At 41.5% G+C, this 71,768-nt stretch overlaps 4 protein-coding genes across 12 annotated transcripts in view; all 4 read left to right on the top strand.

The window, feature by feature from the left end:
- LOC119903525 (uncharacterized protein C21orf62 homolog) overlaps positions 1 to 1,398 on the top strand; it is a 20,141-nt gene extending 18,743 nt beyond the window's left edge. For 3 of the 5 annotated variants that reach the window (XM_038719768.1, XM_038719769.1, XM_038719767.1), the window contains exon 3: positions 1 to 1,397. This exon is cut by the window's left edge and continues 4,540 nt beyond it. The gene's annotated coding sequence lies outside the window, so the exon portion shown is untranslated. The other 2 variants (XM_038719765.1, XM_038719770.1) reach the window with 1 other exon arrangement.
- A 21,981-nt stretch (positions 1,399 to 23,379) lies between these two features.
- Positions 23,380 to 43,102, top strand: LOC119903521 (interleukin-20 receptor subunit alpha-like). 5 transcript variants are annotated; one of them, XM_038719759.1, is made up of 8 exons: positions 23,380 to 23,536; positions 23,998 to 24,114; positions 24,315 to 24,390; positions 32,485 to 32,648; positions 35,383 to 35,543; positions 36,508 to 36,664; positions 37,825 to 37,949; positions 40,772 to 43,102. In XM_038719759.1, exons 2-8 carry the CDS (start codon positions 24,066 to 24,068, stop codon positions 41,513 to 41,515), a joined length of 1,476 nt encoding a protein of 491 aa, XP_038575687.1. In that variant the 5' UTR covers positions 23,380 to 23,536; positions 23,998 to 24,065; the 3' UTR covers positions 41,516 to 43,102. The 5 variants fall into 5 exon arrangements, with proteins under 5 accessions (XP_038575687.1, XP_038575686.1, XP_038575684.1 ...); XM_038719758.1 differs by having other exon boundaries at positions 24,243 to 24,390; XM_038719756.1 differs by having other exon boundaries at positions 24,213 to 24,390.
- A 97-nt stretch (positions 43,103 to 43,199) lies between these two features.
- On the top strand, positions 43,200 to 59,533 carry LOC119903522. The gene is made up of 8 exons (XM_038719762.1): positions 43,200 to 43,283; positions 43,873 to 43,965; positions 46,164 to 46,293; positions 46,763 to 46,935; positions 47,371 to 47,519; positions 48,595 to 48,748; positions 51,231 to 51,346; positions 57,690 to 59,533. The coding sequence occupies exons 2-8, from the start codon at positions 43,917 to 43,919 to the stop codon at positions 58,440 to 58,442; spliced, it is 1,524 nt and encodes a 507-aa protein (XP_038575690.1). The 5' UTR covers positions 43,200 to 43,283; positions 43,873 to 43,916; the 3' UTR covers positions 58,443 to 59,533.
- A 284-nt stretch (positions 59,534 to 59,817) lies between these two features.
- LOC119903524 (interferon alpha/beta receptor 2-like) lies at positions 59,818 to 70,197 on the top strand. Its single transcript, XM_038719764.1, has 8 exons — positions 59,818 to 59,989; positions 60,456 to 60,597; positions 63,597 to 63,772; positions 64,111 to 64,271; positions 66,940 to 67,102; positions 68,224 to 68,342; positions 69,247 to 69,294; positions 69,427 to 70,197. Exons 1-7 carry the CDS (start codon positions 59,926 to 59,928, stop codon positions 69,265 to 69,267), a joined length of 846 nt encoding a protein of 281 aa, XP_038575692.1. The 5' UTR covers positions 59,818 to 59,925; the 3' UTR covers positions 69,268 to 69,294; positions 69,427 to 70,197.
- The last annotated feature ends 1,571 nt before the right edge of the window (positions 70,198 to 71,768 follow it).

The raw sequence follows: 71,768 nt of genomic DNA, 5'->3' as shown, positions 1-71,768 counted from the left end.
TGTGTTTGTTATTTTGGCAACTTTGAAAAAATACTGCTGAAGAAGAAAGACAGGTGCAGGTGTGTGTGTCTGAAGGGACAAGTAAAGTGAGCAATTTAAATTAATTAGAATTAAACCTGGAAAATCCTGTAAACTGCTGCAGTATGGGAGAAAAATGGAAAATTTAATTTATTTAATAGTCAGTGTTTTATTATAAACATACAATTGAATTGGATGAATGGCCAGTACTTATACTGGTGCTAATATGGGTCCTAATAAAGAGTTTTCCATTAAAAAGAGTTACAAAAATGTTTTTAGAAAGACAGAAAAACACTTTTAATTGCCACTATGTTGCATTGCAACACACTTGAGACTAGAGATTAGCCACTGTGTAAAAAGGTGATTAGAAAAAAGTTGGGAGATTTTTTATTCACTTCAGTGTTATTCTTTTCTGGGACATTATGACCATCTAGTGGCCATTAAAGTGCAGTTACAGGAGCTTTATTTCAGCCCGGCCGTGGTGACTTAAACTTATTTTCATCAGTTGACAATAATTTAACGACCGTACTGTGTTAGTAGTTCTTTCTTTAGTTTGATGTATTCTTCTTTTGTTCTTTCCTACCCTGTGCCTGTCTGGCAGGGCTGCATCCTTGCACTGAATACATTTTCTTTCTGTGCTTTTAACACATGGATATGAAAACAGGATGGTGACTATAACGCCTAGAAACACCCATGCCCTTCTTCTGAAACAAGACTGAACTGGGGCTTTCTTTGTTGAATGGAAACATATTTCATTATGCAACAAGCTGAGATGAATTTCTCTGGAATTGCTGTGAGTGGTTAAGAAAATACAACCAGCACATGCCAGGTCAATTTGCTCTGTGTATATAAAAGAGTTGGTACTGAAAGCTTCAAAGATTTCTCGACACCTTCAGCACATCTTTTGTTGCCTTTAAGCCAACATTCACAACCAGTATTCAGCTCAGGAATGGAGTCCATCCATTACAGTGCACAAATTGCTCCTACCAAGCATTCTACCTTTAGTCACTCCCATCTGGTGAACGGGGTGATTACACACCTCCAAAAGACACCTTTTAATGGTTTTCAGACAGGATGTTTAAAACAGGCCATGGGACTTTGTGCTTATGCTCCCATCAGCACACATCTGACAGTCTTAAAACGTTTGGGACATTCCACCAAAAAAAGGGTGAAAATGAGATCACTGGGTTTTTTGGGTTTGACATCACTCTCTTGTGTTAGAGCCTCAACTTCCTTTTCTTTCTCTTCTCTCTTGATCTTCATTACAGGATAATAGCACATCATCAGGGAATGTAATTATTCAAATGTAATTTGTTATGATTCTGTGTAATCCATGGCTATGTGCCTTAAACTTTGTACACATTGCAGATCAGCATTTTTACAATCTTTGACATGTTCAGCAACTCATGCGTAAATCATGTACTGCTTAAGAAACAGATTGTGTATTTGGAAACGACTTGGAAGATTTGACTTGTAGATAATTTGTCTATTTAAAGGGATACTTTGTGATTTTTATCCAAAACACTTTTTGTTGAATTGAGCGAATATTTCCTTATGGAGCGCTAGCTCTCAGTTGTTTGTGTGCTCCGAAAAGAAATCCGGTTTTCTTACATAGTCCTTGGCCTGTCAATAGATCCCAAACAAAGTTGCTCAGAGCAAGCAGTCAGCAAAACCAAAACATTCCAGTCAAACAGATGGCGTTCGTGCGCGTTCACAAGTGTTCGATGTAGGGAGGGAGCTGTTGGAGAGAGGTGGTTAAACCGGCACATACTGAGCGTTCTGTGAGGAAGGAGATGGCCAAGAAAAAAGTAAAAGGCCTGAAGTTTATAAAGAGATAAAGAAATCATATGACAAGGCAAGGGCAAATACCGGTGTGAACATCGGTGCAGCATTTCAACACTGGAGAACCCTCTGAGCCATGAATACAGACCGACACAGAGTTTGCTGTGTTTCTGCTCGACAGGTGAGTCCGTTTGCTAACGTTTGTGATGTCTGATCCCAACTTGTTAGCAATGAAACGTAAATTACAGTGGATGTATTATCTTGCCAACTTGAAATATTTCTACTTACAGCAGAACTGAAATTATTTCCCTTAGAATTAGCCTACATGTTTTATATAACATCAGCGTTACTTATATGCTCTGATGGAATTACGCCACAGTAAAGTAAAAAAAAAAATCTAAATAACGTTTAGATTAACCCCGGCGAGATATTTTTACAATAAAGCAATCGCTACACATCTGACTGACGGTGACGTTGGAATATAAATTACGAGTAACTATTACTTGCGGTAATCCTAACGTTACATAAACTAGACTATATGGCTTCGACGTTGGTACGTATATGTTACTTCAATATATAGACTATTGAAATATTGACAGGCTTGTTATTGAGGCTTAGCTAGGGCCAGCAGATGCTGCAGATTCTGCCATAGCGGCGATACTAGCTGCATGTGGTCGCCATGGAAAAAGGATCACCTTCAGAAGTTCTGGGGTTTTGGGGTGACATCAAATATCAACGATCAGTATTGCGGCGCAAACCAGACCCACCAAAACAACTAAAACCCCGCAGCAGGCTGAAACATGAGGATTTACACTGAAGACGCGTCACGCTGAAAGTTTTTCCCCATGCTCACCCTGCAGCCATGATCAACCCAAGCTTCCCCACAGGTGAGCACGCACACACACATATTAATACAGACACCACGCCCCTGGTCACACCCACAGTAACCGATGACGTCACGGTGCGCGTGCATGTACACTACAGTGCAAAGAAAAGAGAGGAAACCCAAACAAACCCAGTGTATGGCTCCTACATTCCGGCCCCCAGTTATTTTATAGTAATAATTGACCACCACTACAACCCTCTTGTGGGAGACAAACACCAGTTAGAAGTGAAATGTGAAATGTTAGTCCTTTAAAAAGGTCCTGTTAATGTAAAAGTTCAAGTCTGCTATATCCAAGGATCTTCACTGCTCCTCTGCTTCCTGCAGAAGGCAGACTTTGGTTATTGGCCTTGTCAGATAGCTGGTTTTAGTTTTAATCCGTACACTTCGCACCAGTCCATTTTTGTCCGGAACAGTATCCACAATTCTTCCTATAGTCCAAGCATTACGAGGTGCCATCTCATCCACTAGCACCACAAGATCTCCTGGGACAAAGTTTCTTTTGGCAGTATTCCACTTCTGGCGCTCCAGAAGTCCAGGAAGATATTCCTTCACCCAGCGCTTCCAGAACAAATCCGACATATACTGCACTTGTTTCCAGCGACGACGACTATAAACATCCTCCTTCTTGAACAATCAATTTCAATTTCAATTTATTTATATAGCGCAAAATCACAACAACATTTATCTCACAGCGCTTTTCATAAAAGAGCAGGTCTAGACCGTACTCTGTGATGATATTTACAGAAGCCCAACAGTTCCCACCAAGAGCAAGCACTAGGCGACAGAGGCAAGGAAAAACTTCCTTTTAAGAGGCAGAAACCTCGAGCAGAACCATGGCTCAGGGTGGGCGCCTCCACCGGTTGGGGGTGAAGGACAGAGAGAGGGAGAGAGAGAGAGAGAGAGAGCAGGAGAAGAATAGAGAGAAAAAGAGAGGGATGTAAGGAGAGAGAGAGGGGAGGGAGGCAGCCTACACAATATACACACAGAGGTACAGACAGTGAAGGTGATGTTGCTATAGACTAAATGAAAAATGGTACAGATATTTATAATAGTGTTAATGGTAACAATTGTAATGTTAATGATTATAATAACAATAATAACAATAAGACTAGCAACAATAGTCGTTGCAGCAGAGGGTGTCGAGCAGGAACACGGGGGCAGCAGGTGACCCGCAACCACAGAGTCAGACTCCACAGCTCCAGAGCCAGAAAACCTGCAGGAAGTGATAGGAGAGAGGAGAGAGACGAGAAAGCACAAGACTACCAGAAAGGGGAGAAGTTGTGTTAGTAACATGCAATAATGGGATGAGGTTGCATACAGAGGGAGAGAAAGTAGAGGAGAGAAGAGCTCAGTGCATCATGGGAAATCCCCCGGCAGTCTAGGCCTATAGCAGCATAACTAAGGGATGGTTCAGGACTCACCTGAGCCAGCCCTAACTATAAGCTTTATCAAAGAGGAAAGTCTTAAGCCTACTCTTAAATGTGGAGATGGTGTCTGCCTCCTGAACCCAAACTGGAACCTGGTTCCACAGGAGAGGAGCTTGATAGCTGAACGCTCTGGCTCCTAGTCTACTTCTGGAGACTCTAGGAACCACAAGTAACCCTGCATTCTGGGAGCGCAGTGCTCTGGTGGGGTAGTAAGGTACTATGAACTCTTTAAGATAAGATGGTGCCTGACCATTAAGAGCTTTGTAGGTAAGAAGAATGATTTTAAATTCTATTCTGGATTTTACTGGAAGCCAATGCAAAGAAGCTAAAACAGGAGAAATGTGATCTCTTTTCCTGGTTCCTGTCAGAACACGTGCTGCAGCATTCTGGATCAGCTGAAGAGTCTTAATGGACTTTTTCGAGCAGCCTGATAATAAGGAATTGCAGTAATCCAGCCTAGAAGTAACAAATGCATGGACTAGTTTTTCTGCATCATTTTTAGACAGGATGTTCCTGATTTTCGCAATATTACGTAGGTGAAAAAAGGCGGTCCTTGAAATGTGAGACTTAAACGACATGTCCTGATCAAAGATAACTCCAAGATTCCTCACAGTGGTGCTGGAGGCCAGGGCGATGCCATCAAGGGAAACTATATCTTTAGATAATGCGTCACGGAGGTGCTTAGGCCCCAGAGCAATAACTTCAGTTTTATCTGAGTTTAACATGAGAAAATTACAGGTCATCCAGGTTTTAACATCCTGAAGGCACATTTGAAGTTTAGCTAACTGATGAGTTTCATCTGGCTTGATCGATAGATATAACTGAGTATCATCTGCATAACAATGAAAGCTTATGGAATGTTTCCTGATAATATTGCCTAAAGGAAGCATATATAAAGTGAAGAGGATTGGTCCGAGGACAGATCCTTGAGGAACTCCATGACTAACTTTGGCATGCATGGAGGACTCATCGTTAACATGTACAAACTGAAATTGATCTGATAAATAGGACTTAAACCAGCTTAGAGCGGTTCCTTTAATGCCAATGAAATATTCCAGTCTCTGCAATAGGATCTGATGGTCAATGGTATCAAATGCAGCACTAAGATCTAATAAAACCAGTACAGAGACAAGTCCTTTGTCTGATGCAATAAGGAGGTCGTTAGTAATTTTCACCAGTGCTGTCTCTGTGCTATGATGAGCTCTAAATCCTGACTGAAAATCCTCAAATAAACTATTGCTCTGTAGAAAGTCACACAGCTGTTTAGCAACTGCTTTCTCCAGAACTTTAGAGAGAAATGGAAGGTTAGATATAGGTCTATAGTTGGCTAAAACATCCGGATCAAGTTTGGGCTTTTTCAGAAGAGGTTTAATTACAGCTACTTTAAAGTACTGTGGTACATAGCCTGTTGATAAAGATAGATTGATCATATCTAGTATAGAGGTGCTGACTAAGGGTAAAACATCTTTAAGCAGCCTAGTCGGGATGGGGTCTAAGAGGCAGGTTGATGGTTTAGATGAAGAAATGATTGAAGTTAGTTGGTAAAGATGAGGGAAGCAAAACAGTCTAAACATGTATCTGGTTCTACAGCTGTTTCTAAGGTTCCTGAGTTAAGAGATAAGTCGGTGCCAGTTGAGGGCAGGTCTTGGTGAATTTTGTCTCTAATAGCTAGAATTTTATCATTAAAGAAGCTCATGAAATCGTAACTACTGAGAGGGGAATACTTGGCTCAATAGAGCTGTGACTCTCTGTCAGCCTGGCTACAGTGCTGAAAAGAAACTTTGGGTTGTTCCTATTTTCCTCTATTAATGACGAGTAGTACACTGCTCTAGCATTACGGAGGGCCTTCCTATAAGTTTTAAGACTATCTTGCCAAATTAAACGAGAATTTTCCACTTTGGTGGAACGCCAATTCCTCTCAAGTTTCCGCGATATTTGCTTTAATTTGCGAGTTTCAGTATTATACCATGGAGCTAACCGTCTTTGTTTTAGTATTTTCTTTTTTAGAGGGGCTACAGAGTCGAGTGTCATTCGCAGCGAGCCTGCAGCACTATCAACAAGATGATCGATTTGGGAGGGACTGAAACTAGCATAGGAGTCCTCCGTTACTTTGTGACTAGATATTGTCACACTAAACAAGGCTTACATGAGTTTTAACTCCCACTCTTAACAAATAAACTATGTACAACTTACTACAGTCAAGATATCATTTTATCAGGACTTTGTGACTAGATATTGTATTTAGAGCTGATGGAATCGCATCCTTAAATTTAGCTACAGCACTATCAGACAGACATCTTGAAAAGAAATTTTTGCCCAATGGCGAGTAGTTCAGCAATACAAACTCAAAAGTTATCAAACAGTGGTCGGACAAAAAGGTTCTGTGGGAACACCACTAAATGTTCAATTTCAATACCATACACCAAAACAAGGTCGAGGGTGTGGTTAAAACAGTGAGTCGGTTCATGAACACTCTGAGAGAAGCCAAAGGAATCTAACAGAGAGATAAACGCAGTACTAAAGCTGTCATTCTCAACATCCACATGAATATTAAAATCCCCTACAATAATAACTTTGTCCGTTTTAAGGACTAAAGTTGACAAAAACTCTGCAAATTCAGATAAGAATTCAGAGTACGTGCCAGGTGCTCGGTACACTATAACGAAGAGAATTGGTTGCAGTGATTTCCAACTTGGGTGTGAAAGACTAAGAACAAGACTTTCAAATGAGTTATAGTTTGGTTTAGGTTTAGAGCTGATTAGTAGGCTAGAGTCGAAGATAGCTGCAACTCCACCTCCTCGGCCTGTGCCTCGAGGAATGTGAGTATTAATATGACTGGGAGGGGTGGATTCATTTAGGCTAACATATTCTCCATCACCCAGCCAGGTTTCAGTAAGACAAAATAAATCAATATCATAATCTGATATTAGTTCATTTACTAGTACACCTTTAGAAGAGAGAGATCTGATGTTTAAGAGTCCACATTTAACTCTCCTATTCATTTGCACTATTGCTCTTATGGTTTTAATTTTTATGAGGTTTTTATGCACAGCTCCTCTTCTGTTTACCTTTTTAAATAATTTCGATGGTCGGGGGACAGACACCGTCAGTATAGGATTTTCACTAAGTAACTCCTGAAATGGAGGAGCAGAGAAGTGTGTTAGACTGCGACTCTGCGTAGGGTTTTGGGTGGGTAACTGCTGAAAAAGAAGGGCAGAGAAGTGTGTTAAACTGCGACTCTGCCTCCTGGTCTCAACTCTGGGTTGTCATGGATTTGGTCCACTAATAAACTTGGCCAGATTTCTAGAAATGAGAGTTGCTCCTTCCCAAGTGGGATGGATGCCGTCTCTCCGGATCAGACCAGGTCTTCCCCTGAAAGTCTGCCAATGATCAACAAAGCCCACATCGTTTGCTGGACACCACCTCGACAACCAGCGGCGGAATGACGACATGCGGCTATACATGTCATCACTGGTCAGATTTGGCAGGGGTCCAGAGAAAACTACGGTGTCCGACATTGTTTTTGCATATGTACACACCGACTCAACATTAATCTTAGTGACCTCCGATTGGCGTAACCGGGAGTCATTACCACCGACGTGAATAACAATCTTACTGTATTTACGTTTATCCTTAGCCAACAGTTTCAAATAAGACTCAATGTCGCCCGCTCTGGCCCCAGGGATGCACTTAACTATGGCCGCTGGCTTCGCTAAATTCACGTTTCTCAAAATGGAGCTGCCAATGATCAGAGTTGGTTTCTCAGCGGGTGTGTCGCTGAGTGGGGAAAATCTGTTAGAAACGTGAACAGGTTGATGGTGCCCCGTGGACTTTGATGCCGGGGGACGGCTACCACAGGCTAACTCAGGCCGTTCCGCACCGACTACCGGGGACTGGCTAGCTACAGTAGCTAAAGACTGATCTACCAAGATGCGGAGCCGGACTTCTAAATCACTGAGCCTCGCCTCCATGTCTATAAATAAACTACACTTATTACACATACCATTACCGCTAAAGGAGGCAGAGGAGTAACTGAACATCTGACACACCGAGCAGGAGAAAGTAGGAGAGAGAGAGGGAGAAGGAGAAGCCATCGCTAGCTGCTAAGCTAAAGTCGCTAACGGCTAAGCTAAAGTACTGTAGTGTCAGTTACCAAAACTTTAGAACAACTATGAGATTGAACAGCAGTCACTAAAAGATGGAAATAACTGTGAGTGCTTAGGCAAAATTACTGTAAAGAATAAGTGTTTAGCGAACAGTTGGACGCTGTAATCAAACAAATGTAACTGTTAATTCAATTCAATCAATCCTGGTGGCAACGAAGGTTGCAACTTAAGCAGAAGAAGATGGTTAGGAGTCAATGCCTCCAAGTCTTGATCTGTTGATGCCTTTGTTAAAGGGCAGCTATTAACAATAGCTTCAGCCTCACAGAACACTGTCACCAAGCCTTCTTCATCCAGGGTCTGAGTCTTCAAAATAGAGTTTAGCACCTTACGGACTGACCGAATTAGCCTTTCCCAAGCACCTCCATGGTGGGATGCTGTTGGGGGATTAAAAACCCATTTCACATTCTTTTGTAACAGCACGTCATTGATGAGGTTGTGATTCAGATTCTCAATGGCGTTCCTCAATTCACGCTCAGCGCCCACAAAGTTAGTGCCATTATCCGAATGGATTTCCAAGACTTGACCACGTCTCGCCAAAAACCTTCTGAAACCATTAATGAAGGAGTCTGTGTCCAAAGAAGACAGAACTTCAAGATGTATGGCTCGCATCGCTAAGCACGTAAAAATTAGCCCATACTTCTTGACCACAGCTCTTCCATGTTTAACTTCAAATGGTCCAAAACAGTCCAAACCAACTCGACTGAAAGGAGGCTCATCAGGAGTTATTCTGTTGTAAGGAAGGTCAGCCATTTTCTGATGTTCAGGTGAAGCGGACAATCTACAACAGATGACACACTTAGCCAAAACCCTTCTGATGGCGGCGCAAGCACCAGGAATCCAATATTTCTGACTTAGGTGAGAAAGCATGGTTTCGTCCACCATGGCCTGTTACTTTGTGTACATGACGGAGAATAAGATTGGAGATGTGTTTATCTTTAGCCAGTATAACTGGATGTTTTGCTTCAACTGGCATAGCTGCTCTACTAAGCCGTCCTCCAACCCTAATGAGATCACCATCCAGGATTGGGTTGAGCTTGTAGAGGTGGCTCGTCCTCCTTACACACTCTCCTTTCTTCAAGTTGGCCAGTTCCTCCGGAAACATTGTTTTTTGACAAAAACAGATAATATTTGACTCCGCTACAACCATATCCTCCATAGACAGAAAATGCTTTGGCACTTGAGCCTTAAAGCCTTTCATCTGGACCTGTAGCTCTTTTTCCAACTGCTCAGCACTTTGTTCCGATTCAGAAAGGGTTCCTCTCAGCAGCTTTCGATGTCGCACCAGAGATAGAAGTAAGGTCTTAAACTTGAGAAGCCAACCAACAGCCCTTTTAAGACAGAACCAGGAGGAAAAGTAATCAATGAGCCTCTCCACTGGACTGACCTGCTCAACCTGAGCTGCATTCACCATCACAGCCTTGACCTCCGGGTCTCCAATCAGAGTGTTTTCCAAGGTCTCAGGATTTTGGGGCCAACTGCTCTCAGGCTCATGAAGGAAGTCAGGACCACGGAGCCAGTCTTTAGAAATAACTGAACTTTAACGCCTCTGGAGGCTAGATCTGCAGGGTTGGCTAACGTATTCACGTACCTCCATTGGGATACATTAGATATTTTCAATATTTCAGACACTCTGTTTGATGCGAAGATTTTAAATCTGGACGTCTCGTTGTTTATATATTTCAAAACAGAAGTGCTGTCTGCCCAAAAGACAGACTCTTGAAGTTCCATTTGCAACTCCTTCCTCCACAACTTGTCCATTCTGCTAGCCATCACCGTGGCAGTCAGCTCCATCCGAGGAATGGTGACAAGTTTTAAAGGAGCTACTCGTGCCTTTCCCATTATGAATGCATTGTGAGTTCGCCCGCTATCATCATGGAGCAACAGGTAAGTCACAGTCCCAAACCCTTCCTCACTTGCGTCTGCAAAGTGATAAAGTTGAGCAGAGACAAGAAACCAAAGTCCACAGGTTTTAAACATCTACTAACTTCCCAACTTTCAAGCTCATGAAGCTCTTCCAGCCAAGCCGTCCATTCTCTAGTCACTGAAGAGGGCAAAGGTTCGTCCCATCCCAAACGTCTCCTACAGAGGTCTTGAAGGATTTTCTTGGCAGACAAAACAACAGGTGCCAAGAAACCAAGAGGGTCATAGATCGAACTAGTCACAGACAAGATTCCTCTTCTTGTGAGTGGGTGAGTTTTAAGCGTAATTTTAAACTTGAATGAGTCAGATTGGACACACCACTGTACACCCAAAACATACTCTACAGGCAGAGCGTCACTATTTAAATCCAGATCTTTCTGGAATGTTACCTCGATGAACCGGCATGTTCTGCTGAGTAAAAATCTCATACAGGCCACAGAAGTTGTTCGAGTCCAGCCCGGCGACTTCCAAGTCTGACAACTTGTAACTGTCTACCACTTTCTCTTGTCCCATAGTCCTAAGGAGAATTCCCAACTTCTTCCCTGTAAGATTGAGCCGAGTCATGAGTCGCTCTGTACAAAACAAGGCGTTACTCCCTGGGTCCAAAAACGCATATGTGACCAAGGTCTCCTGACCCCTCTTAGATTTCACTTGAACAGGCAAGATAGAGAGTGTACAGTCCTGCTTACCGGCCCCAGTCAAGCCACTAGACTGAACAGACACCACAGCACCGTCTCTGGCCATATTCGGACTCGTTGGTTTTGCTGTGGGGTAGATATGCAGCAACATGGGATGCTTATTATTGCATACTTTACATGTCATACATTTTCGGCAGTCTTTACTCATGTGTCCGACGCACAGACATCCAAAACACATACGGTTCTCCTTCAAAAAGGAAATTTTCTCATCTTGTGTTCTTTTATCCAAACTAAAACAAACATCTAATGAATGCCCAGCCCCACAAAACAAACAAACTTTCACTAGTGAGTTCTTCTCCCTTTTAAACCCAGGCTCCACCTTATTCTCAGCAGGTGCTACAGTAGTAGCGAAACTTCTGCCTCTAACCTTTGAACGAGGTTGAGACCGGACCATTTTTACTTCATTTCTTCCACTCGCAGATGTCTCTTGTATATTTCCAAAAAGAGGGTCACTCACCATCTTGACTTGCCTCTCAACAAACTTTACAATATCTGAGAACATAGCTCTGTGATGAGACTTCTCATGAATATCGCAGGCCACACTTCTCCAATAATCCCTCAGCTTATAAGGCAGTTTTTTCACAATGATTTGCATATTCGTAGGTACGTTCAGATCACTTGCAGAAACTCCCATAGAGTTGCAGCATTCCCGCAACAATAAACTGTAGGCCCGTAAAGCCTTGACATCTTCGGCCTTAAGCATCGGCCAGGAAAGCACCTTGTCCATATAGGCAGAAGCTACCTTAAATGGATCACCAAAATGCTCCTGAAGTAGTGATTTTGCCTTACTATAACCATGGGACGGAGGCAGATGATGACAACTTCGGATCAAATCCCTGGGCTGACCTCTCGTAAACTGTTCGAGATAATACAAACAATCCGTCTGACTTTGCGTTCTCGCCTCAATATTGTGTTCAAATCCTCTTATGAAAGTTTGATACTGCAGTGGATCTCCATAAAAAACTTGTAGATCTCGCTTAGGTAAGAGAAAAAGTGACTGTTGTCCAACCAATAAAGACGTGATTTGATTTTGCCTTTCTAAAACTGTGAGAAAACGCTGATCAGAATTATTCACGGTTACAGGTGCATCTCCATACAGAAAGTTAGTAATAGATGGATAAGAAACACCTTCTGGCAAAAGGTGCTGATCAACCACAGTCACAGCAGCAGGCAGACTATGCAACGTGGACTGACCGGCCGAGGTCACAGCAGCAGGCAACTGGTCTTTGTTGTATGTCTTGGACCTCACAGAAGCATCACCTGGAAGCGAAACTTCCCCTATCGCCTCTGCAACCAATGGTTGAGTGTTGAACTCCGGCACAAATATTGGAGCTTCATGGCTCAACTGTGTACTTTTCCCTCTTTTCAAATAAGAGTTCATCCCATCTAAACGTATACCACTAAAACAAACAAACCAGACCCACCAAAACAACTAAAACCCCGCAGCAGGCTGAAACATGAGGATTTACACTGAAGACGCGTCACGCTGAACCATTGTACATATTGAGTCTCTTTATTACGCTATTTCACATACATAGAAAACCAATCACTTACTTTGAGTGATGCATGTTGTAAGCAGTGCAAAAGGTACCTCAGAGACATCAGTGAAAGATGTTAGTAATGATGACGACGATGGTAACAACAGAAAGTTTTTCCCCATGCTCACCCTGCAGCCATGATCAACCCAAGCTTCCCCACAGGTGAGCACACACACATATTAATACAGACACCACGCCCCCGGTCACACCCACAGTATCCGATGACGTCACGGTGCGCGTGCATGTACACTACAGTGCAAAGAAAAGAGAGGAAACCCAAACAAACCCAGTGTATGGCTCCTACATTCCGGCCAATTATTTTATAGTAATAATTGACCACCACTACAACCCTCTTGTGGGAGACAAACACCAGTTAGAAATGCAAAGTGAAATGTTAGTCCTTTAAAAAGGTCTTGTTAATGTCAAAGTTCAAGTCTGCTATATCCAAGGATCTTCACTGCTCCTCTGCTTCCTGCAGAAGGCAGACTTTGGTTATTGGCCTTGTCAGATAGCTGGTTTTAGTTTTAATCCGTACACTTCGCACCAGTCTATTTTTGTCCGGAACAGTATCCACAATTCTTCCTATAATCCAAACATTACGAGGTGCCATCTCATCCACTAGCACCACAAGATCTCCTGGGACAAAGTTTCTTTTGGCAGTATTCCACTTCTGGCGCTCCTGAAGTCCAGGAAGATATTCCTTCACCCAGCGCTTCCAGAACAAATCCGACATATACTGCACTTGTTTCCAGCGACGACGACGACTATAAACATCCTCCTTCTTGAACAATCAATTTCAATTTCAATTTATTTATATAGCGCCAAATCACAACAACAGTTATCTCACAGCGCTTTTCATAAAAGAGCAGGTCTAGACCGTACTCTGTGATGATATTTACAGAAAAACTTCCTTTTAAGAGGCAGAAACCTCGAGCAGAAGCATGGCTCAGGGTGGGCGGCCATCTGCCTCCACCGGTTGGGGGTGAAGGACAGAGAGAGGGAGAGAGAGAGAGAGAGAGAGAGAGAGCAGGAGAGGAATAGAGAGAAAAAGAGAGGGATGTAAGGAGAGAGAGAGGGGAGGGAGACAGACTACACAATATACACACAGAGGTACAGACAGTGAAGGTGATGTTGCTATAGACTAAATGAAAAATGGTACAGATATTTGGTGAGGTGAGCACACACACATATTAATACAGACACCACGCCCCCGGTCACACCCACAGTAACCGATGACGTCACGATGCGCTTGCATGTACACTACAGTGCAAAGAAAAGAGAGGAAACCCAAACAAACCCAGTGTATGGCTCCTACAATCAGTGTTTGGAACGATTCAGAATCGCAAAGTATACCTTTAAGCAAATTCTAGGAGCTTATGATTGTTATGAAAAGATGGCATGTTTCTTTTGTCTTAAACTCCAATTCATCCTCAGCACTGCTCTGGCATTACGGAGGACCTTCCTATAAGTTTTAAGACTATCTTGCCAAATTAAACGAGAATTTTCCAGTTTGGTGGAACGCCAATTCCTCTCAGGTTTCCGCGATATTTGCTTTAATTTGCGAGTTTCAGTATTATACCATGGAGCTAACCGTCTTTGTTTTAGTCAAAAGTTATCAAACAGTGGTCGGACAAAGAGGGATTCTGTGGGAACACTATTAAATGTTTCAATTTCCTCCGCTGTTTACACATCGATCAGCTGCGCAATTTTCATACTGTTTAATTCACAAACAGTCAGGCACACCGCTAGTACACACACGCAGGCGCATACAACATGAACACATAGACACACACATACAGGCGCATACAACACACACAATGATACAACACGCACACTGCACACACTAGCCTTCACCACATCATTTAGTTGAATGATGACCTCACTTATAATCACCTCTTGGAATGTACGCGGAGTTGGTTCAAGGGAAAAGAGATTAAAAATTTTTAACCATCTAAATAATCTGCAAGCAGACATTGTCCTACTACAGGAGACTCATTTACCCAAGACAGCAGATAAACTAACCTCACCACAGTTTCCTCACTCGTACTCAGCCTGTTATAACTCAAAACAAAGGGGTGTCACCATTATGATAAATAGAAAAACACATTTCAATCATAATAACACTACTATTGATCCAGAGGGTCGATTCATTATTGTTAACATTTCGATTCAAAATACTCCTTTATGCATTGCTAACATCTATGGCCCAAATGTTGACGACCCCTCCTTTTTTCATGCTTTCTTCAACTCACTCACTGCTCACTCAGACACAGCTCTTATATTAGGAGGGGACTAATAGCCTGTCAACTGCTGGATTACAACATGGTATGTAATCCAGCAGTTGACAGGCTCAGTACGGCAGGTGGTCACCGTATTTGGAAATCAGCAGACATCCTTAAACAATACATGAGCGATTTTGGTCTTTGCGATGTTTGGCGTTCTCACCACCCCACTCTTAGAGAATATACCTTCTTTTCACCAGTCCACCACTCATATTCTCGCCTTGACTATTTTTTGGTTAGCAGCTCAATTATGACAGATATTTCCAACACTCAGATTCACCCTATCACTATCAGTGATCATGCACCGGTTTCTATCACTCTTACTAAAAAAAGGGTCACACGGCCAACTAGAAGTTGGAGATTTAACGCATCATTGCTTAAAGACCTAGATTTTAAGTTACTTCAAAAAGGAGTGGGCAATATATATGGAAACTAATGACCTGCCAGGAACCTCGCCATGTCTTCTTTGGGAGGCAGCAAAAGCAGTCATGAGAGGTAAAATAATCTCCTATTCATCATACAAAAAAAAGAAAGAGAGATCTTGTGAATTAGAGCTAGAACAACAAATAAAAACATTAGAAACTACCCTTGCTGCCTCCCCACAGGAACACATGCTGAATGATCTGACAAAATCAAAACTTGAATTAAATGAAATTATTAATAAAAAGACCCAATTTCAGTTGCAAAGACTATTCTTGGAGAACTTTGAACATGGCAATAAATCCGGCAGATTCTTAGCCAGCCAATTGAAATTGAATAAAGAAAAAATAACTATTTCTTCCTTAAAGGACTCAGCTGGGAATCTGACTTATAACCCAGAAGAAATCAACAATGCATTCAGAGATTATTATAAAAACTTATATACATCACAAATTGACCCATCTAGCTCTAACATCGATGCATTTCTGAACAATATAGATTTGCCAAGGTTAGATGATGAACAGATCAGGGCTCTGGATTCACCTGTTTCAATGGCTGAACTCCAGGAAGCTCTCTTACATATGCCGAATAATAAAGCCCCTGGGCCAGATGGTTTTCCCACTGATTTCCAGAGTATATCTACCACACCGCTAAAGTCTGGGAATATTAAATATCTGGGTGTCAATATTTCCTCCAGGCTGTCAGAACTGACATGGCTAAACTACACGCCTTTACTTTAATCTAGAGGATGACCTTGTACGGTGGACATCATTACCTATATCACTCATGGGAAGAGTCTCCACCATAAAAATGATGGTCCTACCTAAAATCAATTATCTGTTTTCAATGTTACCAACCAAACCCTCTGCTGTCTGGTTTAAATCACTGGACTCAAACATCTAAAAATTTTTGTGGAAAAATAAACCCCCACGAATCAGTCTAAAAACTATGCAAAAAGCAAAAGACTGTGGTGGTTTAGAACTGCCAAATTTTTATCATTACTTCCTGTCTAATAGACTACAATATATCTCAAAATGGATCAATCAGAGCCCCCTGGACCACTCATGGATGGACATAGAACAAACCTTCTGTAATGAAATTAAAATTTCCGATATGCCATTCATCAGTTCCAGCATCAAACTTCATACCTGCTTTAAAAGCATTAACATAAGCACTTCCTTGGCAGCTTGGAGCGGCGCTCGGGGTGCCTAGGGCGCGGGCTTGACGGGGGGACCGGTGTTTGCCCTGTATTCGGCGTGCCACTGCTGCGGGGTGGGTAGCCACTCTGCTTAGGTGTCGCGCGGTTGTTGGTATCGCGGGCTGTGCGGACGTGGTGGCGCTCGGTGCTTGGCTGCCTCTCTGTGTGTCCTGTGTGTGGGTCCGGGTTGGGGGGAGGGGCGGGCAGCGGGCATGGCGGTGGAGGTTGGTGGGGGGTGCTTGTGGTAAATGTAAATGCTCCGTACTTGTATAGCGCCTTTCTAGTCTTTTCGACCACTCAAAGCGCTTTTACACTACATCTGCATTCACCAGTCACACACATTAATACACTGAGCCTAAGTTCAAACGGAAACTAACATTCACACTCACTCATACACTGGCGGAATAGCCGCCAGGGGCAATTCAGGGTTCAGTAGCTTGCCCAAGGACACTTCGACACGCAACCAGGGGGAGCCAGGGATCGAACCGCCAACCTTCCGATTAACGGCCAACCCGCTCTACCTCCTGAGCCACAGCCGCCCCGACCACCGGTCCGGTGGTGAACGTGCAGCGTGGGTCACGGTGTAGCCGTGGGTGGGGTCTGTGGTCTCTTTGGCTGCGGGGGGGATGGGGGCGGTTTGCGCCGGCTGGCATCTCTCCTGCGCAGCGCATTACTTGGCTGTTGTGTGCCGCTAGTTAGATTGGTAGCGGGTAGTGTTGATTGGCTCATCTGTAGGTCATTATTGGCTTGCGTGCTTGTCAGGGGTTGGGGGCATCGGGTGCGGGCCTGGACTGGGCTGATGTGCGGCTCTGTCCTGTGTGCATGCTATGCATCCTGATAATTGCATTTCGGTTCTCTGAGGGGTCTGGCGACTGGTTGTTGGAGGGGTGGGGGACCGGGAAGAAGGGGTTGACGGGGTGGGTTGGGGGTGCGGGCTGGTCCTTTTTGAGCTGGTTGGGGGGTGTCTCCTCTGGTGCCCGGACTGGATGCTTGGTGGTTGTGCCGGGATCCTGTGTATGGAGGGATTGTGCTTTGGGGTGTGTCGATGGTTGCTTCGCAGTCGCGTCGCGGCCCTCTGGATTGTGGTCGTGTTGAGTCCTAGGGGCTAGGTGCATCTGCTGACTCCCTAGGGCTGAGGGGCTGTTGCTGCTGTCGCGCGGTGATTGCTGTCTCTTTTCTTTGGGGACGGTGGGGGTTTGTGTGTGGGATGCTTCACTGCTAGGGAGGGAAGGGCGCGGGGGTGGGGGTCTTCTGGCCTGACCTGGGCTGAGTGGCATTGCCTCCTGGTTGTGGACCGACCTTCGGGTCTGGGCTGTTGGGCCGTTCTTTCCTTGGGTGGGGTCCTTGCTGCCCGGACCTGCTCCCTTGTGGGGGGTTGTGGCAGCTCCGATGGCCTGGTGGTGCTCGGAGTGCTCCTGATTGTGGGGGAGCGGTGAGGTGGGGGGTTGGCAGTGGGGCTGCCGGAGGGGGATAGAAAAAAAAAAAAAGTTAAATTTCAATACCATACACCAAAACAAGGTCGAGGGTGTGGTTAAAACAGTGAGTCGGTTCATGAACACTTTGAGAGAAGCCAATGGAATCTAACAGAGAGATAAACGCAGTACTGAAGCTGTCATTCTCAACGTCCACATGAATATTAAAATCCCCTACAATAATAACTTTGTCCGTTTTAAGGACTAAAGTTGACAAAAACTCTGCAAATTCAGATAAGAATTCAGAGTACAGACCTGGTGCTTGGTACACTATAACAAAAATAATTGGTTGCAGTGATTTCCAACTTGGGTGCGAAAGACCAAGAACAAGGCTTTCAAATGAGTTATAATTTAGTTTAGGTTTAGAGCTGATTAATAGGCTAGAGTCGAAGATAGCTGCAACTCCACCTCCTCGGCCTGTGCCTCGAGGAATGTGAGTATTAATATGACTGGGAGGGGTGGATCCTCTCTCCTATCACTTCCTGCAGGTTTTCTGGCTCTGGAGCTGTGGAGTCTGGATCTGTGGTTGCGGGTCACCTGCTGCCCCCGTGTTCCTGCTTGACACCCTCTGCTGCAACGACTATTGTTGCTAGTCTTATTGTTATTATTGTTATTATAATCATTAACATTACAATTTTTATCATTAACACTACTATACATATCTATACCATTTTTCATTTAGTCATATAGTAACATCACCTTTACTGTCTGTACCTCTGTGTGTGTGTATTGTGTAGGCTGCCTCCCTCCCCTCTCTCTCCTTCCATCCCTCTCTTTTTCTCTCTGTTCCTCTCTTTCACTCTCTCTCTCCCTCTCTGTCCTTCACCCCTCCTTGCCTCTGTCACCTAGTGCTGCTCTTGGTGGGAACTGTTGGGTTTCTGTAAATAACATCATAGAGTACGGTCTAGACCTGCTCTTTTATGAAAAGCGCTGTGAGATAACTGTTTTTGTATATATATATATATATAAAACTATATTATTATTATTATTATTATTATTATTATTATTATTATTATTATTATTATTATTATTATATATAAATAAATAAATAAAATATTTAATTGAATTTAATTGAATAGTTCAACGCACTGGGGGAAGCTCTCTCTTGACGTTGTTAACTGACATATGTAGTTTTTTTTTTACCCAAACCAGGATGTGTTCCTACCTTTAACCAAGTAGTTTTGTTGCCTAAACCCAACCAAACTGCAGTGTTTCACAACTTTAATAATGCGTCATTTCAAAATAGTTGTTTTGTCACAATCAGCAGTCACATATGTAGCACACATGTCTCGCCGCTGTCAACTGAGATTGGCATTAAATGTGTTGCTTGGAATTAGCAGCCAGTGTGCAGCGGTGTGTTTACAGCCAACAGCTGATGGAGCTATGCTAAATAGTGGGTGGTAGATAGTTGTTGTTTTAAGTTTTCATCAGTCAGAAAGTTTTTACACAGAGCTGAAGTCTGTCTCCTCCTCCCCAAAACAAGCTTTTCGGCTGGAAATGTTTTAATAACCTTCCAAACTGTCGCAATTTTATTTTTGTTTCTTTTTATGTGCTGAAGTTATTTGAAGAACTTTATGGTTTTATCCAGTTTGTTATTAAATTTGTAACAAACTTTATCCTGTGTCTCTTCATTATACTCCTACACAAAAAGCTGCTTTAATGGTCAAGCCTGTAGTTTTTCATTATATTCCAATCAAATCTGATGTTCTTTTATAGATTTTTCTCATGGATAGTGGTTACAAATAATGATGCCTGAAGGCCTACAGCCTACATCAGCTAGTTAATTTCTTCTCAAGTCTTTAGACCACAGTGGAAACGCACACAACAGTGGGCTGAAGGAATCTTTTAGTTAGGCCTTTGGTCGAAACATGGCATAAGTCTGCACTTAGTTGGACTTATGAAGAGTGTGTATAAAGAGCAGAACAAGTCTGCGAGATAGCCCCTCATGCACTTGATGATTTTAAAGTGGGACAGTCCTATAGCCCTAACTAACTTACCAGGCATGTGCCTCAAAGTCCATGAGACTGAGTGTGGATAGTGAGATTCAGTCTGCTTTGGCGTTGCTGGAGAATATTTCTATTGTGCAATTTAAACAAGAACTGTAATGATTTTGTGGCCCCTGATGATGACTGGCCAATGTGTCTCTTTCTATTTCCAAGAGCTGTTCTCTTGGAATTATGTTCTGAAATGAATCACTAGCAGCAAAATTTAACACCACAGATGTTGCCACATTTAAAATCTAAACAAAAGAGAAATTCTGGATTCTTTCAAATAATGTCCCGCTTTCTATTTCCGAGAGCTGTTCTCTTGGAAGTGTGTGCTGAACTAGGCCCCACGTTGAAACCATGCCATCTCGGGTATTGACAACATTGTGGTTGTTTCAGCGGGAACTTGCGAACATGTCAGGTATTTCCCAGTTTGCCCTGAGCAGAGTCATGCCCATGGGGTGGGATTGCATAATTGCCTCCTGTAATAGATACGTCAGGTTTCCTTACTTTGCAGGCCAATATCAAAATGCAGCAAAGATTTGCAGCAAAGTCTGGTTTCCCAAATGTACTGCACACATGTTACAATAAGGGCACCTTGGGAGGAAGAATTTTTTACTTTATGACCTCGTCAATGTCCAGATCATTTGTGATGCACAAATGATGCTAACTTGTGTGGTTGCCAAATAGCCTAGGTCAAGCCACAGTTGATTCATACTGTCTCAAAGCTGTGTGGGGAGGAGACTTAAAGGCTGCTGCAGTGCAGGTTGAATGGCTTCATTACTTCATTTAATAACGTTTGATAATTATGCTGTTTCTGTTTCAGGCAATGTAAGCTTTAAATGCAAACAACGTCTGCAACATTGTAAGGGTGTGTGCTGTGTTGGACAATCTGGTGGTGAGGAATGTATTCTTCTTCCCAGCAGAACGTGTCAGACCTGATGCACTGTGACGCACACTCCAGATTCTCTTCCTCGAACCTCAACCTGTTCACTGGAGGCACTCGGGTCTTCATCAGAATCTATAAAAAAAATATTATACACTGTAACAAAAGACCACAATAAGATGGTGACTTACCTTTCTTCCATCTGGGCAGGTACATACAGTATGTATCTCCTAACACATCTTCACAAAGCCATTAATAGCAGTTTGGCTGGGGTCCCCTCTCCTCCTTCAGTAGCTGGCACACTATGTGAAATATGATGTTAGATGTATCATAAACAAACACCCACAGCTAACATGTGGGTTTTTATAGATCTGACCTGTTTTGTGTGTGTGTACACATTTCTACACCTAAATATACAGAGTTTTAAATATTTGTACCAGGTGTGTGACTTTGACATAGGAGAGTGCTGTTTGCAACCCTAAGAATACCATAGTTTGTTTGCCATAACCACAGTCTTTCCCCAATCTAACCATTTGCCATGCACAGACATTGTAGGAAGTGAGATTTTAAAAAGCACTGCCATTGGACATGAAAAAAATATATGCATTTCAGGGTTTTGCCCAGTTGACCAATATCAACATGCTTGTTTGCCTAACTACAGGGGCACTAGATCAGAAAATTTCATCTCGTTGTTGCATTTCCTGATCTCAGCAATAAACTTAGTGAAGTGAGTATGTTAATAATTAACCTAACTGATGTACCACTTCCCAAAACATGTTAAAATAGGCTTCACATGGAACTACTTGGCAGAACAAATGTCATTAAGGAAAGAGCAGCACACTCAAGCTGCTAGGAAGGGCAGGCTGAGAAAAGGTTTTAAAAGAATTACATGCTGGGTTTTTGTGTCACTTCACCAATATACCTGTAATTTTCAAAAGAAACCACATTTAAACCAAATAGTGAGTGTGCGAGAGAATGTGTATGGGGTGGATCAATAGGCGTGGCAGCAACTGCTTCAGAGTGTCGGATCAGTACACTATTTTGTGTCAGGTGAGAGTTAATAAAGAAAGGATGCAGAGTCCGGGTCTACAGTTTGGACTGTTTATCTATAAAGCATATACAAGGTGTGAGTGTGGTAAAAGTGGGAACACTGGGTGCACATGCACAGAGCATGATCAGGCACAGAGATGTGAGGAGAGAGCATGCCCAGAGGCATGACCTTTTTTAGAGTGAGCTTCCACACTGTAATTGACCTGAAGAGATCAATGTAAGGTGTGACGGATGGAAACTGTCTCTCACCACATGACAGCATGTGGTGGAACATAATGCCTCTTAAACAAGAACCTGAGCCCCTGGAGGATACATGCTGAGCCTTGACACAAATATAATGTAGCTTCCATTCATGCACTTGTGTGTTTGACAGATACAGCTAGAGTTTTCAAAGTACTCAGACACAAGTGCATTTGGGGTGTGAATAATCATTTTCATAACAAACAGCACAGCTGTCTAATGTGGGGCCACTATTGGTCTGCTATACTCAACAGTAACATGCATTGTGAACAGGGTTTGACATTAGCACCGCCCACCTGTCAAATGGGCTTAGAATTAGGCAGTGGCCTGTAACGCAGTCACTCTTACCAGCCACTATGGTGGGTGGCATTCATCGGGCTGCCCCTAAAGGTAATAATGAAGATCAGTCAAGGACACCCCGAGTAGGCTCACATTTTGTCAAATTGTCAGTCTTAGCTGCATCAATGTACACAAAGCAATGCAGGAGCAACAGCAAACTGAGTTTTAAAATGACAACAAACCAACAAACTAACTGATGGAAGCAGAGTAGGGTGGCAGCCTGGGGCAGGGCAGCACAGCAGTCTGTTGGGTGAGTCAACAGATTGGAACTCTGAACTGAATCACTAGCAGCAAAATGTTACACCACAGAGGTTGCCACATTTTAAAATCTAAACAAAATAGAAATTCATTTAACTGAATCATAGATTTATCAACTATATTCTTAAGGAAAACTGCTACTATGTGAAGTTTCTTTTGTCCCTGTAGTAATGCCAGACACTGATTCACTCACAGGTACGTTGAGATAGTATAGCTGTCTCGAGTTTTTCTCTATTCTTTCACCGCCCCCTAGTGGCCCCTAAGTGGGCAAACTACACAGCCAGCCTGAAAATAAGCGAGTGACGTTTGGTAAACGCTCTCACAAAGGAAGTTGAAAATAACAATGGCATGGAAAATATCAGTCTCATGATAACAGTAATCTGGAACATGTACAGTATGTAAAACCAAATGTGTAATTATTTAATCCTTCACATCTGTTCAATCATCACTGCTCCAGGTGTACCTAAAAAGTATTATCATTAATATAGTGACCAAGTTTGTAGTACGTTCATTTGCCTTTTTGTGAGATGATATTTATGCTGACCTGCTAAAGGATAAGGTCAGATCATGAGATCAGATGAAATAGGCAACATAAATACCCTACTTAATGGATCGTAGAGTAAGAGTCTAGAAGATTAAGAAGAATCAATAAAAGTGATACATCCTGAAAGCTATGAAAGTCAAACATAGTAGGCTACGTAATGTGTGTGTACATAATGACGTGAAAATTAAGATATGCCACCGCTTACTGCTTTAAACTCCTGGACTTTCACTCTGGCTTGAAGATGTCGCAAGAGTTGTTCAGCTGTGAGACCTTTACTTTGAAGGTGACACAGGAAGCAGCGGTGTGTGAGTCAGCTCGGTGTTGCCAGCGCAGACAGCGTCAACGTCTCTACCTGCGGGCTGCTGAACGGCTGTTTTCGCTTTTCCTTCTCGGACTTTAAGACGACTATCGCAACTGCTGTGTGTTGGTAAGTCACTGAACAGTAAATATGAAGAGAGATACTGGCTCGTTTTTTGCTGTTAGCTAACACGCTAAGGTTCTAACTGAGTTAAAAGGTCAGAAATGTCCTTAATTTGTCAGCCAGCCTGGCACTAGGTCCTATAAATATGTGTGACGGTAGAATGACCTAAAGTTAACGTTTATTATGATTTAACGTTATTGGAAACTCTCTACTGTTGATAAAAGCATTCGTCAGGAAAGTGCTCATCTGTGTGGCTTGGGCTGCTTTAGGTCAATTACGCTGTAACGATAAGTTAGTAACGTTAGAGACAAATGACATAATTATTACATCAGCTCAAAATATGTAGTGTTAGCATATATATGAGCTTCTTAAGCTTGAAAAGTTGTATATTAGATAATCATTAAAAGATAAGAAAATAGCATTAGTTAAAAGCGTTAACGTGAATAAAGGAATGCTCTCTGTTTCAGGACAGGAACAATACAGTCTGTGGAGGGAGACATGCCGACCTTACCTGGTGCTTTATGACAACTAAAGGATGAACTCTTTACCTCTTGTTCTATATCTGTTGTACCTGTTTGATTCTGGTGAGTCAAGCAAGTTTACTCTGAGAAGTTGATTCAGTTTTGAATACCTCAGGTACCCCACTGTTATCAAAGCTGATTACTCAGGTGTGTCCTCCCAGGTGTCTTTGTACCTTGTGCTTTCTTTGTAGCTCAGATTGCGTCACATGTTCACACAGTGCTCAGTTCCCTTCCTGCTCCTGTCAATGTTTCTGTCGACTCAGTCAACTTCCGCCATGTCCTGCGTTGGGATCCTGGGCCCGGCACCCCACCAGGAACACAGTACATGATCATCAGGAGGTAATTACCTTGTCCACCACCTTGTCTCTGCTCTCATTTCCTACCACGCACGGCATGATGCCAGTTTCTCTTTGGGTTGGAGAAATCATAATGCATTCATTCTTTGATCCCAGGGCAGGGTATCGGACTCAACTATTTTGGTGCAGACTACAACATGTCTGTAGCCCCAAACACAGTAAAAGTAAGGGAGAGCAGGATAAGTTGTCACATGTGTAAGTTGTCATAAGTCCAACGCTAGAGGCTGGATCTCAGAAATCAATAAATAGGATATCATATTTGACTCCTTCAGCCATCTTGCACACAGGTGGGTGCCTGAATGCTTGCACCAAGCGGAGAGGGAGGGCTCGTGTTACTCTGCGCTGCACACACCCTGCAGGATTCCTGCACTTTCCGTCTTTGACGACAGGAAAAAATACATTCATTCAGTGTGCTGTTATAAATTGTATTGCGGCAACAAAGATAGGAGCATAATAAGCCTCTAATTTATTTGGAATTGGCAAGAGGAAATGTGTTTTTCAAGGAAAGAAGGAAATGAAGTCAGGAATGAAGGAAGATTTTACTAGGTCAGCTGACATTTTTTTCAGGTTTGCATACTGGTTTGCTGTGGCACATGAGCTGAAGTTAGGCCTGTGTGGGCAGAAAACGAGAACGCCAGTAAAGACTGGTTTACAGACTTATTAAAGCAGCACACAATGCTGTAGCTTCAACAGAGAAAACATTGACAATGTTGACAAAATGTACACAAATATGAGTTTGGACCAGGAGACACACGAAATGTTGATGAAACTGGGGTGACTTCTGTACATAATCCTGACAAAGTGGTCGCCAGATGTGAATATAATGAGTACAAAATATGTGCGACTTAAGACTTCCTTCTTTCATTTGGTATGATATTTATACCATTGTGATGTATGGTGCTCAATAAATGCTAGACAGTGTGAAAAGTGTGACAACATACCCCGCTCTCCCCTGCAGTACTGTCAAGTTGGACATGGAATATTTGGCCAAATTCGTCATCAAATCAAGAGTACATTACAAACGTACTTTTATTAAGGCAAAGGTCTTGCTTGTATTTGTTTGTCTTCTTTTTTTAATGAAACATATTTATCAACCTTTTCAGAAACAGTTATCAGGGCAAGGCACAGACAACAAAAGAAAATTCTAACCAGTGTTTCCCATACATTGATTTATTTGTGGCGGGTAAAATGGTTGCGCAGTACATGTATTCGCTCAGCATCTCCTCTCGTATAATCAGAAACAGATCTGTCTGTGAATTGAATGGTTGGTATCATGAACACATCTGCACAAATCTGTCCAACACAACGCTGTCAATGTCGGAAACACACCATCCTTCAAAAAAAACAAAAAAGTAAGCATGTAAGGAGCCTAGCTAATAAGGATGTCACCGGTTGTACAGTGTACACAGCTTTACATAGCTGATAGTCAGTAGCAGCTGCACCCCCTCCCCTCCAAGATACGTTGTCATTTTGTGGGAAACACTGCTAACATTTCAATGCGCTAATCAACTCACTTCACAACGTGCTAGCTGGAAAAATCATATGGGGGTGAAGCAAAGCCTAGATTACATCAAGGTATCATCCCAGTCCTTCTATAATGTCAGACAGCCTGTATACGATAATGACATCATATTTCTCTAGAAAACACATCACGCTGATTTTTTTGTGAAACTGCTCATCTTTTCTAAAGTAAGGCTGGGAAGTTCCACAGCATTCTTCTATTTTCCATTGACAGGCTATAGCTATACATTATTTTGCTTTTAAGAGACAAGTTTCTAATAATTAAATAATAATAAATATAGATAATAATTGTGTGGTACTAAAAACTGCATCTCATTTTTCCTGTTGTAATGTGACAAATAAATTTACCCTGTACCTTTTTTTGTTTTTTTTTTCAATCTTGTGATGGAGGAGCCATGTAACATGGTCAAACGCTGTAGAACAAGCGAAGATTATTTTGTCAAAACCCAAGTTTTAATTAATACATTTTAATTAAAGAAAATATGCCTAATATTTATACCATGTTTTCAGGACACATCCTGCTTCAGTACTTTTGCATTTGTACCTACTTATGATAGAGACATAACAGGAAATTATAAGAAAGAGAGATGGGAAATGACATGCAACAAAAGTCCCCTGCTGGACCCGAACCGGGGACATTGTGGTTCATGGTTAACACTTTAAACGCAGAGGCTTCCAGGACGCCCCCAGCCTTTGTACTTTTACACAGCGGAGGATTGCACGTTGCTACTTCCTGCGTATTCTAAGAATTACTATTGGATTTTGTTATATTGTAAGAATGCTGGCGGAAGTGTGCACTAGACAATGGGGCCTGTTTGAACTTCATAATTCCGCAGACATTAGAGCTGTTCATCATTAATCACTTGAAAATTAGGAAGTTCATTTTTTGGTAGAGATTCTTAAACAGGGAAATTATATATGCATACATACACACAAACATACCTACAACTAACTGAGCTAATTAGAAACAGAACTGTAAAATTTGGTCTTCCTCCAATTCTCTTTCCCACTTCCCAACCATAGATCTAGCTGTAGCAAGCCCTGTTGGAATGGTACTGGTGGTGGCCTCAGTGCTTATCTGGTCCCAGCCATTTGCACATTCATGTTCATAAAATTAAGGAAAGACGTTTATATTTTATAAAAATCCTTAACTTTACCTTTTACTATGTAAGTCAGTTTTTCTAGTGCCAGACTGCAAGACATCTCCTTAAACCACTAGTCCTCCATGTTCATATGGTCAGTGTAAAAAGGAGACCCGCAGTCTAGGATGCTTATTGTTCCATATAAAGTAGGTAAAGCTCTTCTTAAGCGTGGACAAAAAGGAGGCCAGTAGAGGAAGTGGGATGGACTGAAAGAGAAAGGAAAATATGTAGAAACCATGAATGTGTCCTATCAGAGGCATTAAACTCCATTGCCCCAGGGATTCTCCTGTGTCTTTCAGCAGGGGGTCATAATTGATTGGTATAATGTTTTCAACATCAGGGGTTATTTTAATTCCTATGTCAGTAAATCCTTCTGGGGCAGTAGCAAACTGTGTTTGGATTGGGGGGGGGGTGTTACTCCTTGTTGAATCTATTTAGAAATAGCCGATATTTTTTTCTGGCGCTGACTTTATAGCCTGAAAACAAAATCTCTTCAGAAGCCATCAGAGTGCATAATAAGGTTCCCAAATTTGTAAAAAATAAAACGACAACAACAAATGAGGATCTGTCCTATCTATAGTTATACCTGTGACTTCAGACAATTGACAGATGGCCATAACCAAGGGTTCGATGGCAAATAAAAATAGTAAAGGGGACATGGGACTGCCTTGGCGTGTAGACCTGCAAGACTTTGAAAACTGGTTTAGTGTAAAATAACTGAATTCATTTAAGACAGTTTTCCCCAAAACCAAATGTATTAAAGAGATATTTCCACTCTAGGCATCTAGTGACATGAATGCATGGTCTCTGGCATTTTTTTTAACATATAAAATAATAACATAACAGCCTGTGTATGTTATGAAATGCTTGTCTGCCCTGTTCAGACCATTTTGATCATAAGCGATTAGAATGGGGATGATAGTTTCTATCTGCCTTGCCCGGGCCTTGCACATTATGTTGGTGTCACATGACATTAAAACTATAGCACGGTACCATGTTCTTTCTTGGGGGGGTTTGAAATGACTGCAGATCGTAAGGATAGGGGTAGTTTTCCTTTCCCATAGGATTAATTAAGCATCTTGTTAAGCCATCAGGCCCCGGTACCTTTCCACTGCTCATGCTCTGTAACACATTTGATAGTTCTTCAATAAACAGTTTTATCAAGATTAGATTTAGCAATCAAAGCTGGTGTAAATACTTTAGTTGTTGTTTTTACAAAAGAAATCTCTAACTTTATTTGTTATCAGTGTGAATTTATTTGTCATGTTACATCAGTCCGTTTTTATCAGCCTCTCGAAACAATGGGATCAACCGCTATTTGCATTTTCACTCTCAGTACATGGTCTATCTGACAATCTGTGGCTGAGCGTCCTGATTGAATATGTGACTGCGGGGAACTTTTTCTCTCTTTAACCTCTGCTGTCTTTGGCCGTGGCTGAGGCGATGTGTCACAGTGGTGTTTGTTTCCATCTATTAGCATCTATTGTGGCACCTCGGTGTGTTTGCGATGCAGCTGTGACCACAGAGAGGCCGGCTGATTCTTTTAAAGGAACCAACGATTTTATCTTATAAAAAGCAATGAGGGTGTGTGTGTGTGTGTGTGTGTGTGTGTGTGTGTGTGTTTTTCAGTTTCAGATAATCTAGTCTTTTTTCGTTGTGATAGTTCACAATTCATTTTATATTTCCCTGCTTTGATTATGGATTTAATTGCTGCATTTAACTTGGAACAGATGATAATTCATCAGTCACCTCTTCACTGTCTTAATAAACTGTAAAAGATAAGTATGGGGATATCTCTCTGTTTTTCATCTTGTTAACAAATTGATTGAAAAGACCACTAAAGTAAATGTGGATTAAACCACAACTGAAAAGTCCCCAAAAATCATGGTTGTTTATTTATCAATATACAACCCACTGTTTTACAAGAAAATGACAAAAGGAAACAAATGCACTGTTAACTCCTCTTTCACTAAGGTTTCCTAAAAACTACAATAATAATAATAATCCTTATTTGTAGAGCACTTTTCAAAAACAAGTTACAAAGTGCTTTAACAAGTGTAAAGAATAATACAAAAAAATTTAATATAAAATTAGTAAAATACAATAAAATAAAAGGGATAAAATAAAGTCAAATAAGATCGGGAAAGGCTCTCCTATAAAAGTATGTTTTAAGAAGGGACTTAAAAGAGTTCACTGACTCAGCCGACCTGATTTCCTCGGGCAGGCTGTTCCAGAGCCTCGGGGCCCTGACAGCAAACGCTCTGTCCCCTTTAGTTTTCAGTCGAGACTCTGGAACAGACAACAGACATCTGCCCGAGGATCTCAAGGTACGTGCTGGTGCGTATGGGACTAAAAGGTCAGAAATATAACAAGGCGAGAGGCCATGAAGAGCTTTAAAAGTGATCAATAGAATTTTAAAGTCAATTCTAAAACATACTGGGAGCCAGTGTAATGAAGCTAAAATAGGAGTAATGTGGTCATATTTCTTTGTTCTGGTTAAAAGCCTGGCAGCTAAGTTCTGGACAGTCTGGAGTCGATCAATAGATTTTTGGGTTAAACAGGTGAAAAGGCTGTTGCAATAATCCAGGCGTGATGAGATGAAGGCGTGTAAAATGGTCTCGGTGTCCTTAAAAGTTAACATAGATAGATTTCCGCACTGCTTTAAAAAGTTAAGAAGACGGTTAAAATCAAATTTTGTCAGCTCAGACTGCTGAAGAGCTGTGTCATTTGTTCCGACATGGACTATCACTCTTGTGATGGAGGACGGGAGCGACGGCATCAGGTCCTGGAGTTTTTTAAAAATGACAGCCGTGGTGGCACCGGGGAAGCAGCGAGTGGTAGCGTTAAAGAAACGGAGGTTTCTGGTTATGGAGTCACCAATTATTAGTGTGGTTGGGGAGAAAAGAGGACGAGGAGATGCTGGTTGTTGGGATCCAGAGCAGGACTGAGCAGAATCTGCTTCAACACTGCGTGCGGACTGAGGATGGAGTGTGTGAGCTGCCGAGTGTTGTGTTGGAGTAGCAGTAACAGACCTGACAGAAGGGCTACCCGACGGTGCAGGGTAGAGACGGTCTCCGGAGCGTCTGAGCACAGCCTCCTTCAGGATCCTACGTCGGGAAGCGGAGGTTTTTGACCGGGATGACGGCCGCCGATCAAGTCCGGCGGCAGACCGGCGGCCCAGTGCAGGAGATGTAGCCGGTGGCGGAGATGCAACAGTGTCGGCCGGCACTGTGCGCCGAAAGAGATCCGTATCAGGGAGACTCGAAGCCGCAGGTGCATCCGCTGGATGGACCGGAGTGTCGTTAGACAAGGCTGCATAGCAGTTGGAGAGGCCGATGTCCGGAGGAGAGGCAGCCCCATCCGAGCCTCTCTTGCAGCCACGGACCACCACTTCAGCCCAGGTTGACTGATGCTTCGGAGTCGAGCAGGATGAAAGCCTGGGAAGACTAGAAGGGTCCCAAAACACGGTGTCCTGGATGTTGGCGGTTGCGCTAAGAGAAACAATCTAGCAAGCTACATCCATAAAGCCAGTCAGCAGGGAATCTTTCTCTTTGAGTTCCTCTGAAAGTCGTCGGATGTCTTCCATAAGGTCAGCAATCTTCTTGTTCGCTTTCTTAAGGAGTGAGCAGTCCTCAAGGGGCAGAGTTATCTCGGCTTGCATAGTCACCGGAGCTTTGTTGCGATCAGTAGCGTTGATCGCGTTTTTACGGTCATCTATCTTAAAATCCATGTCGGATGACTAAAATCCTTAACCCACGTAAAACTTAAATAAAGTTAAGTTAAATAAAAGGATATAAAAAATGTAACGAAAAAAGTGGATTAAAACTGGATAAGAGTCCGGTTCAAGACGGAGCTTCCGACAGGTGGCTACAGACGCCAACGCATGCGCAGAGTGCAGATTACGTCAGCAATTACATCAGAGATCTTACAATGTCCTACTGTTTCTGGAAATGATTGAGCCTCTTTAAAAATTAAACTCTGTAAATGTGAGCTGTTTCTAAAGCTGCATTTTCATGTTTGTGAAAACACAACATTGACTCTTCTCACCTTTAAAAACTGATTCCAGATCTACTTGCACATCCAGCAGTTACAGCAACATTTTGAATTGTGTTTGTAGCTGCCTGATGAATGTCAGTCCAACACTCACTCCTTTTAGCACTGTGTTGGTTTTCACCAAGAGAAATATCTGAGTCTTCTCTACCAAATGCTCCACTACATTCACCTGCTGGTTACCATATCTGCCGCTTGACACTGGGCAGATAACGTACAGTGGGTTTGTCAGAGCTTTCTTCCTGAGAAGAGTTGGTGCTGCGTGTGATAACAAGGTTTATTAGAGCAGAGTTTGGTGGCTGGAAAACCAGAAGCGAAAATGCTTAGAATAGCAATAAGGAGAATTACAGTACTGTTAATGTTACCCCATTCCCATTGCACATAGTCCTTATGTATAATATAAGAATTACTATATAAATATTGCTTATTGCAGTTTTAATGACATCACAAATAATAGAAAGAGATAATTGCTTTCTTCCCCGCGACCCGATCCCGGATAAGCGGATGAAGATGGATGGATGGAATTGCTTGCTTGCCACACTAGTATTAGCTGATCGTATTGTGGGGAGGTCTAAAGCAGCTGTAATCAATATTGCTAATGTTACTCTGTGTCTACATGTGTAGATGGGCAACTGTATGCTGACAAGTTTGACATACTGTTTGAACATAACAATGGCTGCATTCCATTTAGGTAAGCAAGTTCCAGGGCTCTGGTATTGTGCGTGCCCACTCACTGACATGGCTTACTGGGACACTTGAATGAAGCCATGACTCATTGGGCCCTCTGAAATCACAAACTTCATGTTTTCCATTTAAATTTTTCTGAATTCTTTGTTTTACATGCTGTCATCAGAGTGTGTAATCATGTAGTGGATGAATAAAATGAACACTTCAATAAGAAAATATTACAAATGTAATCAATATCAATGCATTATTTATGAGGAAAATTCACAATCAATGCATTGTTGCAGTACATGTAACATAGTACTGTGAATTGTCCTATTAAAAAGGTTATTACTATAGTTGATTATTGATCATTTCTTCTGCAGGACAGCCTTCATCTGCTGAAGACACCGTAATAATTTGGTCTGACGGAGGCAATGCTCCTCATGTTTACCAAGCTTGACCCGACATAGCTTTTTCAGAATTTCTGACTCTGCCCACACTGCCAGGAAGTCTTTTTGTTGTTGTTTTTACAGTTGATTCCATTTTTATTATCAAATTCCATGATTCCGTCCGTGTTTTCTGCATCACTGAACGTGCTGTAATATTCATGTTATTATTGACAGCTGTAATTTTCCTGCCATACTGACAACACTGAAGGCATTATAGAAAATGTTTGAACTCTCTTTCTTTTTGTGCAGGGTAAAAGGGAAAAATGGGAAACCGCTACCACATAATGTAACACAGACATCATTAAAGCTGAGGCTTCACCACTTCAAAACATATTACCTGATGGTCCAGGCATCCTACAACCAAACCCTGTCACCGGAGTCCAGCAAAGTCGTCTTCACCCCTTTTGAAGACAGTACGTCAACATGAGCATCTTTTGTGTTGTTAATTAATGACAATAATTTCTTACCAACAGAGTTAATCTTATTAATTCTCCCAGGGAAAGTGTAGGTTATTTATAGTAAACAACTTGTTTTAGAGAAATTTGGAAAGCTAAGCTAACTGTTAGCTAGTGCTACGGTCATCAGTCGGTGTGTTCCCATCCACAATCTTTATTCACATTTATCAATTTGCATATTAAAGAAGTTGTTTTGCTTGGTTGAGGTGGAAACGTCATCTCCATAAATGCCAAATGTGACAAAGTTAGCAAAGAAATCAAGATGGACATGAAGCGTGTTACTCACTCATGAAAACACCTGATCTGTGTGGAGTTGTGAGCAGATGAGTGTATGAACATGCCACATTCCCATCAGTTTTCCACATTGTTTTTGTCTCAGTGGAAAATGTCTAAGCTTTGACTGCTGCTCTTAATTATGGCATCTAATCCAATTTGCAGTAATGCTAGTGGATAGAGAAATGCGCATTTGTTTGATTCTGCTTTTGCAGATTTTCCGTCAGTCAACAGAAAATGAATTTTTTATTTTAATCTGATTATGTTTATAGTAATTTATCAAATAAAAACCTCCGCTCGTTTCAAATGTAGGAATCTGCTGCTGGTCTTCAGTCATGTAAATTCAATATCTTTGGATTATTAATTATCTTGTGCTCTGGGAAACTGTGGCTGGTGTGTGTCATCATTGTTACACATTTTATGGGTTCATTTAATTTCTTAAAACTCTGACATTGTTAGTTGAAGTCTTGATGTTAACTCTGGCTCCATGGATGCTAATAACGATGAACATGATAAACATCATACCTGCTAAACACCTTGTTAACATTGTTATTGTGAGCCTGTTAGCATGGTGACATTAGCCTTTACCTGCAAGCACGGCTGCACCTAAATACTAATGAATTCAATTTCAGACTTTAAAATGGCACCTTAGAAAAATAGCCAACTTTTGAAACAAGCAAATAATCATATTTTATAATTTTTAAACTTTTTAACTTTGGTCATGCTTACTTTGCACCTACCACGCCGTTGTAATAATTCACAAAATGTGACTTCAATATAACAAAGTAAATGTACTAGGCCTACAACTAATTGCAGTGTTGATCAATCTGTTGATTAGTTATTTGGTCAATAAAATGTCAGAAAATTTTGAAAAATGTCGATCAGTGTTTCCCAAAGGCCAAGATGATGTCCTCAAGAAGATATTCAGTTTAGTGTCAAAGAGGAGGAAAGACACCAGAGAATATTCACATTTAAAAGGCAAGAAAGAATTTGGACTTTTTTTAACTCTCAAAAAGATTAATTGATTATCAGCGTAGTTGTCGATCAATTTAGTAGTTCAAAACTAATTAGTAGTTGCAGCTCTAATATGTACTGTATATCAGGGCAAGCAACATGAGCCTTGATGAGCTTTCCAACTAATCTTGAATTTTACATCAGTTGCTCGAGTTTGACTAAAAGTACAGACAGAAATAAGCCTCCAGATTAGCTGTGGTAGCTAACCACAATGTACTTCTTGTCAGGATCACTGGGTGCGCAAAGCAGGAGAGAGCCAAAACGCATGACACTGTGAGCTGAGATTGAGTTCCAGGGTTTATTAATCCCAAGCATGACAAACAGAAGCAACACAGGTGACTGGGATCAGGGTTAACAAGGCAGAGAGACAGAAGGAAAAAACAGAGTGACTGGATGACAGGCAGATACTGGAGGTGAGCAGACATCACACAAGTACTGAACACTAAACAAATCAAAGTAAGAAGAAACAGATCAGAATAATGAAAATAACAAACTAATCCAGATCACAACTAAACAAGGAACACAGACCAAAGCTAAGACTTGAACAGAACTCAGGACAGACATGGGCAAAACACAGAAGTACACAGACCAGGAGTAAACACTTAAGACATGAACTAAGGCACAGGACTAAGAACTAAAGACACAACCTAGGAACTAAGATACAAGAAGACAGATATGAAGTAACTTACAGATGCGGACTCACAGAGACTAAAGCAGAATGAACAAAATCAGATTAATAAAACTGGCAGAGAACATAAGTGACATCTAACCAACAGACGGAACCCAAGCATGGTGGTGGGAAACTAACACATGAGGGACAGGAACAAAACTAAAGTACTAAGGCAGACACTGAGATAACAGGACAGAACAGAACCACCACACAGAACAAGCAGAAGACTGGATAAAAGACCACAGACAGACCGGACTGAAACCCAGACACAGAGAAACCAAAATCAAAACACCGAGAAGGCATGGCCAAAATAATATAACACAGACAAGCTCAGGGCAGGATCGTGACACTTCTGGGACTGGAATCTTACCCAGGCCTTCACAATTATCAAAAAACCATACAAAAATTACATGCTGGCTAGAAAGGACTCAAACATTGGAAAGAAGCAGTTCACTCTAGTTCACATTTTCACCTCAACTGAGCCATGGGTCTAAATATTGGATGCATCCTGAAAATGATTTGAAACATTTTCAATTCAATTCAAATTAGCTTTATTGGCATTTGAAACATTTAAAAAGACTGAAAACAAACCGCAGCAGAGTGAACATACACTTTGGATGTAAGGCCTGGGATTTAATTTCACATCCCACCCTTTCCAACACTGCTTTTAGACTTCAATGAATGAAGCAGAACATGAATCGATTTCAAAAGAACATGTTTTCTTCTTGTGAAAAGCTAAAATAGGTCCTCCACAACTCTCACTGACTGGATGTGGCAACTGCATTCAAATCAACATTTCACTGCCTGAGGCAGACGGACAGTCAGGAATCCCTGACATCCAGGAATTATACGATGCTGATTTCAGAGTCTCGTGGAGGAAACATAACGCAACAGTGGTAAGAAATCAATTTGGTTAATATGTTAATTCACACATTTCTTCTGATGATTCTGAACTGTATTGTGTGTGACAAGTGTTCCATTTAATTTAACTCCTCTAAACCTGTATATAGATACAACTGGTCAACCAAATATTTTCCAAAAGCAGAGCGTCTCTGGAAGAAGAAATAGTCTGGTCGGGTGTGTGTCAGGTTAAACCTGAGTAGGTAGAGGCAAGGAGTTACAGCAAGTTGGATGATATAGTATTGGACTTGGTTCAAAATTTTATTCATCTCAAATTCTTGTCATGTTTGTTTTTTTGCAATGCTTCTTAGTGTGATTGCTATTTTGAATACTGCACCTACTAACTGAGGTGATGTCTACCTGCCAAGAGACTTTTTTCCTGCCAGTCATCGTTTCAGCTTGTCAAAGCAAGGTCTAAATAATAACATTCATGTGGCTCCATTCCATTAAGTTTCCCAGTAAGCTATGTCAGTGAGAGGTGAACATGCACATGCCCTGGAACTGGATGCAGCCATCATTAGTATTAATTACATGTGCTTTTCCTGCTTTGACAAATCAAATTGTCTGCCATGAGTCCATTTGTATAACAGATCCACTCACTCCTTCAGCTTTAACTTAACACCATACGATGATTTCTACACACAGAGCAGCTCTGCCTCAGACAAAAAATGTTTAAACTAAAATTCTGAACTTCTCTTTGGAATGGAAACGGTGCCATGTGCAACCTCAGTTAGTCTGTTTCGGTCACATTCCCCATGTAAACGGGAAGGGAAAGGTGAAAACTTTTTGTCATATGTTCAAAGGTTTTTTTGATCCCATTGATGTTGCCTGACTGCCCAGGCCGAAAACCAAGATTTAAATCCAATATTGTGACCTAATCACACAGTAGTGCTGGGGTCGCAGGTGAGGCTCAAATGGCAATAATTCTAATCAAGTTATTTCTCAATATTTGACCTGCAGGAGTCCTTCAAAACAAAAGACAGGAATTTAACAATTGAGAACCTACAGTATGGTATGGAGTACTGTGTGCAGGTGCACACAGAAGCTTATCTGAACAAAAACACCATGCCTTCTGACTGGAAGTGCACCTTCACTAGCATTGTGGAGCGGAGCAGAGGTGAGCTGAACTTTTGGAGCTGATGTTTATGCTGCTGCGACCAGGGGCGTAGTGGGACACAAATTCAGCCCTAGCACTGTAGCCACACAAGCCCACATTACCACACATCCCCACTCACAAACACACATTCACTACTTACATTTATGTACAGATGGTGAAATAATGTAAGCAGCACCGTGTGTAACAGATTTGTAACATTTCATGTATGCGACTGACAAACAATGCTCAATAGTTTTAAAGAGCACACGTTTAGAACAAGTTTACATATACTCTCCATCTGAGTATGTTGTAGAGTCTGTGTGCCGTGTGTCAGCTGATACTGTCATACTCTACTGTAGAGTTAATTACAAACCCAAAGTATGTTTGTGTGTCACTGTTTTCTTCCTAGCGCTAATTTTGAGTGAATGTACTAATTTGAGTAACCTCTGATTGGGTTGGTCAGCCCATCTCGGGACCAGGTGATCAGTGTTTCCCACAGAATGACAGTTTATTTCTTTTTCTAGTAACTTAGGTTATGAAATTAAATGACACTGCAGTCACGATTTCCACCTGCAGTCCTGCTTTCAGCCACAGGTGCACCGCATGAGGATTGTTAATGAGGAAGCCTATCGAAACCTGCTTGTAAAATATCTGCAGTGTCCTTGTCTTAGAACGGAACAGATAGCATCTCTCTCTGTGTTTCTCTACAAAATACAAAAATGGGTTGCCAAGTATATTTGGGCGGCCGTTTACATACTTGGGGGCCCGCCTGAGTAAAGTCCATGTGTGGAAAACATTGATATTATTAATCTGACCGGCCCACCCCAAAACAAATGGTCAGTCTTCACTGGCTGTGACAGTGTTATGGTTTTGAAGATTATGAGCTCTATTTTTGTGAATAAAGGGCACCATGATGTCTGCCAAAAGCACCTGATGTCTCTTTTTAAGTTGAATGAATAAAGTGTGGTATAATGTGGCAGGACATTGATCCATACAATAACTATCTGGAGTAAAATAACACCATGATGCCAAAGGTAAAATAAATTAAAACAAAAGGTGGACTAAAATCTGTTAAAAAGGACATGACTGGTAGGAACTGAAAGTTACCAAAACCGTCACAGGCAAGGAAAATGCCAGTTTGCTAATGCATTGTGTGTGTGTGTGTGTGTGTGTGTTTTCAGGCCCTCTTGTTGTAGGTTCAGTTGCTGCTCTTCTGATGTTAGTTGTTGGTGTCCTGATGACCTCCATGTTTTGCCTCTACTACACTGGACTCCTTTGTAAACAGAAACTGCACAGAGCATTAATTGTAAGAAACCTCTCACTCTCTCAGTTCAGTTCAGTGTGCTTTATTGGCATGAATGTTTCTCTCTCTGTCACACTTTCAATTTAAAACAAACACATTTTCTCACTTATTTTTAGTTACAGTTGTGTTCAAAACAATAGCAGTGTGTTGAAAAAAGTGACTAAAGGCCCAAATCCTTGAAAAAGCCTTTATTTCTATACATGCAAATGCATTGGGAACACTGCACATTCTATTCAAAATCAAAACATGAAGGAAAAAAATCATTCAATTTGTCATTACTTACACAGAAAGTGAGGAAAAAGAAATATTAGACTATTCAAAAAAATAGCAGTGTCTGCACATTTCTTAACAAACTCAAAAATTTACTGTATAAACTGAAAAATGCTTGAAGATTTAGCTTTCCTGTCAATCACAGAACTAGTATTTAGTTGTATGACCACTGTTTCTCAGAACTGCTTCACATCTGTGTTGCATGGAGTCAACCAACTTCTGGCAACTGTGAACAGGTATTCCAGCCCAGGACGATTGGACTACATTCCACAATTCCTTAGCATTTCTTGGTTTTGCCTCAGATACAGCATTTTTGATGTCACCCTACAAGTTTTTTATTGGATTAAGGTCCGGGGATTGGGCTGGCCACTCCATAATGTTAATCTTGTTGGTCTGGAACCAAGATGTTCACTTACTGGTGTGTTTAGGGTTGTTGTCTTGTTGAAACAACCATTTCAAGGGCATTTCCTCTTCAGTATAAGGCAACTTGACCTCTTCAAGTATTTTGATGTATTCAAACTGGTCCATTATCCCTGGTATGTGATAAACAGGCCCAACACTGTAGTATGAGAAACATCCCCATATCATGATGCTTGTGCCACCGTGCTTCACTGTTTTCACAGTGTACTATGGCTTGAATTCAGTGTTTGGGGGTCGTCTGACAAACTGTCTGCAGCCCCTAGACCCAAAAACAACAATCTTGCTTTCATCAGTCCACAAAATGTTGCGCCATTTCTCTTTAGGCCAGTCAGTGTGTTCTTTGGCAAATTCTAACCTCTTCAGCACATTTCGTTTTTGCAACAATGGGACTTTGCGGGGGCTTCTTGCTGATAGCTTGGCTTCGCATAAGCGTCTTCTAATTGTTACAGTACTCACAGGTAATTTTAGACCTTCTTTGATCTCCCTGCTGATCATTGGCTGAGTCTTTGCCATTCAGGCTATTCTTCATTCCATTCGAGTAGTAGTTTTCCGTTTTCTTCCACATCTTTCTGGTTTTGGTTGCCATTTTATTCTGCATTTCTTTATATCTTTTCCCCTCTCCAGTCAACTTTCTAATCAAAGCTGTTCTTCTGAACAATGTCTGGAACATGACCTCACAAATTGAGCTCCACACTGCTATAATTTTGAACACGCCCAAGATTTGTTTTTGACAATATAATGGAGGTTAGTGGAGGTCAGTATAAACATGTGATCTATATCTGGTTATCTGATCTGAATTAGGAAAAACACATGTTAATGCAGGAGAAACTGAGCTGCGAATGTTTTGCAGTCAGAATCGAATTAAATCAGCCAAAATACACAATTTGACAATCTGTGTTGGGCAAGTTCCTTTCAAAATGTAATACATTATCAATTACTAGTTAGTCATTTGAGAGTAACTAGTTATTTTACAATATTACTGTCTCTGAATTGTAATGCTTTACATTACTTCTGCTTTACTTTGAGTTACTTTCACTGCTGTTTAATGGATGCATGATTCTGATAGTAAGATGTGCTGCATAGGTGGGTTCTAGTGATGTGCAGTTATATCCACGGATCGGGTAGGTCTTTGTCATAAAAATTAACCCTCTGATTAATAGCGGGGGCGGGAGTGGGGGTAGGATGATTGGTATCCCGATTACGATAGACACTGTTGCATTTACGCACGAGGTACAGCAGCATAACGTCACTGGTTATTTGATTCTCCCGACACTTCGGCAGGATCAGTCAGGATGGATTGACAGCAGCTTCTCAGTGTTGGTGAATTATTAAAAAATAAAAAATAAAAACACCAATTAATTTCTGGTTAAAATGCGTTGTAACGCATGATTGTAACGGGTATAATATTACCAATTCTTTAAATTATATTACTGCGTAACCGCAAAAAGCAATACATTGCTCTACTCTCAACACTGTTGACAATGATACCTTCACACAGGACAGCTACAGTTACAACAGTGAGGGCTGGAAACACAGTAGCTCACTGCAGAAGCACGAGTGAAGATAAATCAATGTTTTATTTCCAAAATCTTAATTCATAAATGCAGTTCACTCTGAGCTCCTCCCTCCAGTAGACGCCTCGGTTAACAATGCAGAATGCAGCGCGAAGATCCGGCGCCGCCACCGGGTCTCCTCCAGAACTCCCTGTTGCTCAGCAGCTGTCCCTCCGCTCTGCACGATGTCCCTGTCCTCTGCACACAACTCTCCGAGAAGCCGTCGATGACATCCGGACAGTCTGAACGCTGAACGGCGATCGTAACACAGCCTCATGTGAATTTCACGGTCAAAAGACAAAAAAAATCCACCTTGCGCAGTGAAGCGTTGCCTGCGATTTATCACGTGGTCGCGCACTTCGCATCGCCGGCAGCACTCCACCTGGCACAAAAACCACTCCCTCTGCCCCAGCACTGGCATGGCGTGTGTGAAACCAGCATTAGACCTCAGCCAGCACCATGACTTCATTTGGGTGAATAGATGAGAGCTTACTGTTTAGGGATGGTGCATCTTTGAGTTGGCACTGTACTACTTACTTTCTCCTCTGTCTTTGTCTCTCTGTTCCCTGTTTGCCACTCTAGATGACTCAGTACCGAGACAACATCCTGACAACAGAGAGAATAATCCCTGATCCGATCTCCATCAGCTCAGAGAGCGACAAACGGAGGAAGCACAACAATCCCACTCTTCCACAACCTGCCACCAGGGGCGCTAACGCGGAGGGGGAGGGGGAAGAGGAAGGGACACATGTCTACATGGATAGACCTCAACAGCTTTCCTCAGGTGAAAGCTCCTGTCGGGACTCTGTTTATGTGGCGGGGAAGAGCGGGCCGGGTGCACCGGGGGACTCTGTTTTGACAATGGAGGCGGAGGTACCGGACGCAGAGTTTGAGGTTAAGGTCACACATGTGGCGCTTGATCAAGATGAGGCCAAAGGTGAAGGAGCAGAGGTTTCCATACCTGGGGTGGTCCAGGGGCATGTCATAGATACGGTGGAGGAGGAGGAGGAGGGGAAGGAGGAGGTGGAGGTGTGTGACAGCTCAGGCAATATCAATCTGTTCTCTGTCACCCTCGCTGCACTGGCTGTGTGTGAGAAAAAGGAGAAAGAAGTGGAGAATACAGAAGACTCTCTCACAGAGTTTTTGAAACCATCCAATCAGGAGCCTTTACTACCCACGGGTTTAAAGTGGACTTTGAGCCACACAGACTTTCCAACTGAGTCAGATGATCAAACATCTGTGCCATTAATGTTACCTACACAAGAAGACTTTACTGGGTTTGAAGGCAGACGTGCAGACACTTTGTCTGACTGGTGTGATGATTAGACACAGGAGGAGGAGGAATATATAAGACACACATGATATGTTGATGTATGAGTATCATTAATGAATTTCTTCCCAATAGGTACATTGCTTTTTATTAAAGGAAAAGTCCAACTGAAATATTAGCAGAAGTTAGGGAGGTTGATTTTGTTGTTTTATTCATAAGGAAAGGCAAGGCCTCAGCACATCAACACATTTCCCCTGCAGCTATAATGTCATAGCAGCCACCTGCATTTTGACAGTTTTTGAAGGCAGCAGAGATGCATAATGCTTCAATTAACTCATCATCCAGTCTTTTGCTTATTACCACTTCTATTCAGTTATTTAGAAAGAAAGTGTATTTCAAGACCAGTCCATTTTTGAATTACCAAATCTCAGAGTACAATGCCAGAAAAGTTAAGGAAAGCTAAATATTTATCTGCATCATCAGTCTGAAAGATGAAATGGAAACAAACAGCATTTTGCTAATGTTTGAAAAAATGCTGACATGCCTCAATATTAAACTTCTGTAGTATTTACCAGTCTCCACTATAAGTCCTGACTGTAGGTGATGAGCACGTGGTTCTTGCAAATCCTCAGTCCTCATTGTTTTGTTTACTTTTGCAAGCTGCTATATTTGTGCGCCCATTCACCTTATGCAAAGTAAAATCACCAGATCAGAAATATCCCTCTTAATGATACAGCACTGCCTGAAAGGCCAAACAAATAAAGATGCCTCATGTAAGCCAAAGTCATCACCCCACATTTAAGGGAGATATCGTTCTTCCTCACAGCAGACATGTTGGCCTGTCATATTAGGAAAGGCACATGTGTTAATATGTGTAATAACATTGACATTAGCTCTTTTATATTCAGGAGTCCCAGTAAGCCATGACACAATACCAGGGCCCAAAAAACTGAAGCAGATAAATAGAATGCAGCCATCATTTTATTATTTACATCTGTGCTCTTGTTCTGTTAAAAAGGCTAAATATTGTGTGGCAGAGATGCCCTGGCCTACATGTCATATTCTACAGACTTAAGAAAACGTCTTTGTTTGGTACAGAACCTTACAAAAATCACACCGTAATTAATTCAAATATGTTTTTCAGTGAAAATGAGAATAATGATCATTCTCCTTGTTGTAATTCATATCACAATATCAGTCAATACCGCAAACAACCATCCTCTGTGTGAGTATGACAGCTGAAGTTTAAAATGGTACTGCGCCTCCCTCCCCTGTGTTCTGCTAGGTCACGTGATTTCCTACCAACAGCCTCATGAGACGCTGCCTTCACGAACTGCTGTACAAATGTCAATTATCTCTAACAGCAAGACCCCAACAGGAGCTAAAGGTTTTTGTGATATTTTTTTCCGTGTTATCCGAGATGGGGAAACGCTTCTTGGGGAAAAGCAGCTGGGAATGTATGCTGTCTCTTCATTTTTTATGTGTAAGCCTTATGTTTTTTATGTTGTATATTACCACTTGAATTGTATATGTCAGTTTTTCAACCTAAATACATTCCCGATATACAACCTCATACTTCCATATAGATGGAGCTGCTTTAACAGTGGATCTGCAAATTAAAGCAACCTGTTCCCGAAAATCTATTAGTATTGTTGTTGTGTCATTATTAATGAAGTGTGCAGGCATTGTGCCAAAAGCCACATTGTGGTGTAAAATGCGAATACAACATCACTAGAGTTACGTAAAGGCACCAGGAGCAGCCGCAGTGTCTTCCTGTGATTATCGGAAATGAGTTGAGGAACATGGAAACGCTTCTGAGGACAGGTAGCTCTGATATCAAATATACTACTAGATGTATTCAACAGTATGTAGCTTTTGACTTAATAAAAGCTTAAAGTTAGTTTGGTAGTTTACATGTTGACAAAGTCAGTGCTAGTGAGTTAGCTAGCTAACTAGATAACGTTGACATTTGCGGCGAGTGGGCGTCCTGAGAAAAACAACTAACGTTAAGTTAACGTTTCTGGGCAGAGTAACGTTAGAGCGTGTTATCTGTCTTCAGCGTTAAATTTTTGTTTTGGAAGTGTCTTCTAGTGGATGTAACGTTGTTATAAGCTAACCAAGTCGGTACAGAGGCAAAGTAAGGATAATTAGCAAATTTAGAGTTACAATATAAAAGGTAACTGGTATTACCTCAACTTTAATGTAAGCTAAGTGTTCGGTTACAAGTCGTGACGAAGCTTTTCAAACAGTTACATTATACATAGCTGTCAGACATGAGTGAAGTTCTGTGACATTCATCACTGACTTGGCACCTTTTGTTCAACGCTAGTATAATAAACGGAGCATAAATTGAAGCACTCGACATATGTGAGAGTAAAGGTCGCAGTCAGTAACTGCAGATTTGTCATGGCAGAAAGTGAAAGCTGATGGTGGTGCAGCAGAGATGGTGTGGCTACCATGACTGCTCTCATCTGGATGCTCACATGGCTGCTTCAGGTCCTGCCAGGTGAGTAACGTTAGAGTGTCAGGTGATGATATGAGTCTTATTGCAAAGATTTAAGCTGACAGTCAGTTGACATTATAACAGGTAGCATCAGAGTGATTAAAATACGTAAAACAGAGACACATCAGTATTCGCTCACTGAAAAGCACGCACAATATGAACCACAACCTTTAAATATGTCATTTCTCATTCTTGCTGAATGACGCTTCTAAAAAGTATTTAATTAAACAAAGTCTAAATGTTGTGCTGAAGACCTATTTTGAGAATCAAAACATTTTGGAGATTCCAGTGTCATGCTACATAGGGGCCAAGGTACCCTGGAGCCTCCAGCCTCAAGCAGAGATGAGGAGCAGGCTACAGGGATCTGATTCTTTTGAGCTCCAGCCTACTCTAACTCAAGTGATGTCTCTTGCATTTATCAGATTTAGCGCAGATTCTTCTGGAGTACGGCTGAACGATTTTGGAAAATGTAATTGCGATTTTTTTAAAATCAATATTGCAATTTAATATGCGATTAATTTTTAAGCTCTTTACCTTCTGTGTTAGTCAAAATGGACAAGCAGTAAATCAGTGTATAGTGTGACCAACACAATATTGGATAGATAGAACTACACTGTTCTTCCTTGTGTTATGATGAATTAAGTAGAATTATTATGAGCAATGGTGGAGAAGAAGTATCAGATTATAATAATATGAGATAAGATAATTTGAGTCACGTCATGACATGAAATGATATAATATCATCAGGTCAGTCTACCTATACAGACCACAAGAAAAACACAGTTCACCACAGTGTGTGACAGTAAGCGCTCGATACAAAACTCACAGTTCAACCACTAATTAATGCTACCTTATCTCAGTTCAAATCTCCCAGGAGTCCATCTTTCTGTATCCCAGTAAGCAAACAAAAAAATACTCAGTTTGAGGTTCAATTCAAACGTTGGCCAACGAAAATAAAACCAAGTGTCGCCTCTCTTGTTAAATAGACGAGCTTAGTAATTCTCAGACAACACCAGAGTTCCCCCTCAGCATCCGATGCTGGTCAGCAGCGCACTGGCTGTAACCAGACTGTAACTCGGGACAGACTGGACCTCTGTTACGCGTTTTGGTTGCAAACGCCGTTTCACAGATATTCCCTGAGCTGACTGGTGGCTGTGTGTGTGACGCAGGGGCGATCGCCACAATACACTTACCTCACTACACGTGTCGTTCTGTTGTGCATTTTTGCTGTCCGTCAAAGCGGCAGGTGGCCCGCCGATTTCACCCACCACCACGTTACCCGCGGGTGCTACTTTCATTCCCTGGGTGACACTTAAGTTTCTGTAGTGTCAGCTTCTGTCAAGCTTAAGGCCATTGTACAACAACAACTCAAGGTACAGCGTAACGTGTGAAGTTGATGCTTCGTCTGCAGACTGTCAGGTTCCCCTTTAATAGTGGCATATCTGTGGATAACACAGTATGGCTTAGCACGAAAGAAGAAGTACTTAAAATTCTTATTAATAGTGGTCGAGCGATATCAAAACAAAGAAGAGTCATGTATAATTCCATTATTCCTTCAGACTACAATCTTATATAGTATCTCAGCCAGTAACCAGTTGTTTTAGATGGAAGCTTTATTAATAAATGAAATAGAAACATACATTGTAGATTTCCTGATAGGTGTGACTGGTGTTTAAGGGAGAGCGGGGTGCAGTTTGTCATTCATTATTGTCTACACAGTATAACACAGGACTGGGCAAAAATGTTATCACCATAAAAAATTTCTCATCATTCAATATCGGTAATTATTGCGATAAATGACAAATCACTATTTCTTTCAAGTTTCTGATTTTTACTCCTGAGTGAAAGTTGAAGAAACCAGATGTTTAATTGAGGTTAATTTACCAGCACTAGTACGACAATATATATTCAACAGTAGCCAGTAATGGTGTTAGATTAGATAAGCTGTCATTTAGGAGAAACGTGAAACATTTAGAAAATATGATGGCTAACATTTTATCCACCTTTGCAAAACTCACAAGGGGGAGCGCTAACATCGTTCCGCAGCACCTCACTGACAGGCTTCTGCAGTGGTGTCTGTAGCCAAGCCATCTAACTCATGCTTTTGCCCCCAGGCAAACACAAAAACCAGTCTGACTGAATAGAAATGTACCATACATACAGTACATATCCATGTTCTGTTCTCTTCATTTGGATTCCAGCTGTGAGTGAACTCCCCCAGCCTGTCAACCTGGATCTGACATCAGTCCATTTCAGTCATATGCTGAAATGGGAGCCTGGACCAGGGACCCCCCCAGGAGTCTACTACCATGTCTCAGTTAACACAGAAAGGTGGGTTTCATCTGTGTTTGTGCCCATAACTGTACTAACAGCGTCCTTGCAAATGTTTGTACAGACACACACACCCAGAGATGTCACAGACAAGTGTATCAAGTTGTTGCAAGTCTTTCTATCCATCTAGTGCTCCAAGCAGGTTCTAATGTTTAATGCATGAAGCACCATGTCGTGCTTGACATAGACAATATTAAGCTCATCAGGTATCGCATAACGTGAGATCCACATTAAATGGCGCTTTGTGTTCTGCTCTGTTCACAGCAGAAAGTGTAAAGCTACATCTGATTCTTCACCACGTTCTGCAAGGGTTTCATAATAACTGCATTTTACTGTGAAGCCAGTGGTGGCTTCTCAGTAAAAAACACCTGAAGCCTACTGCTGCAGTCAGCCTTTAACTTGAAAATCAGGACTTGTTGGTTTTTTTGACCCCCTAAAGTCTGCTTCTTTCCCTGCTCTGGTCCTGAAGGGGAACTTCCTATGTACCTGTGTCTGGGTGTGAGCGTGTCCAGCACCCTCTGGTTTGCAACCTTACAGAGGCCTGCTCCAAACCAGAACAGGTCTACATCATCAATGTTACAGCACTGCTGGACTCGCAGGCTTCAAAAGCAGTCCAGAGACGATTTAAACCCATCAGAGACAGTAAGTGGCACTGTATTATAATGAGAAGATGTTGAGTAAAGGGGACATAGAATGGAGAGCTACTTCTTCTCTTACTAAACAGTAAGTGCACGTTTCCATTTAGAACATGGAACTCCTGAGTCAGCCTAGTGCTTACTGACCCCTCTCTGGACATGGAGCACTGCCCTCCTGCTGGTTCTCCTCTGCTTCATTCTGACAAGGTTTATCAGGACGTTGTTTTTACTCTGTAATGGATGCAACTTGAATGTAGCAAAGTACAATACATTGAAATAAAATATACTCGATAAAACTAAACTAATTTTGGGAACAAGTACACAAAAATGACTTTGTTACAGTAACAAGAGCTTGTGATTCATAGTTTCATAGTCATCCCTGTAGGTAACTACAGCACTTCCTCTGTCATGTGATGGAAGTTGTCCCCATGTCTACCTTCAGCTCAGCTGGACCTGCCGCTGCTGACTGTGACTCCCTGTGGCAGCGGCCTCTGTGTGGACCTCCAGCCTCCCTTGGAACACCTTAGGAAGAGCTATGAGGCTCTGCAGTACAAACTCAAGATCACGAGCCACAGTGGGGACAAAGCCCAGGTACTGTACATAGAGTGGCACAGTTTTATACATGAGTTTGATCCACTTGTGCCCTCATGATTCATACATTTAAGTGAGCATGCTGTGTAGATGTGGCTGTGTTTCTACAGGTGAGAAGATGTCCTCTATTATGTCAGGTTTTAGTAACACGTCCATGAGTTTTAAGGCTTAACACCAAAGGCTGATCTCATAATAAGAAAATTACCAGTCTAAATAAAGTGCCCCCAAATTTCTTAACTGTAAGTTGTGTTGAGTTTAAGAAATGTCACGTGTGAGCTGTGGGGCTATGTAGGTAGCCGGGACTGCTATAACCAAATCTAAATTGGGTAATTCATTTATATAAACAGTGTTTTTTTTAATATATATATATATATATATATATATATATACAGTGTTTATATGTGGTGTTCGCGCATTGTCAGATAAAATGCGTTTGAACGATGGAAGTGTGACATGTAAAGATTAGTTAATGGATTAAAGGTTAATTGGTATAGAACTGATATAACATGATTAGTTAGTTTTCAGTCACGTGACATGCGCGGTGACCTGGAGGGCAAAACAACAGACCAACATAGCGGCTCACACCGCGACTCCCCCGCAGAGACGCCGCAAAAGCAGTCAAATTTTATTTGGCCCTTTCAACTTAAGAAGAAGAAAGACTGCAAGTGTTGGGCATATCTGATCCATATAACGTTACAGCATCCGCTGCCGCATTTCTACCGTTACAAACTGACAGGTCCCTGCCGCCGCTCGACTGCGGTAATGTTTACTTTTACCTTGTGGGGAATCAATTAGTGCACCTGAAAGCACAACAACCATCAAGCATTTCCAGCAAAGTAACAGTGTGACGCTTGCTTATTGGTTGGCAGGCAGCGGAAAATAACCTCTTTTTTGCCCTTCAGGGGAGCCTTTCCTTTGATATGTGACGTCACGTGAATACTAAATTGCATACATGATCTCAACAGTGTAAACACAGCTTCCTTGGTTTCACTGATGGGAGTAATGCTGTGTTTGTCGTGCTGTTCTCTGACTCTTGTGCTTATCTAACAGCTGTCTGTGGTCTCTCTGTGTGCAGTTTATGGACACAAATCTGGGAACAAAGAATGTGACGGATCTGGCCCGTGGCAGACAGTACTGCGTTGCAGTCTGCTTCTCAGACAGCCTGGAGCCCAGGGTGTCTAACTACAGCCAAGGCGTGTGTGCTGTCACCCCTGCCATCTTTACTGCAGGTACAGCTCACTACAAGCTACAAGTATTCAGATCTATCTAATAATAGTACTAATACCAAGTCCTGAATGTCCACAAGCATGGCTTAACGCCGGCCTGTACTCGTGTGTCGGAGTAGCGTTTTCCCTAGGTTTGTGTAATGGAAAAAAAAATTCATCATTTTGGACCATTCCATTGTATTTAGAAGACATGATGTCTTCTATTGTCTTCATATTTCATTTTCATTTAAAAAATCTGAGTCTATTTTTGTTGTTGTTGTTTTATTGATGTATTTATCATATTTTGACTCTAACAATGGGCCCAATACTGCTATCAGACAGAACCCTCAAAAAACACTCATTTGTTTCCCTTAATATTTAGTGTCAAACCGAGTTTTTGATCTGATTGTGAATGAATTACTCACATGTCCACACAAGTAAATCACAGTCTCAGTATGACTGATGGATATGTAAACTAGGCCTGCACAAAATGAGGAAAATCTGACATGTGCAACATTGTTAAATATTGCTATGACAATATGACTTGAAATAAATGAACAGATAATGAAGTGTGCATATTACAGAACAGGATTAGAACTGAATATTTAAAATAGGTAGGTAGATTTAGTTTGTCACAATACAACAGGTTATAGCGTGAAATTAAGTTTTCTAACTCCCTTCTGCTACATAGCAGACAATATAGATCAATACAGAAGCAATTATAAAAATGCTAAACAGAAATAAACTATTATCACTGGAGCAGTGCTGAGGATGAATTAGAGTTTAAGAGTCTGATAGCTTGGGGGGTTAAAAGCTGCTCTGCAGTCTGGTGGTGCGGCAGCAGAAACTTCTATCTCTCTTCCCAGAAGGCAGCAGGATGAACAGGCTGTGGCTGGCTGGGTGCTGTCCTTTAGTATGCTTATATAATATATTCCTAACATCAAAATACCGAGTGATGTTTAGAAAGAATGAAGAACTCAGACATCAGCCAGTCAGGGGGTCTTTAGCCACTGGGCCAGTTTGAAATTGTGTTTCAGTGCCATTCCTAAAGAACATTAGTTACTTATTCATCGAGTTTCAGGCACTTTTGTGTTATTCGCGCATGTTCATATCACGATGATGATGAAAAAACAATTTGTCAGCACCAATAGAATCTGTGTGGTTCATTCTTTCATTAATTCGTTTCAAAACCAAAAAACAAGTCGTGTTTTGGTTTTTCTGTTTTAAAATGAAAAACAAGACATCTGTTTTGTTTTTCTGTTTTAAACCCATAAAAGAAAAATATTGATTTTAATATTTAATGAGTCCGATTAGTGTAGCTTTGTGTGTTACACTTGATAAACCTGCAGCAGATACATTTGGGCGAGGACGGTGCCTGATTAAATGTAATTAAGATGAGCTTAAACATCAACATAGGTGGGTTTTTAGTTTGAAAAACAGGAGGCTCACCGTTCAGTTTGTAACTCACTAGCAACACCTCAAAAGTTATAATCCTCCGTTTTTTAAGATTTCTTCAGTATCAAATTAATTCAGTGATAGTTGTCAGTACATCCAATGGTACACAGCAAACATGAACTGTTATTAGTTAATTAGGCGAGTTGTATATTAACGAATCATACACTGATTAAAAGGTTCGGTAATTTTTGTTCAGCTTCTCTACACTGTTTCCACCTGACCTTTATTTTCTTCATGAGATGGAAGAATTTAGAAAGTTAGGCGGCACTGCGGAGAGCCTCCAGCTGCAGTAGGCACATGGATTAGGCTATGTCTAAAACAGGAGCATCAAACTTCATCCAGCCAGGGGAACGACCACTGACTGTCCAGTGCGCCGGTTCCACTGGCAACACAACACATATTAGATCTATTGGTTAGGGAGCGGGACACTGTAGTGTACAGGGCGAGGGAGAGGAGTTCACGGGAGCGAGCCGGTGCGCTGTGGGCGGTCAGTGATCATTCTCTCTGGTTGGATGAAGCCCTACCATAGACTGTATATAGCCCAATGCAGACCACAGCTGTTGCAAACAACAGGCGCACGTGTAGGTTTCAGTTATGGGTTTAAAACAGAAAAACAAAACAGATGTCTGTTTTGTTTTTTTTTCTTTACTGTTTTTCCGTTTTGGTTTTAAAACCAAGAAACGACTTGGTTTTTTTGTTTGGTTTTGAAACGAAATAATGAAAGAACGAACCATACATGGATTCAATAGAAACCAGTGCATTACTGGTCTTGTTTATGAACACATCTGGACCAGAAAGTCAGTGTAACATGCTGGACGATATGACTTCTCTCAGGCCTTGCGTGCTATCATTTCTTTTACCTCTCACTTTTGGAAAAGGCAACAACCCACAGAGAGTTTTAGCTTCAAAATAATCGTTTTCTTCGCTGAATACCTGTAATGTGGAATAAGAATTGTGTCACCACTGCTACTCTAACTTGTGGTGTTCAGTAATGTTGATGATGAAGAAATGTTTGTCTGGGTTTATGTGTGGACCCCTCTCTTCTCCGCAGACCAGCTGATCTCAGCCGTGTTGTGCTTGTTGGTGATGTCTGCTGTGGTTGTTGTGGCCCTGCTGATCAGTACCGGTTTCATCTGTCTAATGGGGAGGCCTCTGCCACTGGTCCTGGTAAGTAATACTTAGAAGTCATTGTTGAAATTAGTGGGTGGTGGAGACGAGCAGTACTTATGGTAGCAGTTCCTCAGAGGCACCTGGGCTGTTGATAGTTAACTCATTTGTGATTAACAGCTTTTAATAAGCATGTTTTTAAATCAACGATAATCAAAGATTGACTATTAGTGGACTTAAAACTTCTGAACATTATATAATCACATAAGGGACCAGGTTTAGATCTGGAAAAGAGCTTATAAAATAAAACAATCTCTTGTGGTAGTTTAGCATGATCAAGTTTCCCATGTATGACCATTATGCATTCGTTCATTTTCCGTACAATAAATCGGCTGTTGTAGTGTGACAGCAAGCAGTTCACACTGTATGTTTTCTGAGTAAAGTTACAGGAATGAACTGCAGGTGGACTGTTGATGTACTGAGTTTGTCTTTGATAAGGTTGGACTGATCTGCCAGTGGTGGTATAGACATTAGTTGATCAAAAAATGATAAGACATCACAGACATGAAAAAATAGACAATACCATGTTGATGCCATGCCACGAGATGGAAAAAGCCTACCTCTTTTAACAAGGAGCACCAAATTCATGGTTCTGTTCAGACCTCAGTAGACAGCGCTGCAGAGATTTTTCAGTATTTTTCCGTTTAGTTTTTATGGGAAAGCAGAGGGAAACTTGATTGATGAAAATGACCTAATCGTGAACGCAGGGTGAGTTAACTTTTAGCTTTGGTTTGTCTCTGACTGGCTAACAGCTTGTAAACTGAGGCTGTCAGTGTTAGCTGCTCTTGTAAAAACACTCCACAGTGTTCTGCTGCTGTGTGTCTGCAGACTCTATTCATCTGTCATCAGTGACGTGGTTATTTGATTAATTTTAAGTTATGCTACCATTGTCATTATTCTAATGTGCTTCATCACGATGATTGAATAAAGTATTTAGTTATTGATTAGACATGTTTTTGATATTTATTTAGGATAAATTGGTATGTTAATTGAGTAATAGGCAATTTATTTATTTTTTAGAATACACAAAATTTGTCGTTTGGTTAATCGACTGAAATAAAAACGAGGCTTTACAAATACACGGTCATATTAGCAGAAACTTGATCACAACTCAGGTCTGTGTCTTTTGTTGCTTAAAACATCTGCTTTAATAAAATTGACAAACAGAGGGCGCCTGATGGCATTGTTTGAGGGTGAGCAGTGTAGGCTACAAACAGGGAAACGGAGATCTGTGTAAGTAGGCTACATGAGACCCTCAGAAGGAGGAGACACTGCTGGTAGTATCACCAGCTGGTCAGTAGCTTTGTCTTAATGATGGTCGGTTTAAGGTTTATTTTATGGTGAGTCGAGGACAATCCAAGCAACTGTAAACTTCCGTCAGCACAACTGAGGACCCGTTTCTCCATTCATTAGAATGCGAATTATGTAGAGCGCTTTTAGAATTTTTTTCCAACTCTGTGCGCTCAGAGCACTCCTTCAAAAACGCAAGGCGTGAAATGTGAAGCGCCCAGGGCGCATAAACGGCACGCAGAACGCTCACTGACAATTGAATAAAATTTTAAAAAAGGTGGCTCTTACTACATAAACACGTTCTGTCTGGTCTGGACCATAGACTTTATATAAAAATGGTCTGGACTGAAGGTGCGAACGTAGCAGAAGGTCTCTGTTTGAGTGGCCCCTGAGCTGCTAAAGGACCCCTCTCTCTTTGCATCAGAAACTCACTGAAGGATCAGTGTCTCTCTGCCTGATGCGCTGTGGGTCAAGACAATTAAACTGTGGTAGTGGGCGGCGTGTCTGTGAGATGAGCATGACCACTGTGACATTTTCACTTATCGCTCCTCTTGTTGGATTTCTGCTCAACTCTCATTGTAAATGATTCACTGGGCGCATCAATCGCTTCCTGTCTAAAAAGGTGCGAGCTAGCTTTGAAAACTGCCCAGACTGTTGACCGTAGTAGTAGAGACCACTGATCAAAGTAGTTAAAGCCATTATCAGTCTATTAAAATCAGTGACCAATCGATCAGAGCACCCTTACCTTGGGTAGCAGAACGTGGGAGGCCGAGGGGTGCCAGTGGTAATCGGAGCACTGGGGGCTGTGACCCCCAAACTGGGAGAGTGGCTACAGCAGATTCCAGGTAAAACATCAGAGGTCTCTGTCCAGAAGAGTGCAGTCCTAGGAACAGCTAAGATACTGCGCAGAACCCTCAAATTAACCCTTTTTTTACTGTATATTGTCAAGTTTGTGAGTATTGTTACTAAGCACTTTGTTACGATTAAGTTATTTTTACACAAGATACTGATCACATGGGTCTCATAAAGAGGTGTGTAAAGATAATTTATAAAATTGATTGTGATTAATAATAATTATGCTGCTGTACTGCCACAGTATTTTTAAATGGGTCTGCCGTGTTAAGATGAAATACTGAATGGCTGTGCCACTGAACAAATGAACCTGAAAAAGAAAGGGGGGGTGACACTTTGTAAAGTGAGACCATTATTCAGTTGGTAGTCACCAGTATCTTTGGAAACTTTCCATTCATATCAGCCATTGGCTTTGTGTGATTGCAGCGTGCTGGGATAGAAGAGCTGTTGGGGCTGTGGGCGTCAGTTACAGTTAACCTTTTATTATTTGTGGTGTTTGGCTCATGCGAGGGGGATTTGAACATGCTTTTTTTATAAAATAAAGCGTGGTTTCATGTTCCATTATTAATTGGCTTCAGTCAGCCAGACTGCCAGCAAGATATAGAGGGGGTTTCCCTTCACACAAGACTTGGATGTGGCCAATAAATGAAATGTGAATATTGAAAGTGACTTGAGGCTACTGGTTGCTCACCAACAGCAGCTTCTTTTCCAGAACACTGTTGCGCACCCAGCTCTCACTTCCTTTAATGTGATTCAGCAGAATTTCCAGTGGTGGGAGACATGTTCATGTACAGCTTCATTTTTGTTAAATGTCACACACATACACGCGAGCAATTGATGCGTTGAAGTCAGGCTTTGATGACAGCTGCTGAAGAGTTTTTGAACTAGACATGGAATCCCTGCTCGGTCAGCTGTTACTTTGTGACAAATAAATAACTGAACAATCAAGTGGTAATGATTTGTTCAAAAGATGCTATCCCCACTGCCATTTTGTTGAAGCCTACAATTTAAAAGGAAAAGCAGTGTGGTGCATTTTTCATTTGAAGTGTTACTAGACAACGACCTACTCACCTGTCCTTAGGCTAAACCTGAATTTTCTGTGTGGTGCACTAACCGTGAATCAGTGCACTGCGTGGAACCTTACAGTCAAATAAGATTTTAAAGAGGTGGTATTCTGCTTTTTGGCTTTTCCCCTCTCCTTTTATTGAGTTATTTCTCTTTTTTGTGCATGTAACAGATTTGCAAAGTGAAAAAGCCCAAAGTCCAGCCCAAAGGGAGTTCCCATCTCCCACAGAAAGCTCTGCTCTGAAACGCTTGAAAACAGCTCGTTGAACGTGAAAACACGACAGACTGCTGATTGGTCAGAGAGAATATTCACTATTCACTGCATCATCATTGCTGCACCAGACAGAGGCCAGCAACAGAAAGGTTTATATTTTACAGTTTGCTGCAGGGGAAGCCTGCTGTGACCCGCGGGAGGAGCGTGTGAGGCCGGCCAGCCGCCCGCTCACAGAGCCCTCTGCTCCCGCCGTCAGAAAACACAGCTGGAAGGTTTTCATACCGCTTATCTGTCTTTACATTCTGAACGTTTTAACTTAAAAAAGAGAAAGCTGTGTGGATCGCTGGTGTGTGGCGTCGCTATGACGACAAGCTACGTACTATCTCTGGGTACTATCTGCAATGGAAAACAGAGCAGGGCCGAGTAGAGTTGAGTCTATCGATTTGCGCTATGGTAGCATTTTTCAGCAAGGCAGCATAGATCGACAAAACACCGAGGTGGAAGACTGAACTGAAAACACTTGTGATCAGGCAGAAGGCCACAAACGTGAACTTTGACTCCTCTGCACAGACTTTAAGCAGAGGCACAGTCCAAACAGAGCTGAGGTGTCTCTGAGCAGGGGGGACAGAGACAGCAGGAAGGGCTACCGGTACATTCAGAGTCAATTAGGGCTGAACGATTTTGGAAAATGTAATTGCGATTTTTTAAAATCAATATTGCAATTTAATATGCGATTAATTTTTAAGCTCTTTACCTTCTGTGTTAGTCAAAATGGACAAGCAGTAAATCAGTGTATAGTGTGACCAACACAATATTGGATAGATAGAACTACACTGTTCTTCCTTGTGTTATGATGAATTAAGTAGAATTATTATGAGCAATGGTGGAGAAGAAGTATCAGATTATAATAATATGAGATAAGATAATTTGAGTCACGTCATGACATGAAATGATATAATATCATCAGGTCAGTCTACCTATACAGACCACAAGAAAAACACAGTTCACCACAGTGTGTGACAGTAAGCGCTCGATACAAAACTCACAGTTCAACCACTAATTAATGCTACCTTATCTCAGTTCAAATCTCCCAGGAGTCCATCTTTCTGTATCCCAGTAAGCAAACAAAAAAATACTCAGTTTGAGGTTCAATTCAAACGTTGGCCAACGAAAATAAAACCAAGTGTCGCCTCTCTTGTTAAATAGACGAGCTTAGTAATTCTCAGACAACACCGGAGTTCCCCCTCAGCATCCGATGCTGGTCAGCAGCGCACTGGCTGTAACCAGACTGTAACTCGGGACAGACTGGACCTCTGTTACGCGTTTTGGTTGCAAACGCCGTTTCACAGATATTCCCTGAGCTGACTGGTGGCTGTGTGTGTGACGCAGGCGCCGATCGCCACAATGCACTTACCTCACTACACGTGTCGTTCTGTTGTGCATTTTTGCTGTCCGTCAAAGCGGCAGGTGGCCCGCCGATTTCACCCACCACCACGTTACCTGCGGGTGCTACTTTCATTCCCTGGGTGACACTTAAGTTTCTGTAGTGTCAGCTTCTGTCAAGCTTAAGGCCATTGTACAACAACAACTCAAGGTACAGCGTAACGTGCAGACGAAGCATCAACTTCATGTTCAATTGACATTAACACATGTGAAAATCAAAACACGCTAAGATTAATTATATATGTTCATGAAGTCACCTGTCTGTCATTAGGAAAAACACAACAACTGTGGATATGTAACAGCGGGTAAATCATGATCTTTTCCCTAATTTTTATTTTATTTTATTCATTTCATCAGTGCTGTGCAACGCGCGTGACAGATCTCTCCGCCATGGCTGCCTGAAGCTACACTTTCCCTGTCCTCGTGACTGTAAATTCCAAAACCACAAGAAAACAACGTGTTACTTTATGGCTGTAACAACACTGTTGACACAATGTAGGCTACAGATAACCTGCAACCCCGGCTGGAGCAAGAGAACTACACAGCGATCAGTATTTAATGATTAATTAGGCTATAATCAAAACTCATGTTAGGTCTAATTTTCAGGACAAACCAGACAGGAGTCGGGACAACTGCTCGTAATTCAGGACTGTCCCGAATTTTTGGAGTCCCATCCCAACATTGATGTTTGCTCCTTTCTTTACAGTATGGCGGATCAGGAGTTCATCAGTTATTCCGCTGTTTCTCCAATGAAACACTGACCAAAATGTATGTGAATGTAAAGGGGTCTGCAACTACACCCACTGGCCCTTTTCTTAAGTGCACCTGTACAATCCAATTCAACTGTTCTGCTGTAACGTGTGCTTTCATGATGCCTTCATAGTTCAGACTCTGTTGACTCTGTCATTGAGCTTTAATTTAGTTGTTATGTTTGAGTATTGGTCATACGCTGTGATGGGTTTGTGATGGGCTACATTATAGTGAGGAGTGCTGTAACCCCCCCACACCCCTTTGTGTATGTAAATATGGAGGAGAAAACACACCTTTAACTTTGTACAGGTACAACACTAACTATGACCTCAGTAAGAATTTAATAATAAAACTAGTGGTCAGCTGTAGCCTTTCAGTTTCCATAAATTAGTCACAAAGTCAAAAATTAATAAATTAGTCATAAATGCACATCAGGTTACTAGAGAAGGATCCTTAAACTGCTCACAATAGCAACAAACCCCGAAGGTATTCAGTTCAGTATAAAATAGAGAAAAGAAGCAACAGCTCACACGTGAGGAGCTGTAACCAGGTGTTCAGTCACAAAAAGGACTTGGACAATTAATCACATGTGAAAACTAGTCACTGATTGTTTGTGTGCTGACCGATGGATTCATTGTTATTTTCTGAAGGTTTCAGTTAGAGGATGGAAAAAATATGTTCGGTTTTAATCTCTCTCTCTCTCTCTGTCTGTCTGTCTGTCTGTCTCAGACTTCCGTCCATCACATAGAAGAAGTTCTGGTGGTAGCATACCGCAGCACGTCCCTGTCCTCTCTCCTGAATCTTAAAGCAAAAGCGCCCTCTTCAGGTGAAAAGAGGAGCCACGAGACGCTATCAGACCAGAGTGATGGTGAGAGTGTGACGGAGACCCCAGGTGGGAGCAGAGGAGGAGATTATAAACTGCGAGTGGGCATTAACCTTCTCTCTTCTTCCTCTTCCTCTTCATCTTCATCAACTCTGTCAGACCATTTAACTTCTGAGCTTGAACCGCCGCCAAGCTTCCACACAAGCCAGACATCAGACTTCTTCAATCCCCAGCCTGAACCCCTGACTTTAACAGAGACACATTCCAATGCTGGTCTGAGCCCACACCCCCCCTCAGCCCCCTGTCCTCCTGCAGACACAGACAGTTATACTGTAGAAAGAACTGAGCCAAATGAGGATGAGGAGGTAAACCTCCTCACATTAACCTTCGGCAGGCATGAAGAGGAGGTGGAAGAGAAAGCCCTTCTTGACATGGCAGAGGTGGAGCCAGAGTCTTCCTCTGCTTCCTCCGTTTGTGAGGTGATTTACAACTCCACTCCAGTCCTGCCCTCACAAATGTGGGACACAGAGGAAGTTCCCATAGAAACGGTTTCCTGCTCTGTCAGTGAAGAGGAAGAGGAGGAGGAAGAGCACTCTGGATATATGGGGCGTCCGTGTACAGATGTCTTACAGAACTCATTATCCAAGTCTATGAGTTAAGATAATCAAAAGATATATAAAAAAGCCTTCTTTCAGTAATCCAGCTAATGGGGATTTACAACTGGGTTAAGATTTTAATTCTATTTCTTTAATTATTATTTTGATCTTATTGCCCTGTTGGCAGCTTATATGCTACAGGTCAGTGTTCTGTCCCTCCCACAGCTGCCTCAGGAGAACATCCTGCTCTACACAGCTGTCATTGGCTGCTCTGCAGACTAATCTTGTCTTGTCTGGTCTCTCTGTGACGGCCCTGTCCCATCGAAGCCATCCCACCACGTTAATTTCCACAGGGAGAGATTGTCACTTTTACTCTTGGGTGTTCTTTTCATTCAGCTCACCCATAAACAGAGCAGAGCAGGCCTTAATGATTCTAATAGAGGCTCAGGATAAAAATACACTGCTCTCTGGTCTTCCATGAGGCCCATTATTTTCCTCTCTACATACTTTGCCATTACCTTCGACATGCACTGAAAACTGAATTTGTGAAAATAGCATAAGAAAAATAGTTTTTGCCAATGTGGTCCACATGAGTACTGTAGTGTTTTTAAAAATGCGTTATGTATGTGATGAAATAATTTTCTAATTAATTAACTCTGAAGTTGTTTTCTAAGCAAAAAGGCCAAATATTTGCTGCTTAAAATTTCTCAGATATGAGGACTTGCTGCTTGCAGACAGTTGTGGCAGGCATTTTTCACCGTTCTCTAAGTCGCAGTCCTTGTTGTTTTAGTGAGATGGTAAAAATTATCACCTACCACATATTTACAGTTTTTTATTTGGTAACTGTCACACATTTCAGCACAAGGTCATTGTTGTTAAACATCGCGACCAAGCAGTGAATTAGTTCTTCTTCATGCATTTCTGTAGAAACCCTCAGCTGTTACCTGGTAATCCTGTTTATCCTGTAATAAAAGTATTATTGCAATTTACAGTAAGCAACCAACTTTATTGTGATTGTGATATTGTGTGATTGTGACATTTTTCTATTTTTATACTCACTGTAAAATCTTGCCATTTATATACTGTCAGACTATTGTAAGACCTCATGTCACTCTGTTCACCAATTAATAAAGTTAGAATTCTTGATCAAGTCATGCTTTTTGTATTATTGCAGTAAAAACAGCAAGTCTTGTGTACACATTCTTCAAGCTTACTTTGTACAGAAAGTTACCTAAGACAAATAAGTATCCCCACAATATCAACAGATAAAATTCATACATTTTAGAAACAAGGGAAAGTCAAGTTTGCTGACTCCAGTGTGCACCAGTTGCTGTGAAAGCTCACACAGTTACTTACAGAATTGGAAGGGCAAAATGCACAGGGAGGGACTTCAGGGGAAATAGAAACTCAGCCTGTACGTGATAACAGCATTCGTTTCCCCAGCTCCCTCCCATCCCTCTCTATATGTTGTGTGCTCTAACCCAAAAACAAGAGCTTATCTTGCATAAGAGATTTAACTGTGAGCCATACTGCAGTCCATGGATCCATGATGGGGTTGTGGATGCTGCTTCTTCTGCATTTACACCTTGGCAATGCTCCCTGGATTAAAGGTGGGGAAGAAAGAGGAGGTTTAAATGGTGAATGTGTGTTGTCACTGGGCTGTTGCTTTTTCTTGTGAACTTCTTTAGTGTCATGAAGGGACATATTTTGTGTGTGTGTTTTTGATCAGCTCCCTCTTTGTTACCATTTTGACTGAGATTTCTACATTTATTGTGGCCGTGTTTGTGTAGACGTGTAGAGGAGGTTGGCAGGGGTAGTAAATGCATAGTTATTCTGTTACACTTTGTAGTTGCGCTTTGCTCAGAATGAGGTGCAGAGCTATTGTATATGTACAGGATTTGTTTCTGTAATTTGTGCATTTGTGGATTTAGATTTAGCAATGGTTAGTGATGCAAATGTATAAAATAGTAAAGACCAAACATTATTATTATTATTATTATATTATTATAGATTATTATAATCTCACCATCCCTTTAAATGTGGAGGTTAATATTCTTATTCTGTTCTCCTCTGCAGTGCTGTGTGCTTCCCTCCCCGCGCCTTCCAACGTCTCCATCTCTTCCTTTAACATGGAGCATAAACTCAGCTTCCTACCTGGCCCCGGGACCCCCTCCAACACCCACTTCACTGTTGAAATCCTTAAGCAGACCCACCTCAGGTATTCAGTCAACAGGCCAGAAAGGAAAGAAAAGGAGGTGATAAGAAACAGTGAGGCAGACTCAGGACCATTATTTCAGACTTCATACCTACAGAGCTACCTGAGACCAACATCTTAAACAGATGCACTTACAAGCTGATTGCCAGATAACCACATGATGACTCAAAGACTTAAATGTAAAATGGTTAATGATAAGATTACTATTTGTACGGAAGCCCTGAGAGGCAAATGAGAAAAAAGATTCTGGTGATTCATTTTATCAGTCTGATCTAAATAGTTTTCTGTCTGTTTCTGTTTATGACTGAAGTTTTGCCATGAACTTTCTAAGATTTACTTTACTTTTTTTGTTTTAGCAGGTATACCTTTTCTGTGTTTGTTGTTGTAATACTCATTGCGGCCACAAGAGGCTATAGACTGGGGTTGTCAGCTGTTTCGCTTATTAGGGGTCCAAGCCCCAGTGGGCAGAGCTGGGAACCCTATTGTAATCACTCGGATTTTTATTATTTTTTACTTCGGTGCATAAAATTGATACTGTGGCCTAGACAGTAACTGCTAGGGACGCGAAATTCACAAGGTAACTTCGCAGCCTCAAGAGTACCTCAGGCGCGAAAATCCGCACACTTCTACCTCTAGGCGGCACTATAAGCAAGGTCAACGCATTTGGGCTTGGAACTCCCGCTCAGGAAGGCAGATATCAAAAGCCTTATATCCACGCGTTTGGGGGATCGAGCTGAATCTTGTGGTATAGGCCACGCCCATTTCCGCCTAAACCTTTTTCCACTACATTGCGAAAACTGCTAAACCTATTTTAATTAACTCCTCCGAAGCCGCAAGTCAGATCAAAATCAAACTTGGCACGGATAATCTCTGGACCAAGCTGATGAAAGTTTGTAGAGGGAATTTTGATCCCGCAAAAACTGTTGCGGGATCAAATCAAAATCAATTATATGCTAGCAAACGTTTGCCAAAAACGCTACTAACAGGAAATGATGTTATATCTTTGCTTTAGAATGGCCGATCAACACCAAATTTGGAGCATTAATGTAGGACGCCCCCCTGAGGGCCTGTGCAATATTTGGTACAACTCGCCCCTAGGAGGCACTATTTAATCCGAAAAAATTCTTCCTCTATAACGACAAGTCACATTGACATGAAACCACTGCCAAATTTTTCAGCATGGTCCCCTTACTACAGGCCCCAAAGTTCACCCAAACATACCCATAGGTGGCGCTGTTATTGCAGATTAAAGATGGCAAAAAAATCCCATTTAGTTAGATGCATTTTATATCTCCGTAACTTCCCCATGGGGTCCTCATGACACCTGAAAAAATTGGTGCAATTCGGCCAAAAGGTGAAAAAATTGGTGCAATTCGGCCAAAAGGTGCCGCTATAATCGAAGCTGAAATACCGTCGGACAATCCCATTATTTTCAAACAAAGGACATTTTGCCTATGGACCACTACATCGCACATTCTTAAACCTTATTGCTACGTGTTCGGGGGATGGTGCCGATTCCTATGATATAGGACACGCCTCTGTGCGATGACCTTTTCATTTCACCAAATTGCGAAAACTGGAAAACCTATTTTAATTAACTCCTCTGAAGCTGCAAGTCTGATCGCTAGAAACCTTGCACAGACCATCTCTGGACCAAGCCGAACAAAGCTTTTAGAGGGAATTTTGATCCGACTAAAAACGGCCAAATTATAAGCTAACATGTGTTTTGCTAAAAACAGGATGTTATGTCACATCTTACATTTGCAATGTCCGATCTACACCAAACTCTGGCACGCCCTCCCAAGGGCCTGTGTGAAATTTGGCGTCAATCGGCCTCTAGCTGATGCTACTAATTGGACATCAAATAACACTCCCATAGACATACATTCATTTGACATCTCCATAACTGCAAGCCCCTTTCATTTATAACTCGGGTCATTTATTCTCCACGGAGGGGCACCCGGGCCAGGGGGGGCGGCTTGCGCCGGGAGGCGTGGACCCCGCTTACAACTGCTTGCAGTTCTAGTTGCATTTGTATTTTGTCCACTAGACAGCAATTTTTTATTTTCAAATTTTCAAATTGCATTCTAATTTGAATTGTCTTAGGTAACTTTCTGCACAAATGGGAAATTAGGCTACTTTGTTTATATTGTATTTTCATTTTCAAATATAATTTAACATTATCATATTGTCCACTGTACAGCAAGTTGGAGCACCTATCATCCGAACATTCACGTATTCCATTTAATCCGGCATAAGCAAAATGGAATAACTTATTTCTCGGGGCACACAGGTTAAAAAAAAAAGTTTGTAAAGCATTTGTTACATTGAAAATGAAGGTCAGTTTTTAGGACTTCGATGACAGATGGACTATTGTCAGTTATGAACGTAAGAGTGACCAAGTGCACATGAATAGGGTTCCCTTCGTGTGCAAGATTTCCTGCATTGAACCCCATCAGTGAAAAAGTTTTTAGTCCTCCTCGATATGTTTGTAGTTATGGGAGTTTAGATTGTTTAAGAGAAAACTGTGATCTGTTGGTGGCGCTAGATAAAGTCTGTACCATCATTAATGGTTCATGCAGTTGCAGTGAGCTGAGAGACCGCTTTGTGTCCAAAACAAACACTCTGCATGTATACGCCATATTTGTGAGCTGGATATATCTTCACCAACTGTGATTTGTTAAGCCTCTGCCTTGCTCTGCACAGTATGTCGTATGTTTCATTTTTGTTTCTGAGGCACTTCTAAACCCTGTGTGTAAAGCACTTTCCTTTTTGAGTAACTGTGTACTTGTCATAACAAGGATGAGTTTCTTGTATCAGTATGACGTAAACAGCCCAGTCAGTTGCCTTTCGATTCAGCTGTGAGTGTCATCTGTGGTAACAATCCTGTTATGGTTTTATCTCACCTGCTGTAGTGAAAGTTCTTTTTTAGGATGACACAGTTGTCTTGGGTTGTTATCAGTCTTTCTCTCCTTCGCTCTGTATTTTCTTTCACTTTTGAGGAAGAGCTTGTGGAGATCAGTGACTGGATGTTCTGAGCTGACTGCTGGACAGACATGTAACCTAACCAGAGCGTTCAAGTACCCGTTCAGTCAGTACCGAGCCCGCGTCCAGGCCTTCACATCCATCCAGAGATCCAACTGGACTGTGTCTGAGCAGTTCCAGCCTCTGTCAGACAGTAAGACACCACAACACACTTATGTGAAAGATGTAAAAGTTGCACACAGTTTTCAGAGGCAGCTCTGCAGGCAGAAATGATCTCACCGGTTGAGCTAAACCTCATTTTTTCTGTGTAGGCTGATGATGGCAAGCTTCAATGGCAAAGAACAGATCCACATGGAATATGCACTGTACTTAATAAACATTCTATTTCTATTTAAATGGAGTGAACATGGAAGCGTTGCCTAACATCTCAATGATGGCCATATTGGCTTAAATTTTTTTTTAATTATGATTATTTGTCCTGCAATGACTCTCCTCCCAGTCAACTGAAAGTTGGTTCATATCTCCCCGTAGCTGTGCTGGGACCTCCTGATGTGTCTGTGTCCGGCTGTGGGAACTGTTTGCTCCTGCAGCTCAGAGTTCCTACAACAAGGGGCCTCCAGTACCACCAGCAACTGAGGGACCTCTACAGAGAACTTGTCTTCCATGTGCAAAGGACTAGGGATGGTGCACAGGTGTGTGTCAGGCTTAAAGCAGCACTATTCAATATTTCTATATTCATAAAATCAAATAACTGAATAACATACTGGATCAAATAACTGCCATGTAAAAGGGTGACCCTGTCCATCAAACTCTGCTTTCATAATCTGATTTCTAGTGATTCCTTAGTTAGCCAATTCGTCAGTCACCAGAAATACTGTAGATTCTGATGGACTGTCATGAGTTTTGTTAGAATTATAGACTATATTATTGGTCAAACTAAAGAAATCAATTAAAGCTGCACTAACCAATATTCGTATATGGACAATGGGTCATTTGGCCATGTGTAATTGAAAGGTGTCGCTTATAATGAAAAAGGAGAAGTTATAAACCAACTTTGCAACTTTTTTATCTCAGTGTGTTTTACAATCTTTGGGCTCATTGATTTGGTTTTTAGGGCCCACAACTTTACTCTTTTTGTACTCTTACTGCTCTCATCAACCAAGTTTCAGCAGGCAGCAGTTTCCAATGAAAAGACCCACTATACACTACCTGCACTAAACAGCAGACAGACAAATTACACAACTAAATACTGAACATCATGAAGCATTTAGCAGCCAAAGAGCCAGACAAAAGTCAGGAATTGGCAGAGACTAAAACAGAGATAAAAGGAGAATGAAATTTGAACTTAGATTGAGTGGGTTGCTATGTGTCTGCTGAAAATGCTATGAGAGCTTTATAAGGTTGTGTTTTCAGCCTGTTTCACTGTGTTATCAGATTGAAAGTCAGATTCAGTCTTTTCTGTCACAAGTTTAAATGCTGCTTTGGATTTGGTCTGGGTTCATTAAGAATCCTAATATTCTTACAAATGACATACTGGATTAGGATTCTTAGCTGTAATCGTTAATCGCCTTGCAGAAATTCACATATGTAAAGTGTGAAGTGGAATTAGGATATGTGTACTGTGTATGTGATAGAAACACAGCGGAGGTGCCGTGATTTGATCTCTCTAACATTTATCATCTTCGTGAGATATGAGAGAACTTGTGCAGGTTTTTAATTTCAGGTTGCGTGTTTACAGATGATATGAAACTCAGAGCAGTTTTAAATACTGAGAAAAACAGCATATTGAGCAAAACACATGTAGGCTGAGAGAGCTTCCTTCAGATGGCTGGTGTTTTTCAAAGTGTGTGGTTTTACCCACGTCTTCCTCTCACTGGTTCGTGTTTTCCTGTGTTCATGGAAACACTGCCTGATGATAAGAACTAAAAGGATTTCATCCTCACATATGTAATTGTTATCTTCTCACCTCACATTTCTGCCACTTACAGTATACAGATGTGATGAGAGGTGATCAGACCAGGAGCCCAAACCAAAACTGAAGAAGTGAGCCACACAAACGTCTGAACAGACTTCCTGTTCCCTTTAGGCTTCAAAACATGAAAAACAAACCTCCACCATTAAAGCACTTTAACAAGTGTGGCATTTCTTTTCGTTAGCAACCGTGTACTACTATAAAAACTATTGGAGATACAATAACACACTTAGTAATTCAACCTGTTTCCTGTTCTGCATTTCCTGTTCTGAACACCTGGTGTGTGGCAGCTCTTTCTGGGGAAAAATACAGAACTTTGACACAGGAAGTGAGGCGCATCACCTTTACTATAGTAACTGCAACAATTTAATTAGAATTAAAGCTGAACAAGGAAAGAAAAGAGTGCCACCTATAGAAACACTACTTTATAGTTCCTCCAAAACAGTACATGTGGAAATATTCCACTTTATACTCCACTTCATTCAAGTTTTACCTTTTTAACCTGGACAAAATGTTTTGTTAGTTTTACAAAACAAATGCAAATGACATTCAAAACAGCAAAGGATTGACATTAACAAATAATGACATGTAAGTTTAAAAAGAGCTAGATCACATTAAGTTCACAAGCTTAAATAAATACGTTATACCAGTTCATGTGTGGGGAATGGTGCATGCATCATTTGTGTGGTATTTGCTTAAAAAGAGTAGGAAAAGCAGCTGTTCTGTACAGCACAGAGGTTTCATCAGACTGGAGTGCAGTTATTAAACAAAAGGATATCAGGATATCGTCCTCATAAACAGTGTTTGTCTCTCATCTCCATGTAGAGCAGTAAAAAGACTAAAATAACTGTATTTTCAGTTTTGTATGTTACCACTTAAAAACTGTGAACTTGTCATTTGAAACTGTTTGTTAGAGCATTTTCTTTTTTCTTGCTGAAGACTTTTGAGACACATTTTTTAAGGATGCATTTGCTGATGTACACAGGTGTTTGTGTCACATATTCTCAGGAACTTCTTGCTCTTTGCACCAAACCAGTGGAGAAAATCTAAGATTGAATAATTTGTTCTCCAACTACAGAAACGAAAACTAAATCAAACTTCATTACCACTACCTCCTGGGTGTCTGTGGTTCAGGATGTAGAGCAGGCCGACCACGGGTCCACCTGATGAAGTGTCCTTGGGCAAGACACTGAATCCCAAATTGCTCCCGCTGGTCAGGCATTTAGCATTTGGCTATACGAAGCCATTTATATTTATATTATTATATAAACAAGCTACCTTGTTATTAAATAACAAACCATTTCTTTTCACTTGTCATATAGGGCAACTCACATGACACCCAAAGTGATGAGTCTTCTATGTTTATGACTGGTTTGTCTGTGTTGCAGTTCAGACTGATTGTGCCTTACAAAGAGGAGATCATGATCACGTACTTGCAGCCAGGTGTGGAGTACTGTGTGACCTTCTCCGTGACAGCGCTCTTCAACACCAACTCTGTCTCCAGTAAACCTCACTGTGCCTTCACCAGCCCTCCTCTGCACAGGAGCTCATGTACGTGTTTTATTGGGACAAAAGAAATTCGCTGAGTGTTCTCAGTTTAATAAAATATTCACATTGCATACCTTATTGCAAACTTATTCACTTTGAAAAAGAAACTGTTGTCATAGGACAAATGTCATAACAAACATTTGTCCTTGTTTTAATGAAATAGGTTGGTCATAAGTGATGACTTTCCTGATAATTATAAGACAAAAAGTATTGTGAATAATCTGTAACATGAAAACTGGTCCTGTTGTAATAAGAATGATCTGCTTGTAACATGAGAGCCAACAATCTTTTTGCAGGGCCACTACACTGCTGTGGAACAAGCGCCCCAGGCATCTTTATGGAAAAGCACATGCAGTGTTATTAGATCGCCCTGGTGATATTTCTAGAACAAAGTGTCGTCACGTTAATGTAAAGGCTACAGCAGCTGAAATTCACTGAGACTGTATTTAATTAGTGTCTTGTATCTAAGAGCACAGGAATAGATAATGAGAATTTATTAGAGGATGTGGATGGTTAGACTACTAAGACAAGGGATTGCTACTTTCTGTGATACGTCAATTAATTTGAATGCAAAGCTTGTAGCCTAACCTGAACTAGTGTCTCCATTGGCTCATTTGAGTAACAAGTTAACAGGTGACTTCAGATGTGTTGTTGCAGCGTCACTGTAAGGCAGCTGCATTTTTACCCATCAGCAAACAGCTGCATCGCTGGCAATGTCTTTTCTATCTATAGCCTCAAATCCAAAATTATTCCACAAATGACTTGACTTGCCTGATTTGACCTCTTCTCAGGTCTGTGTGGACGTGTACATACTCTGCTCTCTGCAAATACTGTACCGATATACACTCAGCTGCTGGTGAATCAGGGCCACCAAACTAATGTGGTCTAATAGGGCAGAAACAGAACATGGTAACCTACATGTTGGATTTATGGAAAACACTGAGGCTTGACCACACCTGCCAGATGGCAATGTTATTTTCCAGGATCTATCTCAACTTGAGGTGCTGAATTTGCTATTTAGCAATGTACACTGAAGGCTAATGCATTTCCACTCTTTCCACACAATGATATTTTTGATAATTGAAATTGAATTTGATATATGTTGCTGTCCTCCTGTTTTATAGTGTACGTGGTCTTCAGCCTGCTGGGTGTGTTCTGTGCACTGGGGTTTCTCCTCATCGGATTGATTGTCTACGGCAGTCAGCTGAGCTTCAAATTACTAAGACACCTACCCAGAACTCTGGTAACAGATCCAGCGTGTGTGCTGGGACATTTTGCACTCAAATTCTTTATGTATGTAGAGTGAATGTGTCTCTAGTGTCCAGATGCCTATCAATGTGATCACTTTGATTAGTTGGTTTCTGAAATAATTGGGCTAATTATGATCATACTTTGAATTTTATTAGAAACTGGATAAAGCTTAAACTATTGATGAACTGATTTGTAGATTAATCAATTATGGGGTGGTGTGAGAGACCCGGGATCAATTCCCCACTGTGACACATTCACCAATGTGTCCCTGAGCAAGACACTTAATCCCTAGTTGCTCCAGAGACGTGTGACCTCTGACATATTTAGCTGTTGTAAGTCGCTTTGCATAAAAGCGTCAGCTAAATGAATACATGTTATCATTAAAGAATGTTAAAAAGTAACATTTTTTGTAGGTCTGTTGGGCTGCACTCAATGCTAGTGTCAGTATGCTAACAGGTTTGCAATGACAATTAACATACTGATGTTTAGCAAGTTAGCCTGCAAATCAGTACCTACCACAGTGTGCAGCTGAGGCTGATGGGAATGTCATTAGTTTTGGTATTTGGTCATAAACCAAACAACTGACCTGATGATGGCGCTAGAGGAAAAGTCGGAGGATCATTACATTTATTACAGTTCATCCTGAGGGAGGGTGTGAGTGTGTGTAGCTAATGTCAAAGTGAGCTGTCCAACGGTTGATAAGAGATTTCACTAAAACCATGAATGCCAGCCAGCTGGTGGTGTCAGAGGATCACACGTCCATCCTCTGAGAACCAAGAATCTAAAATAATGCCATTTCTTTTACACTTTGAACAAACTGTTTTACATGGAAATGATATTCATTCATAGTCATTACTTCTTTTATATTTCCAAATACACAACCTGCCACTGTCCAGTCAAAAAGGGAGCATCCATAGGCACATGGACAGACTGTTCTACCTGAGGTAAGGAATATTTTCACAACTGGTCGATTAATCACAATTATCAAAGGTGCATGTAAACAACTGTAATGAGACTTTAAGTGGACTATTAACAGCAGCGTGTAGGCTAACTCTCTGTTACTCTCTTATCTCCAGTCATACTTCCTTCTCCATGGCCAGAATGGTGGATTGGACCTCCCGAACTCTCAGGCCAAATTTCCGACTGCTCACAGTTGTGTGGAACCTGTGGGGGATGTACGGTTTAGTATCAGAGTGAGATGTTTTGTAAATTGTACTTATCCAGTTTTATGGCAAAATTTCTAATTTCCTCCGACTCCTCTTTGGATTTTTTAAATGAGTTTCATGTGGATGAAGTTACTGTCTGTGAAAGGACTTCCATATGCCCAAGAATAACTGGGACAAATGAGGAGGAAAAGAATACACTTTGGAAATGCCTTAACCGATGCATGAAATTCAACCTGAACAGCTGAGACATATAGGAATAATCATAAAAAGCCAGCAGCATAGTTTTATCTTTTCTTAAATGCTGTTGTCCATTGTTCTATCCTTCTTTATTCTTTATTTTGTTACTGCTGTTGCTGATCAGCTGTTTATTCACCAAATGTTTTTGGCTGTCTTGCCCTCATCAGAGTGATGATGTCTTTTTAAGGTGCCTGGTGAGTGCAAGATATCGAAACCATCTGGTGAATTAATTGTGGTGTGCTGGTGAAGAGTTGCATGACTTGGTTAACAAATGGACTAGCACCGATGCTAACACAACATTTGTATGTGTGTGTGTTCTCAATGTTATAAACTGGAAAGCTTTTCATCAGCCATTAATGTAATTACAGTTCTTTCATAGTCATTTCCCCAATAAAGAAAACTTCACCCAGTAAACAGAGATAGTCTGCGGGTGTATTATCAGTGCTCATGGTACCCATGCCTCTTCTCTCATTAAAGTCTACTGTGGAAGTCAGCATTTCTTTCATTTGCTGATGGTGAAGAGGTTAAATGCCTTGTTATTGTTTATTGAACAGAACTCCCTCTCCATTTCTGGGCTCTGTCAAAAAAATCAACATCTTGTCCTCAGTTAGTGCAAAGTCCTGCTCCTTTGATAGAAATTAACTGTAAAGATTGTTTATGCTGCTCTTCGTGATGTTAAAGGGCTGCTCTGGGACTCAAAAGAGAAACTTTCGTAATAGGCCTTCTGACTCCTGGTAGGACAGTGGCTCTGTTCTATTGTAGTTCCCAGTAAGTCATGACCATGTGACAGCGACCTGACTGGACGGAACAAGGCTGGTACCAGGTCTGGTACAAGCTGGCAGCCCTCGACACTTCTCGTACATGCTGAACAGCAACCGGTACACCGAATAATACTGATTAGTATTATACTAGTTAGACTGTGAACAGAAGTGGCGCTACAGATTTTGGGCCCCATAGATCACCCACATAGGCTACAATACTGCATCAAACCACACCCGCGAAACACAAACTAATGTTAGACCTAGAGTTATCAGTAAATGCTCCGTATTTGTATAGCGCCTTTCTAGTCTTTTCGACCACTCAAAGCGCTTTTACACTACATCTGCATTCACCAGTCATACACTGAGCCTAAGTGCTCAAACCAGGGATTGAACCGCTCTACCAACCCACTCTATCTCCTGAGCCACAGCCGCAGTTCAGTGCAGAGCAGCATGCTCTCTCTCTGCATTCTGTATTTATACTGTGTCCTGCTCAGAGGCACAACATCACTTTTATATTATATGCATTTCTATTTATTGATATTCTGATGTAAACTCTATTGAATAACCCACAATATGATCATGGCATCATTTGAGAATTGATGCATAAAGTGTTTCTTGCTGACAGACAGACTGTCAGTCTCTCTGACTTTAATTGTCTCCATAGTAAAAGTTAAGAAAAATCTTTCTAATAAATGCAGAAAGTTGTTTGTGGTCCTTTTGTTGTTTAGACCTACAATGAACACAGATTTTTGACTAGATGTTGAGTCAGAGAACAAATCAAATATAAAGTCAGAGTTTAATCTGTGATCAGTCTTCATGAAACTGCAGTGATATTGTTATCAGATCAGTCCGATCAGCTGCAGCATCCAGTCAATGACTGCTGTCCAATAAAGTGGCGTGTCAGCCAGAAAAACACTTCCTCTTCTGTTGTTCTCCCTGGCAGCTTTTTTTTTTTTTGCTCTATTGTGTTCGTCTCTAAAACAGATGCAAGTAAACGCACTAATGCACGTGCAGTGTTGTCTGGTTCCAGTCCCGGCTGTAACAGAAATATTTCACTGATGTAACAAATATTAAAAATGTATTTATGTTAGAGGGCACATATTGCTTTTTACTGTCCCTATTCTTTATATCTTAAAAAGTGGTTTCCATCAAAAATTGGTTTCCAAAATGGTCGGTCCTGACCAGCGGGGCCATAAAGGGCACCCCTACCTGTGAATAGCCTACTATTCCTGCTGTCTGTTGACTTTATTTAGG

The sequence above is a fragment of the Micropterus salmoides genome, unplaced genomic scaffold (assembly GCF_014851395.1).
Source record: "Micropterus salmoides isolate LMB-PRFRI ecotype aquatic unplaced genomic scaffold, ASM1485139v1 Ms_hic_scaffold_15, whole genome shotgun sequence".
Taxonomy (NCBI): domain Eukaryota; kingdom Metazoa; phylum Chordata; class Actinopteri; order Centrarchiformes; family Centrarchidae; genus Micropterus; species Micropterus salmoides.
Note: the sequence above shows the minus strand (reverse complement) of the source record. Positions and strands in the feature narration are given on the sequence as shown.

Coding starts and splice junctions, on each gene's coding strand:
- LOC119903522 (XM_038719762.1), top strand. CDS start 43,917: ATGACTGCTCTCATCTGGATGCTCACATGGCTGCTTCAGGTCCTGCCA. Junction 46,936..47,370: donor ATTTAAACCCATCAGAGACA/GTAAGTGGCACT, acceptor GTCTACCTTCAG/CTCAGCTGGACCTGCCGCTG. Junction 48,749..51,230: donor CCCTGCCATCTTTACTGCAG/GTACAGCTCACT, acceptor TCTTCTCCGCAG/ACCAGCTGATCTCAGCCGTG.
- LOC119903521 (XM_038719756.1), top strand. CDS start 24,066: ATGAACTCTTTACCTCTTGTTCTATATCTGTTGTACCTGTTTGATTCT. Junction 32,649..35,382: donor CTTCACCCCTTTTGAAGACA/GTACGTCAACAT, acceptor TCTTGTGAAAAG/CTAAAATAGGTCCTCCACAA. Junction 37,950..40,771: donor AACTGCACAGAGCATTAATT/GTAAGAAACCTC, acceptor TTGCCACTCTAG/ATGACTCAGTACCGAGACAA.
- LOC119903524 (XM_038719764.1), top strand. CDS start 59,926: ATGATGGGGTTGTGGATGCTGCTTCTTCTGCATTTACACCTTGGCAAT. Junction 67,103..68,223: donor TCCTCTGCACAGGAGCTCAT/GTACGTGTTTTA, acceptor CCTGTTTTATAG/TGTACGTGGTCTTCAGCCTG. Junction 68,343..69,246: donor GACACCTACCCAGAACTCTG/GTAACAGATCCA, acceptor GCCACTGTCCAG/TCAAAAAGGGAGCATCCATA.